Raw genomic sequence first — 72,089 nt, 5'->3', positions numbered from 1 at the left:
ATCTTAAAGAAAGGTTTAAAACACTTGTCAAATGTAAGAGTAAAAGTGTCCTACTCTTGTACATTTGAAATTGGTAAGTTGTGATGTTTTGGATAAAACAAAGACCAACTAAGGCCAATTGTGTGAAGTCTTTGTCTTGATAAAGAATCTCCACTATCTCTTGAATATTTGGAAAGATAGTCTTATATGTCAAGAGGATAGTGGGAGTCTTAAAGATCCTAAAAAGAATTTCAAGAACTAATCAAGAATAAAACCTGAGGTTCTTCACTAGCACACGACTTGAGGTTTATAACCTATCGTGTTGACATATTCTGTGCCCATTCCAGTTAAAGTTGGCTTTGCATAGGAGTTCTGAAAGTTCTCAATTGGTTGCATAACAACTTGGAAGCAATGGCAGGCCCTGTACTGCCAGGTGGCAAGAAGTTAAGATTACATAAGTTCAGTCCATATGAGTTTGGATTTGTCATTATCCTTGTCTTGTGACTATGGTTTTGACGATTCACATGGATAAGAACACATACACCATAAAATCTAAGGGTCATAAGGTTTCTCTCCGATTCATGAAAATGATGGTGAGGAAACACTTCCACCAAGTAGATTTGAAGCAGATGGCAAAAGGTCTAAACAATTGAGACTATGATTACGGCATCCCTTTTCATAGTTCTGAAATTGTTTAGACACACATGCATGCTATCTAAGGAAAGGTGTATGATTTTGATAAAGTTTTATCAAAGCATCTCGTATCAGAAATATGAACTTTGGTAAGAAAGTCAATAAAGTATTGATTTCTAGAAGTCTAGCTGATTTCTGAGTACATGTCAAAGCTAGTGGGAGCATAAGTGTTATGCTAATAATCATCATGTTAGTGGGAGCATGATAATTATTGCTAGTGTTGCAAGTTAGCAATATTAATTATAGAAAACAAAAGTTTCAATTCGTAAGGCTGCAGGGATTGAAAAAGTTGTTTTGCTATAATTAAGGGAGATGATATACTTCATTTCAGTTCTAAAGGCTTAGATTGAGACCTTAATCATCTTTAGTCAAGAATATATATATGAATTTCATGTTGGATTGGTTCAACTTAAGGAAATTCTATATATTGCGTTCTCAAAATTCGATTATGATTACGACATCCCTCTTCATAGTCAAATTTTGAAAACATGGCAAATAAAAATATTATAGCAAAAGACTGGTCTAGAATCATGTCTTTATGTGAGACATCATGAATCGTGCACCATTTTCTTTGGGTACAGGATCGATTGCATGTGCTATAATATATGTCATTTCTAAATTTTTCCAAATGCCCAGAGGCATTAAGAAGGGAAAAGGTCTAGAATTCGATATGACTAAAATGATTAAGCAATTGTCGAGGACAATCTAAGGTTTACCAAAGATTGGTTGCTCAGGGACAGTTGGAAGTATAGTGCTAATTTTGGAAGGACCATATTGACATATTCTGAAAAGAGGCATCTCTTATTCAGAAGTGATAGTCAAAATGAGAATATGGAGTTGTCTCCATAGGTGGAAGTTATCTGTGTAAGATTAGAAAACTTAATGCAAGAAGCATGTCCAAAACAATGTACTTTGAATATGAGGCTTAGTTTCCATAGAGTTGATCTCCATTGGAATACCTTATAATGACTGTTGACAAGTCTTTGTGACTTTGTACATATTCATTATAGGAGGGTCAGTGCATATAAGTTTAAAATCTAAACAGATTTCGATAAATGATAGGAATTTGAAATTCTCACATTTTTCGATAAGGATTTGGGAGTGTGAAATTAGAATCATTGAAATTATGTTCAATCGATCTAGATCACAAAGTAAGAATCATTGGAATGCCCTGTAATGATTGTTGAAAAGTTTTGTGACTTTGTACACATTCATTACAAGAGGGTCAGTGCATATAAGTTTAAAATCTAAACAGATTTCGATAAATGATAGGAATTTGGAATTCTTACATTTTTTCGATAACAATTTGGGAGTGTGAAAAGAGAATCATTGAAATTATGTTCAATCGATCTAGTTCACAAAGTAAGGATCATAGACAAACATAGAGTGCATACTTGGTGTATGGCAAAGCTATTGTTTAAGAAAAACATAGTGTACATGCTTGGAGCATGGACAACTAGTGTTTTTAATTCAAGTGTAAAGTTGATAAAACCGAAACAATGAATAATGAGTAATCAGTATGGTGATAAATAAAAGTGTTTATTTATAATCATAGGGTTTGATACCATATTTGATTCATTTATTCTTGTGTTTCACTTTGCATGTTTTGACTTCCAGAATAACTAAGTCGCTCTTCCTGAATGATTAAGTTATTCAAACCATCCACAGTCGGTCATATGTTGGAAGTAGATATGAATCAAGACTGTCATGGGTTGGTTTGTAGAGGTCCAAGTTGGTGGACAAAGTGGTGCTACAACACTCATGAGTGCTCATAAGTTCTGAGTATTGGATTCAACCCGCGCTCATTTGAATCACTTCATGGATTTTATCACGAGTGATCATGAGACGATAATATCTTATATTCTTAAAACCTAGAGATATGAGTTGTTACTATGAGTTGGTTATACATTGATTGCACGAAAACGCATTGGTAAATCGATGTTATAAAACGTGCCTTTGTGTATGATTCAACAAGTAGTATAACAAGCCATATGAGTCGAAGTTTATCCATTCCTTTTACCTTCGGGATAAAAGCGATATATGTGGGCCCCTCGATGATTTAGCGATGACACATGTGAGTGCTTGGCCAAGCCAGGACTGATTTGATTTGTTAAATCAGTCAGTCATCATAAATCGAAAATCAGGAAACAACAAATGGACAGAGAGAATGATTATAATCCATGTCTCAGTCCATATGATATCTAGAATGGAGGAATATATGATCCCTTATCTAATGGACAAGTCATTGACAAGGTCAGAGTTTGACAGCGGCTTTAAGAGCTACGATTGCCAGTTAGGTTTTGAAGTCATACTCAATAATAGTTTTAGACTTATCCAAGTGGGAGACTGTTGGATTAATGTCTAAGTCCATAACTATATTTGGTATGTACTTGACCCGACCCGGCATGGTCCATTTGGGTTGCACTTCACCGGCACAATTTATATGGATAGTCTTTTGAAAATAGTATATTTATGATTTATATTAATATATTATAAGTTCTAATATATTAATATGGAATCATATTATTTAATTAGTATTGATCAAGAATTAATTTAGAATTAATTAAGTGATCAAAAAGAACTAATTAAATATGGACTCTTATATATATGGAATGGGCCAAGTTCATTTAGGTTGGGCTAAGCTTTCATGGATGGTCCATGGAGCTTTTAACCCATGGATCCTATGTAAATGAAAGGTCATGGGTATTAGGGTTTACATGGATGTAACCCTAATCCTCCATAATATATAAAGGGGTCCTTGGTTCACAAAATTGGCACAAGTGTGTGAAAAATAAGAGTGGGCCGATTTTAGTGTGCATACATATTCTCTCAAGTTCTTCCAAGGTGTTTTGGTGATTTGTGATTCCATTTGAGGCTTCCACACTATTGGGGCTAAGCTCTTAAAGCTTGAAGACATCAAGCTACTGTTGGATTAATGTCTAAGTCCATAACTATAATTGGTAAGACTTGACCCGACCCGGGATGGTCCATTTGGGTTGCATGACATCATGCATTTGGATAGACTATAATGAGAGAAATAACACTTAAGGTTGGTTAATATATTATAAGTTCTAATATATTAATAAGGTTATTTAATTAGTATTGATCAAGAATTAATTTGGAATTAATTAAGTGATCAAAAGGAGACGAATTAAATATATGAGTTGATTGTGTAAATCATTCATTCTTATATATGTGGGCTTGTGATCCAAGATTCCTTATGTTGGACTAAGTCCATGGGGTGACCCATGGATACTCCATGGAGGTTAAAATCCATGGAGCATAAGGAATGGGTAAAGTTATGAGTTACATGGTGTAACCCTAATAGCCACCATATAAAAGAATCCCATGGCTCAAGAAATCGTGCACTAATGTGTCAGTGTGAGGGCTAGACGATTTCAAGGAGTGTTCAAGTTTCTCTCAAGTTATTCCAAGTGTATTTGGTATTGTGTGAACCATTTGAGGTGTCACACTTGGGGAACTAGGCACTCAAGCTTCATGAAGACATTCTACATCAAAGAGGTATGTATTCTATCTTGTTATATTTATTATTTTGTATGCTAGATTAGGATAATACCTTGGATGTTCATAATTGTATGTATAATAGAGAAAACATAGATCCAAGGTATTTAGGGTTGCATGTACACTTAGGAGTGTTAGAATGCTCATAACCCAACAGTGGTATCAGAGCCTAGGCTTGTTTTCTTGTTATACTTGCAAAAGTAGCTGAAAAATCAAGTTGGATGCATATATTCGATTGTTTTGGCTGGAATTGGACTAGGAACATTATCCTAAGATGTTTTTGGACTTATAAACTTGTTTTTGATGTGGTAATGTTCATGCTAATCCAATTTCTAAGATAATTGTCATAATTTCAAGATTTGTATTAGTTTGTATGTTCATGCTAATTTCTTGAAGATTGATGATTTGAATTATCTTGTTCTTATGAGGTTCTTAGATTAATAGAAAAGTTGTGTGAAATAGTTGTTTTCAATCCATTTTAATCTAAGAGTTGATTCCAAAGTGTGTTTTTGTAACTTGTCCTCAAGTTATATGAAAAGTCACATTTAAGAATCATATCATAAAAGTTGGCAAAGGTTACAAAATGAAGAGTCTAGTTCTAATTAAATGGTTTTATGACTCCATAACTTGTCCTCAAGTTATGGAGGTTCAAGAGTCTCTTCATTAAATTAAAAAAAAAGTGTAACCTTAATTAGTTCCATAAGTTACAATAAAAAAAAAGTTATTTTTTTTTATTAACTAGTTTAAAGTCTTCCATAACTTGTCCTCAAGTTATGGAACTTGAAGAGTTCTTTTTTAATTAAAACTACTTTAAACTCATAAGTTATGGAATTAATTAGTTTTGAATAGTTTCAAAACTTGCCCTCAAGTTTTGGAATTTGAAAAGTTTTCACTTATGAATACTTTAATTCCAAGTTAGCCCTTAGAATTTTAAAAGTTAAAATTCAACCCTTATACTTTATAATATTATAAGTTAATAATATTTATATATATGTATAAGAGTAAAGTCAGTCTTACCGTTAGTAGACCTCATTCACGAAGCCGGTCTATAAGGGGGGTATAAGGTTACTGCCTATAAAATGGCAGTTTAATGGGTGTCCACTCTCACCCACCGCTTCCTTGACTGGTGGAGGGTCGTTAGCCGAACGGGTAGGACAAGGACTATAATTCTCCTTTCATTAAAAGTATTAATGATAAATACTAAGTAACTAAACTCTTATTAATACCCAATCTTAGTTACTTAGGAAAATGTGAATTTGGTGCTAACCCATGAAATTACACTTTGCACTTTGCTTAACTCGTTAGTGGAGCGTGTGTGGTTAACCGGCACACTAACCTGGACTTAACAAGGTAGACAAAGGGTAACTTAATATTTATCATAGTATCGGTGGAGCGTGTGTGGTTAACCGGCACACTGATTAAGGGGTAAATATTAAGGGTACCAAGTATATTTGCATGGTTATTCACACCTTGTTTTGTGATCCTCGGCATCCCAGTCACAAAACCTGAAGGTCACACTCGAGATTGAAACATGCCTTTGAACAGTTCAATGAATCTCAAAGATCTAGGACTTTCAAATCCAATTAAAACCTAATAAATTATTTCGTTTTTCATGGTGGAAATTGGTGAATCGTCATTCACCTACCTTCAAATATTTTATAGCTTGGATTACGGCATCCCTCTTCTAAGTTATAAAATAGTTTGTTGGGTCCTAGCCTTAATATTTCATATTGGGTGTCATATTAAGGACTTTAAATCAACTATCTTCAATATCTCCCAAAAAGATGTCTGGTCTAGACATTTATGATCTTCCCAAATCTCTTGAAACAAGCTTTCCTAAATGAAGATGATGTCCCATGGATATCATACTTCTTTCACCTCCTCCAATTATTCTCCCTAACCCACAAGTTCCTAAAAAGTTTAAGGTCATTCAAGCCCTATTGGCAAGGCAAGGTCTAGGTGTGATCACATCTTGGAGATGTAGTCACATATTGACAAGCCGGGAGAGTTGGGTGTCAAAGTCTTGAGAAAGTTGGTGGCTCAACTACTTTCTAAGTCACATAGTGAATTCTTTTGGGAATCCTATGAAACAGACTAAGACAAGACCCTTAATGATCTTATCTATTTGCTAAGATCAACTTCCTAAAACGCTATGGACATTGACAATGATGACATTGGATATCCAGTAAAGCTCTCTCTTCCCAATGGAAAGGGATCGGCCATAGTCAACTCGGTTGACCCAATGGTAAAGAGAGAGGCGAAGTCTGAGATAGTCCCATTATCAAGGGTCCATAGGTAACTATTGCCAAAGGAAGGGGCATTGGTTACGAAGCCGCCAAATTTACCTAAGGATGTTAAAGTCAATAAGTTTGGCTCTACATCAGGTAAAGTCCATTGTCTAACTCTATTAAGTACATGCTGATTCTGATCGCGAAGATGGATTTCAATCGCATGGTTCGGTGATCAGAATTTTAGGCTATTACTTAAGAGTTATGATATTTATATTGCTTAGGAATAGATAACAACAAGGTTTTCATATGGATTGTAAGGATAAGTTTTTCCGCAAAGTTTTAAAATAAAAGAAAAAGGTTTTGATTTTATTTATTTTAAGTATCCTTACAATGACATTTTTGAAAAGTTGTTGCTTATAAGATTCCATTGATAACAATATTGGAAAAATGGATTTGATTCTTTCGGTTGTGGTAGTGTATAATATTACCAAATAAGGAAAGATTCTCATCACCCAAGGTTCAATTGGACCGAAACTTGGAATCATGCAAGTTGTATAGTATGATGAATGAGAACTTTCAGCTTGGAAAATTAAGACTAATTCCTTATGTGAATAAGGAAAGGACTAAGGGATCGAGTACACATTCTTGTGCACTGGTCAAGTCCACCACAAAAGATCAAGAAGACTATTCGTCATGATTTACTTAAGTTCAGTAAATATGGTTATACTTATAAGTTTAAGTATAAGTCTGTAGCATTGGAGAAGTTTCAATGTGAGACAGAACGAATAAGAAGAATCAAAGTATGGCAGAAAGATAAAAGTTTCTCAAATCTGAAAAGATGGGAGAGTACTTTAGTATCATGTTTATGATCATCTTAGTGATTAAGATACCATATCACAATTGGTCCTCTAAAGTCATCTTAGTGCATTCTTATGACTAAGAAGAGGAGTCATGAATTGTTGAAATGGTTAAATCAAAAAGATGAGTCATACTTCGTTCCAAAACAATTCTTAGAGTCATACTCCAAGATTGTAACTTGAGTGACATATCTTAAAGAGGGTTTGTTAACACTAGTCAAATGTAAGAGTAAAAGGTTATCTACTCTTGTACATTTGAAATTGGTAAGTTGTGATGTTTTGGATAAAACAGAGACCAACTTAGGCCAATTGTGTAAAGTGTTAGTCTTGATAAAGAATCCGCACTATCTCTTGAATATTTGACAAGGGAGTCTTATATGTCAAGAGGACAGTGGGAGTCTTAAAGCTCTTGAAAGTTTCAAGACTTAATCAAGAATAAAACCTAAAGTCCTTCACTAGCACACGACTTGACGTTTATAACCTATCGTGTTGAAATTTTTGTGCCTATTCAAGTTGGCTTTGCATAGGAGTTCTGAGAGTTCTCAATTGGTTGCACAACTACTTGGAAGCAATGGCAGGCACCTGAGCTGCCAAATGGCAAGAATTTAAGATTGCACAAGTTTAATCAATATGAGTTTGGATTTGTCACTAACCTTGTCTTGTGATTATGGTTTTGACAAATTCACATGGATAAGAACACATAAACTATTAAATCTAAGTGTCATAAGGTTTCTCTCCGATTCATGAAAATGATGGTGAGGAAACACTTTCACTAAGTAGATTTTAGCTAGATAGAAATTGTGATATTTGCATTCTCAAAGTCGTTAGTGGAGCGTGTGTGGTTTACCGGCACACTAACATGGACTTGTGAGAAGTGGCAAAGGTCTAAACAATTGAGACTATGATTACGGCATCCCTTTTCATAGTTCTAAAATTGTTTAGACACACATGTGAGCTATCTAAGAGAGGTGTATGATTTTGATAAAGTTTTATCAAAACAATCTAGTATCAGAAATCTGAACTTTGGTAAGAAAGTCAGCTGATTTCTGAGTACATGTCAAAGCTAGTGGGAGCATAAGTGTTATGCTAATAATCATCATGTTAGTGGGAGCATGATAATTGTGACAAAGGTTTCAAGTTAGCAATGTTAATTATAGAAAACAAAAGTTTCAATTCGTGAGGTTGCAGGGGTTGAAAAAGTTGTTTTGCTATAATTAAGGGAGAGGAAATTATACTTCATCTAAAAGCTTAGATTGAGATTTTAATCGTATTTAGTCAAGGATATATATATGAATTTCATGTTGGAATGGCTCAACATAAGGAAATTCTATATATAGGTCCATTATTTGCGTTCTAAAATTCGATTATGATTACGGCATCCCTTTTCATAATCTGAATTTTGAGAACTTGGCAAATTGAAATGGAAATATTATAGCAAAAGACTGGTTTAGTCTTTATGTGAGACATCATGAATCGTGTCCCATATGCTTCGGATATAGGATCGATTACATGTGCTATATTCATCCTTTCTAAAACTTTCCAAATGCCTGGGGCATTATGAAGGGAAAAGGTCTAGAATTGGATATGACTAAAATGATTAAGCAATTGTCGAGGACAATCTAAGGTTTACCAAAGATTGGTTGCTCAAGGACAGTTGGAAGTATAATGTTAATTCTGGAAGGACCATATTGATATAATCTGTAAGGAGGCAACTCTTGTTCAGAAGTGATAGTCAAAATGGAATATGGAAATGTTTCAAAGTTAGAAATTATTCAATCTGTGTAAGATTAGGAAACTTAATGAAAGAAGGATGTTTCCAAGGAGCTGATCTCCTTTGGAATGCTCTGTAATGATTGTTGTCAAGTCTTTCTGACTTCGTGCATAATCATTAAGAGGATCAATGCACATAAGTTTAGAATCTAACAGATTTCAGTAAATGGCATGAATTTGGAATTCTTGCATTTGTAGTAAGGATTTGGGACTGTGAAAAGAGGATCATTGGAGTGATGTTCAATTGATCTATTTTACAAAGTAAAGATCATAGACAAACATAGTATGCATACTTGGTGTATGGCATGACTAGTGTTTAGAAAACATAGTGTACATGCTTGGAGCATGGGACAACTATTGTTTTAAATTCAAGTATAAAGTTGATAAAACCGAAACAATGAATAATGAGTAATCAGTATGGTGATAAATAAAAGTGTTTATTTATATTCATAGGGTTTGATACCATATTTGATTCATTTATTCTTGTGTTTCACTTTGCATGTTTTTACTTAGAGAATAACTAAGTCGCTCTTCCTGAATGATTAAGTTATTCAAACCATCCACAGTCGGTCATATGTTGGAAGTAGATATGAATCAAGACTGTCATGGGTTGGTTTGTAGAGGTCCAAGTTGGTGGACAAAGTGGTGCTACAACACTCATGAGTGCTCATAAGTTCTGAGTATTGGATTCAACCCGCGCTCATTTGAATCACTTCATGGATTTTATCACGAGTGATCATGAGACGATAATATCTTATATTCTTCAAACCTAGAGATATGAGTTGTTACTATGAGTTGGTTATACATTGATTGCACGAAAACGCATTGGTAACTTGATGTTATAAAACGTGCCTTTGTGTATGATTCAACAAGTAGTAGAACAAGCCATATGAGTCGAAGTTTATCCATTCCTTTTACCTTCGGGATAAAAGCGATATCTGTGGGCCCCTCGATGATTTAAAGATGATACATGTGAGTGCTTGGCCAAGCCAGGACTGATTTGATTTGTTCAATCAGTCAGTCATCATGAATCGGAAATCGGGAAACAACAAATGGACAGAGAGAATGATTGATAATCCATGTCTCAGTCCATATGATATCTAGAATGGAGGAATATATGATCCCTTATCTAATGGACAAGTCATTGACAAAGGTCAGAGTTCATCGACAAGGTCAGAGTTCGACAGAAGCTTTTGAGAGCTACGATTGCTGATCGGTTCCTGAAGTCATACGCAATAATAGTTTTAGACTTATCCAAGTGGGAGACTGTTGGATTAATGTCTAAGTCCATAACTATAATTGGTAAGACTTGACCTGACCCGGCATGGTCCATTTGGGTTGCATGGCATCATGCATTTGGATAGACTATAATGAGAGAAATAACACTTAAGGATGGTTAATATATTATAAGTTCTAATATATTAATAAGGTTATTTAATTAGTATTGATCAAGAATTAATTTGGAATTAATTAAGTGATCAGAAGGAGACTAATTAAATATATGGGTTGATTGTGTAAATCATTCATTCTTATATATGTGGGCTTGTGATCCAAGATTCCTTATGTTGGACTAAGTCCATGGGGTGACCCATGGATACTCCATGGAGGTTAAAATCCATGGAGCATAAGGAATGGGTAAAGTTATGAGTTACATGGTGTAACCCTAATAGCCACAATATAAAAGAATCCCATGGCTCAAGAAATCGTGCACTAATGTGTGAGTGTGAGGGCTAGACGATTTCAAGGAGTGTTCAAGTTTCTCTCAAGTTATTCCAAGTGTATTTGGTGTTGTGTGAACCATTTGAGGTGTCACACTTGGGGAACTAGGCACTCAAGCTTCATGAAGACATTCTACATCAAAGAGGTATGTATTCTATCTTGTTATATTTATTATTTTGTATGCTAGATTAGGATAATACCTTGGATGTTCATAATTGTATGTATAATAGAGAAAACATAGATCCAAGGTATTTAGGGTTGCATGTACACTTAGGAGTGTTAGAATGCTCATAACCCAACAGCTACATCAAAAGGTATGTCATCTAACTAGAACTTTGTAGTATAGGTGCTTCATAATATGCTAGTTAGGATGAAACCTTGGAATAGTTAATATTTGCATGTATAATAGAGAAAACATAGATCCAAGGTTTATAGGGTTGCATGTACACCATAGGAGTGTTACAATGCTCAAACCCCAACACATGGATCTCATGAACAGGGTGTGCAGACCGATGTTGGATCGATCAGTGATTGTATTCATCGACGACATACTGGTGTATTTGAGATCCAGAGAGCAGCATGAGGAGCATTTGAGGGGGATCCTCGGAGTTCTAAGATCGGAGAGGCTTTACGCCAAATTCTCCAAGTGTGATTTCTGGTTATGAGAGGTCCAGTTCTTAGGACACCTCGTCAACCAGAATGGGATATTGGTCGATCCGGCCAAGATTGAGGCGGTGATGAGTTGGGAGGTGCCGAGATCCCCCACCGAGATCAGGAGTTTTCAAGGGTTGGCTGGCTACTATCGAAGATTTATCAGGGATTTCTCCAAGATCGTCGTGCCTCTCACCAGGTTGACCCAGAAGGGTGTGGCTTTTTCGTGGGGACCGGAGCAGCAGATCGTTTGAGACACTTCACCAGAGGTTATGCAAAGCCCGGTGTTAGCCCTCCCGGAAGGGATGGAGGATTTTGTGGTGTATTGTGACGCATCGATATCAGGGTTGGGTGCAGTACTTATGCAGAGGGGGCATGTGATAGCGTATGCATCGGGGCAGCTGAAGCCTCATGAGACGAGGTATCCCACCCACGATCTGGAGTTGGGGGCAGTGGTGTTCGCCCTCAAGATCTGGCGTCACTATTTATATGGGGTTCGGTGTACCATATACACGGACCACTAGAGCTTGAAGTATTTGATGGATCAGCCCAATCTGAATATGCGCCAGAGGAGATGGTTGGACGTGGTAAAGGATTACGATTGTGAGATCCTGTACCACCCGAGCAAAGCTAATGTTGTAGCTGATGCCCTGAGTCGCAGGGCGGAGAGTGCCCCGATACGAGATGTTTGTTTGAGATTGACAGTGATGACTCCGGTGTTGGACACCATTCGGGAGGCCCAGGCAGAGGCTGTGAGACCGGAGAACCACAAGAAAGAGCGGGTGATTGGACAGGTACCTGAGTTCGTTACCGATAGCCGTAGGCTTATGACCTTTCAGGGTAGGATTTGGGTGCCGTATGCAGGCGGGACACACACCAATTTGATGGAGGAGGCGCACCGATCGAGGTTCTCGATCCATCCCGGGGCCACTAAGATGTATTTGGATCTGAAGAAAGATTACTGGTGGCCCTGTATGAAGAGGGATGTAGCATGGTTTGTTGAGAGGTGCTTGACCTGTCGCAGGGTTAAGGCTGAGCACCAGCGTCCGCAACGCAAGTTACAGCCACTTGAGGTTCCCCAGTGGAAGTGGGAACAGATTTCCATGGATTTTATCACCAAATTGCCAAGGACCGCGAGGGGTGTCGATGCGATTTGGGTGATTGTCGACCGGCTGACGAAGAGCGCTCATTTCCTTGCTATCAGTGAGAGCTCTTCTGCAGAGAGATTGGCAGAGTTGTATGTGAGGGAGGTGGTATCGCGGCATGGAGTACCGGTCTCGATTGTGTCAGACCGAGATGTACGTTTCACTTCCAGGTTCTGGAAGAAGTTCCATGAGGAGCTGGGTATGAGGCTGCATTTCAGTACCGCTTACCACCCCCAGATGGACGGACAGAGTGAGCGGACGATTCAGACGCTCGAGGACATGCTCCGAGCATGTGTGTTGGACTTCGGGGGAAGTTGGGACACGTATCTGCCGTTGGCTGAGTTTTCTTATAACAACAGCCACCATTCGAGTATTGGTATGCCTCCCTTCGACTTGTTGTACGGGAGGAGATGTCAGACTCCCATTTGCTGGGGAGAGGTAGGGCAGCGCATGATGGGAAGCGCTGAGATAGTGCTCCAGACGACCGAACAGATACACCAGGTTAGACAGAGGTTGTCGACGGCTCAGAGTCGCCAGAAGAGTTATGCGGATAGGCGACGATCCGAGCTTGAGTTCCAAGTGGGAGACTTCGTGCTCCTGAAAGTGTCTCCTTGGAAAGGAGTGATTCGATTCAGGAAGAGGGGCAAGCTGAGGCCCCGGTACATCGGGCCGTTCAGGGTGACCGCGAGGGTGGGCAAGGTGGCATATCGGTTGGAGCTACCTGCGGAGTTGAGCCAGATTCATGATACCTTCCACGTGTCTCATTTGAAGAAGTGTATAGCCGACGAGTCGGTGGTAGTGCCGCTGGAGGATATTCAGGTGGATGCGGGTCTGAATTATGCTGAGAGGCCAATCGCGATCCGGGATCGGAAGATCAAGGTTCTGAGGAACAAGGAGGTGCCCCTGGTGCAGGTCCAGTGGCAACATCGGAAAGGGTCCGAGCTGACTTGGGAGCCGGAGTTGGAGATGCGGGAGCAGCATCCAGAGTTGTTTGCTGAGCAAGACTTCGAGGGCGAAGTCTGATTCTAGTGGGGAGAATTGTAACATCCGGATTCCCAGGTATCTTATTTTAAGTATTTACCTTGAGTTTTAGGGAGGGACTCGGCGAGTAGGCGCTCAGACTCGCCGAGTAGAATCGCGAATTCTTGTCTGGATTAATGAGGGACTCGACGAGTCGATGCGTGGACTCGGCGAGTCCGCGCTGTAAAGTGAAACCCTAAATCTCAGGGCCTGAGCCCTATTTAAAGGCCTTTATGGCCTCCATTTGCGGCCACTTCACCCCTGAGAAACCCTAGAGAGCAAAGAGATCGTTTGTGGTGCAAGAGGAAGGCTAACTCACCATTTCTTGTGTGTTTTAGCAAGAAGGAAGGAGGTAGAACAAGCTAGGCTGATTGTGGAGCTTGGATCTGTGTTGTTCAAACTGAGATTTACGTTTTGAGGTATAAGTTCCTTCCCAATTCGTGTATTTGATAGATTTCTTGAATCTAGGGTTTCCTTTGCACAATTTTGATCTTAGATTGTGAAGCACATGAGGTCCCTTTGGGAATAGATGATAGATCTAGACCTGGAGAGGTCCAAAAGGTCCCAAGCTTCCAGCTTTATGAGCTTTCATGTGAGCCTTGAGAGTAAAACCCCATTTAAATGGTTATTCCTTCATTTTTGGTCTTATAAGCATTGCATGAACGTAAAGTTTGAACCTTTTCGTGACTTTCGAGTGTTAGAAGGTTGGATCTACTGGTTGGTGAAGCAGATCTGACCTCAAGAGATCTTTTGAGAGTTTTCATGGGAGGAACTCGCCGAGCCCATAAGGGACTCGACGAGTCGAGTCAGGTTGCCCCGCGACTCGCGAACTGTGACGACCCGTGCAGTATAGGGTTGACTCAGCGAGTCAAGTGAGGACAGGGACGAAGAGGACAGGCATGTACTCGCCGAGTCACTCTAGTGCACTCGGCGAGTCCGGTCAATGTTGACCGTTGACTTTTGTTGACTTTTAGGGTTTAGTCAGTGTTTGGATTTATGAGCCATTATAGGGGTAGAATGGTCTTTTACCCTTCTTAGAGAACTTATAGAGAGGGGTTGGCCTAGCCTTTAGAAGTTGTATTAATTAAGAGTAATTATTTATGTGATTAGGCGAAGGCTAGTGCAGTATTTCAGAGCTCGAGGTTTACCGAGTTACCCGAGGTGAGTCTTCTCACTATACTTTACCTAGGGTGGTAATTAGAGTTATGTGACAGAGTATTTTGTATGCTTTTGCATGATGTAATTTCTATGTGATTTATGCTATGTATGTTCAGAGTTTACAGAGTTAGGACCAGAAGGTCCACAGAGTTAGGGCCAGAGGGCCCGCAGAGTTATGGGACTGGAGGGTCCCACTGAGACATATTGACCAGAGGGTCAACCAGAGTTATAGCCTCGAGTGGCTAATATGTGTTGTGTGTGGTATTTTGGGGAACTCACTAAGCATTTATGCTTACAATGTCTTGTGTTATGTGTTTCAGGTACCAGTGAGGATCGCGGGAAGGCGCTGGCATGATCAGTACACACTATTGGAGTTTTACACATTTTGATCTTGGGATGTGTTTTTATGGAGTGGATATGTGATACATTGAGATTTGAGAATATTTATGAATGAAATTATATTTTTTTTTAAAGTGAAAAATTGTTTTGAAATTTAGGGTGTTACATAACAGCAGCTCGCTGATCATCAGTATACGACCCTGTCGTCAATCTCCACCAGTCCTTTGCCCCAAGCCTCAGCAGGTTCAGGGCACACCTAACCTTATGGTCAGCAGGACATGAACACGTGAAGAAACATCCCTCCACGTCAGATAACCACCTCATAGCCCTGATCGCATCCTGGGTACCATCAAACGTCGAGGGCTTCGTGTTATCGAAGTCCTGGTACTGGAAAGCCCTACCACCTCCTCCTCCAACCCCTGCCGCAATTACAGCCGAAGTGGCTGCAGCGGAAGCTGTCTCTGCTAGAGCTGCATAACGCTCATCAAAGTACTCAACCATCGCGGTCTTAATCGACCCAAACATCTCTGGCAGCTGTGCTCGGAACGTTGCGGCAATCTCGTCATGCTTAATCTCCCGGATCCTGGCATCCAACTCCTCTGTCCCTATCTGTACCACGGGCTCAGGTGCTATCGGCACCTCTGATCCTCTGTCTCCCGATCCTAATCCTGATCCTGATCCTGATCCGGATCTAGTAGCAACACGTCTCGTCACCACCATACTGAAATATATATTCAAGTCATCAGATAAATGACATAATATCGGGAGACCAAAACCCACAAACGCTAGGGGTTGTGACTTCCTTGCTACACGTATGGGTCCTGTGCTTTCAGTAGTACGGGCCATACTACCTTCCACACCTACCCATATTTGTCTCAAGTATCACCACAACACCCTAACACTATCATCAACATAATATGCGCTCAACCCTTACTCCTAGGGAAACATCGCCTATCCCACAACTGATCTCACAGCTCCTCACAACCCACACGTCCATGAAACTTCCATCAACCCCTGCATTGCTAGTGCAGGCTAGTCACACATAACTCTGGACCCAATAGACTTTCGAATATCCAATCTTATCCGTGGACTGGATCAAACATTCTCAGGCTATAAGATCTTGATTACGCACAGCCGTGGCGCCTACACTAACGACTACAGTAATGATGTCAATTCCATATACAAGAAACCCTAGGCTAGTAGGCATCATATAATCAAGCAAGTCTACCATGCGATTCCTGAAGATCCTTAGCCTAACACTAGCATGCTGTTCTAACATATCATAATAACTATATGGTATTTTGGGGTTTACTTACAGGCTCCGGCTGATCATACCCTTTGCATCCTCCATCCTTTATTTTGAAAACCATTTTAGAATTTATTTCGAAAATTTCCTTGATTTGAGACTGGGTTCACACGTGTGTTTCCCCCAATTCACTCAAACCAAGGCTCTGATACCAACTTGTAACATCCAAAAATTTTACGCCAAATTTAAACTTTTCAAGCATAAATAAAACCAAATAGTATTGTTTACAAAAATGTTTTCAATTCATTATTCAATCAGAGTGTCCCAAAAGCTAGATCATAAGGATGAGGAGCGGTACGGTCACGCCTTCGCCTTGCCATGAACTCCTGAAGTACCTGAAACAATAAACTGAAAACTGTAAGCCCGAGGGATTAGTGAGCTACCCCAAAAATACCAATACCACACTGATAATACCATATCCATAATAATCAATCAATCAACATGCATACTGGGCCATCAGCCTGACTGGACCGCCCGACAGGGCCTTCAGTCCAACTGAATCTATACCGAGCCTTCGGCATGACTGGACCGCCACGTGGGCCTACAGTCTTCCCGGACCGCTCATAGGGTGTGCTGGCCTTCAGCACAAAGCAGGACCGCCTCAACCCAAGCAATAAGCAAATAACCATGTGCGCATAACTAACATTTACTGGCATATACACACAACAAACATATCTATCTCCCTGATTACCAAACATAGCAATCTCTCATAACTAGAGCACTGACCTAACAGGTCACTAACATATCAATCCCTACAGATCATAAAAGCATAACATACTGTCTATCCTGATTCTGATCTAACAGATCATATTCACATGTAGCATACCATAACGATAACAACTAAAAGGGCCGGCCTTGTTGCTTTAGACCCTATCAATATAATGAGGATAACTCACCTTGCAGATGTCGACTCGGTAGATAAACTTCCACCTTCGGATCACTGCCACAAACTCCACCACCTATTACCATAGTATAATCATACCCATAAGTTCCCAACCCTTCAAGGTACCCCATAAGCCAACTAATAAACCCTGGTTAAAGTCAAAGTCATCAGTCAAGGTCAACAGTCCATGTTGACCTTGACACGCCGAGTTCCTTGAAGTACTAACCCACTTGCCAAGTCACCTGAGTGACTCGTCGAGTTCCTTTGGTTTACGACCGAGACCCTAAGGCCACTCGTCGAGCTTCCTTCTTGCAACTCGACAGTTACCCGCGCATACATAATTTGGGGCAACCTCATCCGACTCGCCGAGTTGTTCATCCACTCGTCGAGTCTACGGCAATCTTCATTGGACTCGCCGAGTTGTTCTTCGAACTCGCCGAGTTCATGCCTATCTTCATATGACTCGCCGAGTCGACCATGCGACTCGCCGAGTCCCTTCAGTCCTTTTTGCCATACAGACTCATTTGAGCCATGCAGCGGCTCCAAACTACAGATCCAAGCTTCTAAGGCATGCTTTTCACGTAAAGTTGCAAACTTTACGTGCATGCATAGCTACAAAGGCTCTTAATGTCAAATCCAAGCTCACAATGGGGGTTTCATACTCAAAGAGGTTTCATACATGACCAATTTCGGAGCTTTATGACTCTAGAACCCAAGAAGGTTACAGATCGGAAGTTACAACTTCAGATCTAGCTCATATCCCACATTACCATCTCAACCAAACCATAAAAACCCTAGATCTCAACCAAAAGAGGTCTAGAAAGAAAAAGGAGAAAAGGTGACGACTTGATACCTCCAAATGATGCTATGCGAGGTAGATTTCTGATTTCCCACCCTTCCTTGCTCCTAGCCTTTTGTTCCCCAAGCTCCTCTTCTCAAAAGATCTCCTCTCCAATGCTTAACACACACAAGAATGACACACCACACGAATTAGGGTTTTCTGAGTTCTCAAAGGACTGCAAAGAGGCCAAAGGAGGCTTATGCTTCCTTAAACAGGGTGCAAAACCCCGGGATTTAGGGTTTCCTCTGCCAGCTCCTACTCGTCGAGTCCCTTCATGGACTCGGCGAGTAGGTCACTAAACACGCGTACCAAGCCCGTTCAACGAGTAGGGATACTAACTCGTCGAGTAGGCCTTGAAACCAATTAAATTCTTATTTAAACAATACCCGAGAATCGGGGCGTTACACGAAATTACATTATGATAACATGTTCGAAGCACAAATCGATGTCACTTACACGGCTTTGGAAAAATCTGGAGTTGAGAAGATGGAGGTTATAGTATTGGAAACCGGATGGGCTTCAAATGGTGAAGCGAATGAAGCCGGAGCTATGTTGAGTAATGCGAGAATGTATAATCTCAACTTATGTAAAAGACTACTGAAGAAGAAAGGTACACCTTACAGACCAAATTCAGAAAGAGACTCGCCTTTCTGTCCATCTGCAATTTATGAAATCCCTAATCACCTAATCGTATTTGATTAATATGTCATCTCTTATTGATCGTAATTGTTAATGGACACTCTAATTAATCTCGTCAACAAACTACAGAAAGCATGCACAGCCCTAGGCGACTTCGGTGAAGAATCCTCTCTTCCTACTCTCTGGGACGCCTTGCCTACAATCGTCGTCGTCGGTGGTCAGGTATAAATATGCAGATATTAATCGCCGATCGTAATTTCTTTTCTTTTCAGCGTTCTTTCATCCGATCAATGACTTAATTAACTCAATCTTCTTGCAAGCATTTAGGTTCTCAATTTTAGTTTATGGTGTTTGTGTGTCTTTGATCTTTATTTCATTTTTCAACACGATGATCTGTATCTGTAATTCTAACCCTTGATAACGGTTGTTCATATCTATTGACACAACTACATTTAACTTCTTGATTTAGATAAAAGTGTAAAACTGTTTGTGTAAGGAGTTTTTATTCCTGCAAATGTACTTCACAATTCACTTTAATCACTTTCCATAAATTGTTTTTAGAGCTCTGGAAAATCATCTGTGTTGGAGAGTGTAGTTGGCAAGGATTTTTTGCCTCGTGGTTCTGGTAATTATTATATCTTCAAAGTTTTCTGATTCAATTTGTTGGATATAAAATATGATTAACATATATTTGCAGGAATTGTCACTCGGCGTCCTCTTGTTCTACAACTTCATAAGATCGAAGAAGGAAAAGAATAGGCAGAGTTTGCTCACCTTCCACGAAAGTGGTTCACTGATTTTGGTATTACGACTAAAAAGCTTATGATCCTTTTGTAATTCTCAATCTCTCTGCATCATCTTGTTACAAGTTTATATACTTTTTTAGCTGCTGTGAGGAAGGAGATTGCTGATGAAACTGATAGAGTGACAGGTTGTACCAAATAGATTTCATCTGTTCCTATATATCTCATTATCTATTCTCCAAATGGTACGATATAATTATAAACAAAAGATGTTTCATGAACATCAAATTTTAGAAAACGTAATAAGTTACTAATCAATCTATTATGTCTGAATTTACGATCTTTTATAGTTGTGAACTTTACCCTCATTGATCTTCCTGGCTTGACAAAAATAGTTGTTGGTAAGTTTACACAATTACACCATTTATAATATTTTGCAATTTTGGTTAACTTCTGTCTTTGATTAGTGATTTATGTAATCTATTTTCACCTATGTGATATATGTAGAGGGGCAATCTAATAGCATTGTGCAAGATATTGAAAACACGGTGAGGTCATACATTGAAAAGGTATATATATTTATTTACAAATGTACCCAAATCTTATTATATGCAGAAAAGAATTGAAGAATAATAGTAATATTTATTTTCAATTGCATTGTGACATTGTCGTGCAGCCTAACTGCATTATTCTAGCAGTTTCTCCAGCCAACCAAGATCAATAAATTAAAACCTGAAGGCTTCTTGTTGCCATCAGTTCTCTACAACTTTTAAGTTGGAGTGTTTGTGAAAGTCAAAGCGTTTTTTATGTCCGAGAAGGGTATTCTCTACTTAGGGTCTATCGGGTTGTTAGGAGAATATTGTCCTATATTCAAGGAGAAAACTCCTTCCTTTACAAAACCAATCACCTGTATGCATCGAGCGCCATTTCAGGACCACACTGATTTCCACAAACATCAAGTCAGAAAACTGGAAGCATTAGTTTTGCAGTTGAGAGAATGATATCCGTTGTAGTCAATAATATTCAAAGTTAATGCTGTGTCTTTAGTGTTGACTGATCCACCATGTTTTTCTGGTCATGGAGTTGGTGATAAGCGTTGTGTAGATCAATCTTTAAGAATTGTTGTGGGCCATGCAACATATCTAACATATCATAATGGCGATGACAGGCCGGATGGGGGATTGGAAACTTATATTTGATCATGACTTTTTAATTGAATCTACATACTTCATATTTGGTTCTGTTGTCAATTACCTTACTTTCTTATTTAAAATATTTAGCTTTTCTCTGTCCCTAAATCCTAAATTCCAAATCGATTACTCAAGTCAAGTTCCCAAATGATGTCGACAAATTGATAGTTTTATGTTTAATTATTAATGATTACTTTTATATGTATTATTCTTCTTCTTTACATAGTGTTGTATTACAAAGTATGAACTTACTTATTTATTAATTTTTATGATATTAACTTGCTTTTTAGATTTAGGTTATAAACTTGTTTGTGTAAGCACTAAGCAATGTTGGTTGGCTTAGTTTTCTACATCAATATTCTTATTTTTGAACTTAATTGGACACACATTTTTGTATGTTAGAAAATGCTTGTGTTGATACCCATTAATCTCCTTAATAGTGATTGTTTTTGTGGTAATGAAAATGGTGATTGCAGATGATGTCGAATCCGGAATTGATAAGAATGGCGACAGATAGCATGAAATACATGAAAGTTGAGGACTTGAGGCATGCTGGAGAACAGTTGAAGTCAACTCGACCAGATGAGATGGCAGAGATTGGTGAGAAGATGGCCAATGCAACACCTGAGGAGCTAGCTGCTATGCACGCCAAAGTAGATGCACAATTAACTTATGAATTGAATGCAGCTCAGATGCTGAAAAAACAGGTAAGCATAAAACGCCTATCGCCTCTCTGTATGCGTTTCTTTTTTTACTCATGAATTATCCGAACACGTGAGAGAATTTATTTTTATTTTAAAAAAAATCAACTCCTTTAAATTCCAGTCCCTTTGACAAATCCCAATTTCTTTGAAAATATTATGAAATAACAGTTATTTTAATTCTTGTTATTTGCTTTAGTTTGTGGCTTACCTAAAATTCTTCAGGAAGCTAATAACCGAAATAACAATATGTTACCACCTCCATGGGCAATAGCTGTTATGTTCATCCTAGGATTTAACGAGTTTATGACACTTTTAAGGTTTGTTTGTTTTCTTGTCTTTCTAAGTAACTTGTTAATACTCAAATCCAAAATTCACAATACACATTGTCTTGTTTTGCAGGAATCCATTATGGCTGCTTGTTATTTTTGTGGGTTATCTTCTTTTCAATGCTTTGTGGGTCCAACTAGACAAATCCGGTGAATTTATTTAGCAATGGCATGGTGAGTTCCATTCCATCTAAATATATCGAATCATAAAGTCATATAATAGCAACATACTTCACAATTTGTCCCACTTAGTTCACAATTTATTTATTTATTATTTATTCATTTTCCTGTTTCTTATACCTTTTTTTATGCTTACAGCTTCCAGGAATTCTGTCTTTATCCATGAAGTTTCTTCCTACAGTCATAAATCTGCTTAGAAAACTAGTCGAAGAGGGGCAAAAGCCTGTTGCAACCCAACCACAAGTATTAGGGAGTTTTCAAGGGGTAGTTTCGTCATCTGGCTCATCTGGTGTAACCATGGAAAATGGAAATGGAACCGAGTACACTAGTCCCACCACACATGTCAAAGAGCAATATGTTCCAACTATCACTCACATTCATTTATTTGATCACACACTTGTACACACACATGCAAAACTCGTTTATTTACACATGTATATATCATTTTATGGATTTTTTAAAATATATGCAAAACTCGTTTATTTATGCAGGATGGAAAGTTGGGCAATGCTTCAAGCGTTTACTTGCCATCCACGCCAGGTGGACAGCCGCCCATGACACTTAGTTCAACATTTTTACCTGGTAGACCGGGTGGCAAACCAATGACACGGAGGATTTTGTTTTACTATTCAAACATTTTTTATAAAGTATTTGTGAACTTGCACAATTGTAACTAAGAAAGCATATTTGTAAACATTTGCAGATGTGCTGACAGAAGAAATAAACACATACATAGCATACTAATGTCATCAATAAATTTTTTTATTATATATTTTATCAAGCTACAATAAGAAAAAGATGAAATATATTTGTTTTAGTGCCAACCTTTAATGAACTGCCCACCTCCACTTGGAATATTATTTACCAAAAACCCTTCAGGTTTTACAAACCAGTAACAATGTTCAGGATCCACATTTAAAATTAATTTGTTAGAAATGGCTTTGTTAAACAAATCTAAGCTCTGAAATTTTGAACCCCACCAGAAGTAACCGTAAAAAAGAGTGTGACCACCAACCTTTTGTAACATCCCAAGTTCGGAAGCAAGAAGTTGAAGGGTGCAAAGTGTAAATTTAGGAAAGGGACTCGACGAGTAGGTCCGCTTACTCGCCGAGTCGTAGCGGGGTTCTATTGCGGATTAAGTGGCCAACTCGCCGAGTCGGCGGCTTGGACTCGACGAGTTGGTGCTGGAATGAGAAAACCCTAATCTTAGGGTTTGCACCCTATTTAAAGGACTTTATGTCCCTCTTCCAGCCTCCTAATCCCCCAGAGAGTTCCAGAAAACCCTAATTTCGTGTGAGACTTCATTGTTGAGGAGATTGGAGCTTAGAAGAGGAAATTGGTGGAAGGAGCTTGAGAAATTGGAGGCTAGCATCAAGGGGCTTGTGTAGGTCTGGGATCTACATCAGTTTGGGCACATCTCAGAGGTAAGGAGCCATTATCTTAAGCTATTTCCTTTTTGGGTTCATCCTTGGTGGTTGATTTGGAGTTCCTTAGCTTGTTTGAGATCTATTTCGGGTTTGGAGCTTAGATCTGAGGTTGCTACTCCAGATCTAAGCTTGTGATGGTCCTTATTGTCATAAAGTTTCTGTTTAAGAGTTGTTGGTGAAGCCCCCTAGTCCTTAGCCCTAGCCCTAGAGTGTTTTGGGCTTATATCTCCTTGGTTTCACGTAAAGTTTGTAACTTTATGTGAGGGTTAGGCTGTAGAAGAGTGGATCTATGGATTGGAGCCCCTGCATGGCTCGAAAAGCCTCTGAATGGATTGAGAACTGGAGAGACTCGGCGAGTCACATGGGTGTACTCGACGAGTTGTATGAAGATTGCCTTGGACTCGACGAGTTGGAAGAACAACTCGGCGAGTCTGTTGAAGATTGCCTGGGACTCGACGAGTTTGTTCTTGGACTCGGCGAGTCTGGTGGCGGAATCCAAACCTCTTCAGGATAAGCCTCGGATCGGTGAGTCGAGGGACGACTCTGTGAGTTGAGCAGGATGGGACTTGGAGATCGTTGGACTCGACGAGTCCTGGGGCGACTCGGAGAGTTGAGTCGTGTTATGGGAGTTTCTGAGTATAGGAACTCGACGAGTCGATGGGTCGACTCGGCGAGTAGAATCAACCAGGAAGGTTGACTTTGACTGAGGACCTTGACTTTGACTAAGAGTTGACCAGTTTGACTTCCAAGGGTAGTTTGGTAATTTTGGTATTTATGGAATTGATTCTTTGGTAGTGTTCTGTGGTGAAGTTCGTGTCGGTGGTCGGAGCAGCTTGGTCTTATCTCTTCAGTCGGCAATTGCAGGTGAGTTATCCTCACTATATCGACAGGGTCTACGGCACCAAGGCCGGCCCTTTATCGGATGGGAAATCCGGGTATTGTTTGTTATGTTATTGTTTTGCTAGATCTGCATCCTGGTATTTAGGATGGTGTTATGCTAGTGACCTGGTTAAGGTCGGTACCCGGTATATAGGGTAATGTTATGCTAGTGACCGGTTAGGTCGGAATCCTGGTTAGGATGTTAATATGCTATGTGATCTGTTAGACTGTTTGTCTGGTTAAGGATTTGTTATGAGATTGATTGTTTATGTGCACATGGTTGTTTGATGGGGGTTGGGTTGAGGCGGGTCCTGCTTTGTGCTGTAGGCCAACATACCCAGGGCGGACCGGATATTCCGAAGGCCTAGCGAGCGGTCCGGATAGGCTGAAGGCCCCAAGAGGGCGGACCAGACATGCCGAGGCTCGGAGAGTGGACCAGGCCGACTGAAGGCCTGGTGTGGGCGCACCAGTCATACTGTAGACTCAGAGAGTGGACCAGGTGGATTAAAGGCCCGGTGCGGGCGGACCAATCACACTGTAGACTCGATGTACATGGCTAGACTCGAAGGGTGGACCAGGTGGACTGAAGGCCCGGTGCGGGCGGACCAGTCACACAGTAGACCCGATGTGCATGGTTGTTCTATTTGTGATATGTTATGAGTATGTTTATGTGTGGTTGGTATTTTGGGGGTAACTCACTAAGCTTTCGGGCTTACAGTTTCAGTGTATTGTTTCAGGTACTTCAGGAGATCGTGGCAAGGCGAAGGCATGATCGTACCGCTCCTCATGTTTTATGATTTATGTGATATGGTTCTGGGGGATACTCTGATGTTTAAACTATTTTGAAACGAGATGTATGAACTTAATGGTTTTTGAATGAATTAAAATGTTTTAATTTGGCTCAATTTTTATGGGTGTTACAAGTTGGTATCAGAGTCTTGGTTTGAGTGAATTAGAGGAACATTCGTGTGAATCCAGTCTCAAATCAAGGAGGGATTTTCAAAACGGTTTTCAAAAGGTTTTCGAAATAAGTAAAGGAGGACGCAGAGGGTACGATCAGCCGGAGCCAGTAAGTAGACCCCAAAATACCATACAAGTTATTGATTATGTGATATGCTAGAACAGCATGCTAGTACTAGGCTAGGGATCTTCAGGAATTGCATGATAGAATTGTCTGATTTGTGATGCCTGTTAGCCTAGGGTTTTCTTGATATGAGATATTCGGTATTCCTCTAGGGGTGAGGATTGAGTGCTTGCTATGTATGTTTATGCTTAAGGCGTTGTGGTCATACTTGAGACAAATATGGGTAGGTGTGGAAGGTAGTATGGGCCCGTACTACTAAAAGCACAAGACCCATACGCGTGTCAAGGAAGTCACAACCCCTAGGTTGTTGGTTAGAGGTTAGTTCGTGGCGGTTATGCGAGGAGGTCAGGTTAGCACCAGAGGTGTCGGCCGTATGGCGGATGCGAGACGTTTCGAGTCAGGATCCGGTTCGGGATCGGGAGAGGGTGGTCAGGATGGATCAGCACCACCCGAGGTTATTGGACAGATGAGGACAGATGAGTTGGATGCTGGGATTCGGGAGATCCTGCATGAGGAGGTTGCTGCTATGTTCCGGGCCGAGTTACCGGAACTGTTTGGATCGATCGAGACCGCCATGGTTGAGTATTTTGATGAGCGCTATGCAACTCTTGCAGAGACAGTGGCCGCGGCAGCCGCAACGGCTGTGGCAGCGGCAGGGAGAGGAGCCAGTCAGGGTTTTCAGTATCGGGATTTCGATAATACGAAGCCCCCTACCTTTGATGGAGTTCAGGATCCTATCATTGCTATGAGATGGTTGTCAGACGTGGAGGGTTGTTTCTTCACGTGTTCATGCCCTGCGGATCAGAGGGTGAGGTGTGCTCTGAACCTTTTAAGGCTCGGGGCGAAGGATTGGTGGAGGTTGACTATGGGATCTTATTCGGATGCGCAGCGGGCTGCGGTTACTTGGGATCAGTTCCGGAAGATGTTCAGCACTCGTTATGTTCCACGGGTTGAGAGAGAAAGGTTGGCTCAGGAGTTCCTGGAGTTGAAGCAGGATTCAGAGTCGGTGACGGAGATCACCATGATGTTCACTGAGAGGGCGATGTTTTGCCCGGAGTTTGCGTCGGAGCAGGCTCAGATGTCCCGATATCTGAGTATGCTCAAGAGGGACATCAGGCAGTTTGTGTCCATGCAGAGGTGTGATACCTTGTTAGAGCTGCAGGAGGCCGCCAGGCGGCGGGAGTTAGAGATGGAGTTGCAGTTACGGGAGCAGAGGCAGGCCCCGGTGCAGTCGCAGCCGGCACCGAAACGGTCCAAAACCGTTGACTCTAGGGTTGGAGGTCAGAGCAGCCGCACTTGTGAGAAGTGTGGGAAGGGTCATGCCGGAGTTTGTAGGTCCGGTGGTACGTGTCGCAAGTGTGGGAAAGAGGGGCATTATGCGAGGGATTGCCGTCAGTCGGTCCCGGCTCAAGATAGGAGGATCTGTTATCATTATCATCAGGTTGGACACTTGAGGGTCAACTGCCCATAGTTTGCTGCAGGATCGGTGCAGGCTCCAGCACCAGCCACTTTGAGGATTACTGGTGGAGGCCAGGGAGGAGCGGAGCCTCCGAGGGCTCAGGGACGCGCATTCCAGCTTACAGCAGAGGAGGTCAGGGCAGAGCCGGATGCAGCTGCGGTATGATTGAGGATCTTAGTAGTTAGGAGTTGTAGTTGGTTAGCGTCCAGGAGGATTCTTGGTCGAAAGATAAGGTATGTGATCTCGTTGCTTGGAATAGCAACTGCGTTGCGAGAAGTGTTCAGTTGAGATTCGAACTTCCTTGGAGTTCGGGATGTGCAATGTCGGGAGAGTGTTCTGTGGAGATTACTCACTCCGGAGGGATTTAGTTCCGGGAGAAGGGGGGAACTTTATCAAGTAGGGTCGATCGTGTTATGCCGGTTTGTCAGTGGAAGTTAATAGTGGGTACACTAAGTGGGGAGAATTGGAAAATTCTCCGGTGAAACAGCAAGCATCCAGGGTTGGTTAGCTGTTTGGATTTATTAGTGTTGTTAGCCGAGAGTGTGGCATGATTGGAGCAAAGTGATAGTCAAGTGGGGCAGGGAACAGACCATGGTTTCAGAAAAGGTAGTTGGTCGATGTGAGGCCTGGGTTTAGGCCATGGAAAGGATTCCGGGAACGGAACTGGAGTTCGGAACCCCAAGAGGGCTAGAACAGACTGCATGGGAGAGATTCCCGGGAAGAATGGTTCAGGGCGATGTACGGAAGTTTCGAGTGGCCCGGATAGACTGAAGGCCGGAGGGCGTACCAGTCAGGCCGAAGGCTCGGGGAGCGGTCCAGACAGGCTGAAGGCCCAGGAGGGCGGTCCAGACATGCTGAAGGTTCTGAGAGTGGTCCAGATAGGCTGAAGGCATGGAAAAGCGGTCCAGTCATGCTGAAGACTCTGTATGTGTTAGTGGATCGGTATGTAGAGAATGAGTGATTATGTCGCCATGCAATGGTAATCGATATGGTCTGGCCCCAAGTATTGATCGTGGTGATGGAGTCGGTTGGAGGCCGTGTGTGGGCCTAGTTAGTTATGTGATCGGATTCAGAGTATATGGGAGTTCGAGAACAGCAGTTGCTCTACATGGTCAGTGTAGAGTGGGGTTTGGTTTCGTGGCACTTATAGGTGCGGTAAGGGTTGTTGAGTAGATTTCCTGGAAGGGAAAGGTATGTTGCTCCGGAAGGAGTGTGGGTCCTCCGAAAGGGAGGCAGTGGAGTAAATGGATGATCGAAGTGCTTCATTTATTGGTAGTAAGCACTGGGATTGTACCGGATGTATGGAAGTACATACAGGTTGGCTGCTTGTTGAGGTGGTGGCAATGTTGAATGATGCGCAGGCATGTTTTCAGTCTCCCTGGAAAAAGAGGAGGTTAGTGGTTCCAAATTGGAGATTTGGACAAAGGAAAATGAGACAGCAGGTTAACAAACTCGGGAGTAGTCTGGACCGGTGCTGAGGACTGTATAAGGATATTACAGTCGGAGGTCAAGGACCTAGAGATCGTGATAGGGAAGTGTGAGTGGGTTGCACTCCGTTGTATCGAACCGAAGGGTTCGAGGGTGACGCAAGGACAGGGTCCTTGGTTCCGAGTATGGTTGTGGTCATGAGCTCTGGATGTAGTGGTGTTCCATCCTAGGGATGGCTGGACCATCGTAGGCGTGCCTGGTTTTCCAGCCCGAGGCTGTTTGGGCCAGGTACGATGTGTATGAACATTATGGCTGGGTGTTCAGGAGGGTTGCTCGGAAGCTGTGAATTGTTTCATCATGTCAGCACGGTAGGGGATTTGATCCAGGGAGGAAACGGGATGAGTTTCCATCGGTGCAAGTTGATAAAGGTAGCGCCAGTTGGGCGAAAGATAGTGAGCTAATACTGGGTCAAGACCCGGTGGTTTAGAATGGTATCCAGTTTTCGCAGGTGGCGAATGAATGCGTAAGTCGGAAGTGAGGTAATGTCTTCTGGTGGCACTTAGTTGATGAGTGTTGTTATCAGAGAAAGGAACCCGGTGGCCGGCTTGAAGCGGTTATCAGGACCCTGTAAGGGAAGAGATGAATTTTAAGGATTCGATAGCAGTGTTTGAAGGAATCTGGGTCGGTTAAGATCAGTGGATGCATTGTGGGAGTATCATCCGGAAGTTGGTGTTGCCGCAGGCTTCGAGGACGAAGACTAATTTAAGTGGGGGATAATTGTAACATCCCAAGTTCGGAAGCAAGAAGTTGAAGGGTGCAAAGTGTAAATTTAGGAAAGGGACTCGACGAGTAGGTCCGCTTACTCGCGGAGTCGGAGCGGGGTTCTATCGCGGATTAAGTGGCCAACTCGCCGAGTCGGCGGCTTGGACTCGACGAGTTGGTGCTGGAATGAGAAAACCCTAATCTTAGGGTTTGCACCCTATTTAAAGGACTTTATGTCCCTCTTCCAGCCTCCTAATCCCCCAGAGAGTTCCAGAAAACCCTAATTTCGTGTGAGACTTCATTGTTGAGGAGATTGGAGCTTGGAATAGGAAATTGGTGGAAGGAGCTTGAGAAATTGGAGGTTAGCATCAAGGGGCTTGTGTAGGTTTGGGATCTACATCAGCTTTGGCACATCTCAGAGGTAAGGAGCCATTATCTTAAGCTATTTCCTTTTTGGGTTCATCCTTGGTGGTTGATTTGGAGTTCCTTAGCTTGTTTGAGATCAATTTCGGGTTTGGAGCTTAGATCTGAGGTTGCTACTTCAGATCTAAGCTTGTGATGGCCCTTATTGTCATAAAGTTTCTGTTTAAGAGTTGTTGGTGAAGCCCCCTAGTCCTTAGCCCTAGCCCTAGAGTGTTTTGGGCTTATATCTCATTGGTTTCACGTAAAGTTTGCAACTTTATGTGAGGGTTAGGCTGTAGAAGAGTGGATCTATGGATTGGAGCCCCTACATGTCTCGAAAAGCCTCTGAATGGATTGAGAACCGGATAGACTCGGCGAGTCACATGGGTGTACTCGACGAGTTGGAAGAACAACTCGGCGAGTCTGTTGAAGATTGCATGGGACTCGACGAGTCTGGTCGCGGAACCCAAACCTCTTCAGGATAAGCCTCGGATCGGTGAGTCGAGGGACGACTCTGTGAGTTGAGCAGGATGGGACTCGGAGATCGTTGGACTCGACGAGTCTTGGGGCGACTCGGCGAGTTGAGTCGTGTTATGGGAGTTTCTGAGTATAGGAACTCGATGAGTCGACGGGTCGAATCGGCGAGTAGAATCACCCAGGAAGGTTGACTTTGACTGAGGACCTTGACTTTGACCAAGAGTTGACCAGTTTGACTTCCAAGGGTATTTTGGTAATTTTGGTATTTATGGAATTGATTCTTTGGTAGTGTTCTGTGGTGAAGTTCGTGTCCGTGGTCGGAGCAGCTTGGTCTTATCTCTTCAGTCGGCAATTGCAGGTGAGTTATCCTCACTATATCGACAGGGTCTACGGCACCAAGGCCGGCCCTTTATCGGATGGGAAATCCAAGTATTGTTTGTTATGTTATTGCTTTGCTAGATCTGCATCCTGGTATTTAGGATGGTGTTATGCTAGTGACCTGGTTAAGGTCGGTACCCGATATATAGGGTAATGTTATGCTAGTGACCGGTTAGGTCGGAATCCTGGTTAGGATGTTGATATGCTATGTGATCTGTTAGACTGTTTGTCTGGTTAAGGATTTGTTATGAGATTGATTGTTTATGTGCACATGGTTGTTTGACGGGGGTTGGGTTGAGGCGGGTCCTGCTTTGTGCTGTAGGCCAACATACCCAGGGCGGACCGAATATTCCGAAGGCCCAGCGACCGGTCCGGATAGGCTGAAGGCCCCAAGAGGGCGGACCAGACGTGCCGAGGCTCGGAGAGTAGACCAGGCCGATTGAAGGCCCGGTGTGGGCGGACTAGTCATACTGTAGACTCAGAGAGTGGACCAGGTGGATTGAAGGTCCGATGCGGGCGGACCAATCACACTGTAGACTCGATGTACATGGCTAGACTCGGAGGGTGGACCAGGTGGACTGAAGGCCCGGTGCGGGCGGACCAGTCACACAGTAGACCCGATGTGCATGGCTGTTCTATTTGTGATATGTTATGAGTATGTTTATGTGTGGTTGGTATTTTGGGGGTAACTCACTAAGCTTTCGGGCTTACAGTTTCAGTGTATTGTTTCAGGTACTTCAGGAGATCATGGCAAGGCGAAAGCGTGATCGTACCGCTCCTCATGTTTTATATTTTATGTGATATGGTTCTAGGGGATACTCTGATGTTTAAACTATTTTGAAAACGAGATGTATGAACTTAATGGTTTTTGAATGAATTAAAATGTTTTAATTTGGCTTAATTTTTATGGGTGTTACACCTTTTCACAGAAAGACCAGGAGTAATTTCCTACATATGGAATGGTATGGTTCCCAAGATCATCATCTCCTGATTTTATGTGAACAACAAGATCTTCACGGAAAGCACTAATAACACTAACATTCCATTTTGTAGTAAACGGACATGAAAATGCTATTGAAGCAATTGGGTATGTTAAAATGACAAAAGGCAAAAAAATAATGAATTATAGAAGACCTCATGTTTCTGAAGAGTTTTCTCTTTATTTCATGCACACAAGTTCCCTCTATTTATTGCTGAAGATGGAAAGCTTGCCTCAATGGAGTAACGGTTCTTGCTAACGGAAGTTACAAGTTGGAAGTTATTATGGCAGCACTACAAGAAAAAGGATCTTTAGAGACGACAAATGTCGTCTCTAAAAGTATTAATGTTGTCGCTAAAAACCAACAGCAAGGATCGTTGTCGCTAATGGTTTCCTCGCAATAGCTCCGTCGCTAAAAATTTCTTCTGCGACAACATCAGCGTCGTCGCTGAAAGTAATTACTATTAGCAACAAACATTTGTCTCTAAAATAAAATAATAGTTTTTTTATTTAATTACTTTTACAGATTAAAAGTTGTCTCTAAAAGATTAATAATTTAAAAACATACATATTTACTTTCATAAACAATTAGTTTTTACTAAAATACATAGATTGTAATGAAATTCTATTAATTTAGAAAAAATTCATTGATATTGATAAACATCAAACTATGACAGAATCCATAGTTCCAAACTACATAACACACTAAATCAACATCTTCATCCAATTTAACATTAAATCCGATAAAACAATAAGATCAACATGAAGTTCAATAGACAAACTAACTATACTTTATTCATATCTTCATTATCATAAACCCCATATCATCGTCCGCATATTGTGGTTCTTTTTTGATGTTTTCCTGTTTTCTCTTCTTAGCTGCAAAAAGCAAAAAAACTATCATGCTTTAACATTTAGATAAGATGACTTTAGTCAAGTAGAATATCTTAGAGCTGATTTGTAAGCAACCAATGGAATAGTCAAAGAGTATGATAAAAGTAGGTGATATTGTTTTAATCAAGGTATCTCCTTACCCACTTGAAGATGGTAAAACGCATGCGTGATTGCCTGTAATGGTGATGTTTCTCAAAAGTTAAGGGTCAATATAACAAACTACCAACTTAAGATCTATGTTCTAAATAAGACATTAACACATGAATTGAGATTGAAGCCCTGTCCTACATAAGAAAAGAAACACACTTAAGATCTGGGTTATATACAACTTTCACATAATAAATATAATCAACAACATGATATTAATTCAATTATTACTGGTTTGTAATCTTAAAGAGTATAACAACAATTTTCAAAAGGGAAGAACGTATACAATTTTCCACCCTTTTTAGTCTATCACAGCAAGCATTATACACAACTCAGATGCAATTTATTCTCCAACCCTCTCAAATGATGCCCAAATAGCATATCCCTGCAAAAATTGAAATAATATTGGTTCAATTTCATAAATATAGACCAAATATTCAATGAAATATATATCAAAATCAACTTTGCTAAGCAGGAAAGAATATTTGCTAAGTAATCCATCTAATTGAAGACATCGGAGGTGGTGGCCGGTGGGGCACCGAATGTGCGAGACGTCCATAAATATGCCTCCTTTTTCAGAAAAAAGGGGTAGCGACTGTGACAGTGTCGCGACGAGAAACAGAGAGTCACCGGCAAGCAATAGAATGAAAGCATGGAGGAGATCGGCGAGAAAGAAAGAGACAACCTTAAGATCGTGAGGAGTGAAGCAGACGGCTCTACTATTTGGAAGAATGAGGGGATGAAAAAAGTAATCTAGGGTTTGACGATAATTTATGTTGCTGAGGAAAAAAATTGATTTACTAAAATCTTGAAAAAAAAACGCGGTCAATCAAAAAATATTTCCCGCTTATCCGACACATACAAATTTTCATAAAAAAAATAAATTTTAAAAATTATAAAAATTTGATTTTTATTTTGTTTTTCAGTGACAACAAATGGTCGCTGAATGTTCAGAAAAAAAAGCGGTTCGCAAAAAAAATTCCCGCTTATCTATTTGCGAGGACTTGTCCTCGCAGAAAAAAACAATTTTCAAAAATTTCAAAATAGTTATTAGCGATGACTTTTCGTCTCTAAAGATATACTTTTTGAGACGACTTTAGTGGTCTCTGAAAGTTTCGTCTCTAAAAGACTATTTTGTTGTAGTGCAGTTACATAAGTTTCTTAACATTCGTAGTAGAAAGATGTCATTCCCGTTACATTGAAAGGGTGTGTCGTTTGTATGAAGGGGAACGATGGTTTCAACCTATAACTATATACTTACTCCTGATGTAACTTACTTATCTATGTTGATTATGTGATTAATAAAGATTTTTTATTTCCCACAAGAATCTCTCTTTCCGTCTTCATGTTTTCAATGTATTTCTAAAACATTTATGTGCATTTAAATCCTTAATTATCAATATCAATTACTCACTGAATGTATGTTATTTCTTTACCTACAAGTTTACGTCACTATTCAACAGACAATAAGCTAATAAACATATTGCCTTTTATGGGGAAACTTGAAGAAAGGCCGATTGACTATCTTTGGTGTAAACTTAATTTTGATCCATTTTGAGATTATATGTACAGAAATATGTAGAAAAATCTATTTTTTTTTTGGAAAAATTAACAATTAAAACCCAATCTTTTTAATAGAAATACCCAAAAAAACAACTAATTTCATTATTTTAACGATTTTAACATATTCAACAAGTCATGAGACCAAATTGTTAACTCTTCCTAAATAATGATATTTTTTTATGAAGGTTCTCAAAATTTGTTTACTACGTATTTTTATGAATTTATATGTACTATTTATGTATTTAAATATATATTTATGTAGTTATGTACTTTTTAAAGTTTTTTTATGTAGTTTTTTTTTTTACGTTTTTTTAATTTTTTTCTTTTACGTTTTTATATATTTTATATACTTTAATGTATTTTGGTATATTTTTCGTGTATTTAGATGTCTTTACATATTTATATGAACTTTTATGTTTTTTTACGTACTTCTATTTATTTTGGTATATTTCTCACATATTTATATGAATTTTTAAATAATGCAGTTGGCAGCAATTAGAGTGTAAAACCTACATAAAAGAACTTTTTTTGATATTTTCTATAATAAATTCCAATTATATACTACTAGAATTGTCCCATATGCCGAAACATCTACGTCGATGACACAAGTCGTCGGAGTTCACCAACTTTGGTTGACCAGGGTATCTATGCCGACGACTTGTCGACGCGGAAATGTTAAAGTATTTACGTGCATGGTTTTTCAAAACCTATGCCGATGACAGGTCGTCGGAATATTTTGCATAAATCACTACTAGAGAACTGCCCTTTAATGACATGCAAACAATGACACGCAGTGATTTATGATACTAATATTTTGTGTGTCCTAAAAATAACGTCGGTTTTAAAAAAAATGAAGGATAGAGGACACGCATTTTTGCGTGACCTAAAATTATTGTCCAATAAAAAAAATTAAAAACACAGAGGGCACCTATGTTAAAATGAGTGTCGTGTAGAGATGTCGTTTTATATTTTCTTTAATGAAACGCGCATTTAGCTTGGGGGAAATGAAAATCCCAAAAGTTTGAAAGGCCGCCATTTTAACCACTACCTTATTTTCATCCTTCTTCTCTCTGTGATCAATACCCAAAAAAACCCTAACATCATCACTGCTCCTCTTTTCTTGCACAACAAGAATCTATGACGCCGATCATGAAGTTCTCAAAGCGTTCAAAGGGTCGAGAATCAAGATCATTATTGGGCTAGGAAACGAATTCCTGAGAGATAAGCACAAGTCGATCGAGCTATGGATTGGATGAAAAACAATGTTGAACCCGTCGCCCCGGGACCCGTATTCATGGATATATAGTCGGAAACGAGGTTCTAGGCGGTGGCGATCAGGAACTCTGGGAGGTCCTGCTACCGCCGGTGAAAAACATCTACACTGATCTCGACCTCCTCCACCTAGCCGACGATGTTGAGGTTTCAAGCCCACATTCCGCTGGTGGGTTCACTAGTTCGTTCCCTCCATTTCTACATAAACACGTATCCATTTCTCACATACATCAGTGATCCCGAACACATCGATATCAATTATGCAATCTTCAAAAATAACGCAGGAATAGAAGACGTGAAAACGAAATTACATTATGATAACATGTTCGAAGCACAAATCGATGCCACTTACACGGCATTGGAAAAAGCTGGATTTGAGAAGATGGAGGTTATAGTATTGGAAACCGGATGGGCTTCAAATGGTGAAGCGAATGAAGCAGGAGCTATGTTGAGTAATGCGAGAACGTATAATCTCAACTTATGTAAAAGACTACTGAAGAAGAAAGGTACACCTTACAGACCAAATTCAGAAAGAGACTCGCCTTTCTGTCCATCTGTAATTTCTGAAATCCCTAATCACCTAATCGTATTTGATTAATCTGCAATTTCAGAAAGAGACTCGACGAGTCGGCTAGGGTTTCTCCCAATTATTGGACACGTATGAACTCTGTGAGTTAAAGGGGAACTCGACGAGCCAATCAAGGATTTCACGACTTCTCGAGTTCAGGAAGGACTCGACGAGTCGGTGAACTGCACTCGACGAGTCGAGTCAACATGGACTGTTGACTTTGACTGTGGACTTTGACTTTGACCAAGAGTTGACCAGTTGAGTTCTGAGAGTATTCGGTGCGAAGGCCAATAAACCTGGGCATTCCAACCTGTAGGTTGTGGGCCGTGAGTATTCCATCCCGAGGATGATTGGACTCAGAGTATGTGGGCATTCCAACTAGTTGGTTGTGGGCCTGGGTTATTCCAACCTGATGGTTGATTGGACCCATAGTGTGTTGGCAATCCAACCTGTTGGTTGTGGGCCTGGGGTATTCCAGCCCGATGGTTGATTGGACCTATAGTATGCTGTTATGATTCTATGTGTATTGTTGCGGGTATGGGTATTTTGGGGGAACTCACTAAGCTCTCGGGCTTACAGTTTCAGTTTATTGTTTCAGATACATCAGGGGATCGCGGCAAAGCGAAGGCGTGATTGTACAGCTCCTCACGTTTTGTCTATGTTTCTGGGAAAACTCTGATATTATACATTTTGAAAACAAAGTTGTAATGATTTTTAATGGATTGAAATGTTTTTAAAAGTTTAAATTGGCTTGAATTTTTGGGTGTTACAAGTTGGTATCAGAGCCTTGGTTTGAGTGAATTGGAAGAACATGCATGTAACTCCAGTCTCAAATCAAAGAAAGGATTTTCAAAATGATTTCTTTAAAAAGGTTTTCAAAATAAGTAAAGGAGGATGCAGGATGTACGATCAGCCGGAGCCAGTAAGTAGCCCCAAAATACCATACAGTTATTTGATATGTTAGAACAGCATGCGAGTGCTAGGCTAGGGGTCTTCAGGAATTGCATGATAGAATTGCATGATTGTATGATGCCTGATAGCCTAGGGTTTCCCTTATATGAAATTGACAGCATTACTGTAGTTGCTTAGTGTATGCATCACGGCCGTACATAATTAAGATCTTATAGCCTAAGAATGTTTGATTTAGCCTTATGTTCTGTTCTTGTTTGATTGGGAGCTTAGGGTAGGATTGGATATTCGAAAGTCTATAGGGTCTAGCGTTATGTATGACTAGCATACACTAGGGCTGCAGGGGTTGGTGGAAGTTTCATGGATGGGTAAGTTGTAGGGGACCGGTAGGTCAGTTGTAAGACGGTTAGCCTTCCTCTAGGAGTGAGGATTGAGTGTTCTCTATGATATGTATGTTGTTAGGGTGTTGTGGTGATACTTGAGACAAATATGGGTAGGTGTGGAAGGTAGTATGGGCACGTACTACTGAAAGCACAGGACCCATATGCGTAGCAAGGAAGTCAAAACCCCTAGGGATTAGTCGGGAGTTGGTTCCCAGGTACTTATGCGGATTGTCTGATATCTTCCTGTTATGTTTCAGAATGGCAGTTACGAGGCGTTTCACGTCGAGGTCCAGATTAGGATCAGGACAGGGTGATCAGGAGGCCCCAGTGGCACCTGCGGTTATCGGCCAGGAGGGGCCAATGTTGACAGAGGATCGGGTGAGGGAGATCATGCGCGAGGAGGTGGTTGAGATTATCCGGGGTCTGATTCCGGAGTTGTTCGGGACTATTAAGTCCGCTATGATGGAGTATTTCTACAACATATATGTAGCCCTCGCTGAGACAGATGCCGCTGCAGCCACCGCGGCTATAACAGCGGCGGGAGGGGGAGCGGGGCGAGTTTTTCAGTACAGGGACTTCGATAACACGAAGCCCCCTACTTTTGATGGGACGCAGGATCCCATCAAAGCTATGAGGTGGATCTCGGATGTGGAGGGGTGTTTCTTCACCTGCTCGTGTCCTACTGACCAGAAGGTCAGGTGTGCTCTGAACCTGCTAAGGTCTGGGGCCACGGACTGGTGGAGACTTGCGACTGGGTCGTACACTGATAACCAGAGAGCTGCTGTTACTTGGGAGCAGTTCAGAGACATGTTCCGCGCCCGTTATATTCCGCGGGTCGAGCGGGAGCGTTTAGCACAGGAGTTTCTGAGTTTGAGACAGGATGGGGAGTCGGTGACGGAGATCACCCGTATGTTCACTGAGAGGGCGATGTTTTGCCCGGAGTTTGCTTCCGAGCAAGCTCAGATGACCCGTTATCTGAGCATGCTCAAGACTGACATCCGTCAGTTTGTGTCTACCCAACGATGTGATACACTCCTGGAGTTGCAGGAGGCCGCTAGACGGCGTGAGTTGGAGATTGAGTTGCAGTTGAGGGAGCAGCGACAGGCCCCGGCACAGTCACAGCCGGCCCCAAAGCGGTCCAAGACCGCTGATACGAGGACTGGGGGACAGCCAGGCCGCACTTGTGGGAATTTCGGGAAGGCTCATTCAGGGATGTGCCGGACAGGGAGTGGGTGCCACCGATGTGGCAAGCAGGGCCATTTGGCCAGGGATTGCAGGCAGCCGACTCCGACTTTCGGAGTCAGGCTTTGCTATCATTGTGAGCAGGTGGGCCATATGAAGGCCCAGTGTCCTCTACTAGCCGCCAAGTCGGCGCAGGCTCCAGCGCCGACTAACTTGAGGATCACGGATGGGAGACCAGTCAAGGCAGAGCCTCCGAAGGCTCAGGGTCGTACTTTCCAGTTGACCGCAGAGGAGGCCATGGCAGCGCCTGATGTGGTTGCCGGTACGTTTTTAATGAACTCTTTGCCTGCTTTGGTTTTATTTGACTCGGGGGCGAGTCAGTCTTTCGTATCTCAGTCATTTAGTAGGGAGTTCAGTGTGCTAGTGGGCGAGTTAGAGTGTCCGTTGCGAGTGTCTACCGTCAACGGATACAGGGTTTCTACTTCTTCGGTTTATCGAGGGTGTGATTTGGAGATTTTCGGGGTGTCATTTCCGATTGATTTGATTCCGATTCCCATGAGGGAGGTGTGCTTGATTGTAGGCATGGATTGGCTCAGTCGGTTCAGTGCTATGATTGATTGCGAGGGCCAACAAGTGGTAGTTCGAACCCAAGTGGGGGAGAACTAATTGTATATGGCGAGGGCACCAGAGTGGGATCAGGGTTTTGTTCAGCTGCCAGGGCTCGGCAGTACATTCAGCACGGGTGTGCGGGTTATCTAGCGTATGTGGTAGATACGCGGGTCAGGGATCAGATTTCGGTTTCCGATGTATCAGTGGTCAGGGAATTTGCAGATGTGCTTCCAGAGGAGTTGCCAGGGATACCTCCGGAGAGACAGGTCGAGTTCAGGATCGACCTGGTGCCAGGTGCGGCCCCTATCGCTAAGGCGCTGTACCGATTGGCACCGCCATAGATGCAGGAGCTGTCGTCACAGCTACAGGAACTGCTAGGCAAGCAGTTCATCCGTCCGAGCAGTTCTCCATGGGAAGCACCGATTCTTTTTGTCCGAAAGAAGGACGGTTCACACCGGATGTGCATTGACTACCGGGAGTTGAATAAGTTAACGGTGAAGAACCGTTACCCACTCCCGAGGATAGACAATCTCTTCGATCAGTTGCAGGGTGCATCTTGGTTTTCCAAGATAGAGTTCAGTTCAGGGTCAGAGAGGAGGACGTGGAGAAGACCGCTTTCCGAACTCGTTATGGACATTACGAGTTCGTGGTGATGCCGTTTGGGCTCACCAACACGCCAACAGTGTTCATGGACCTGATGAATCGGGTCTGCAGACCGATGCTCGATCGCTCGGTCATAGTGTTTATAGATGATATCTTGGTGTATTCCAAGACCCGAGAGCAGTATGAGGAGCATCTGCGGGAGTTGTTGGGAGTTCTGAGATGAGAACGGTTGTACGCCAAGTTCTCAAAGTGTGAGTTTTGGCTACGAGAGGTCCAATTCCTCGGACATCTCGTTAACCAAGAGGGGATTTTGGTCGATACGGCCAAAATCGAGGCGGTTATGCAGTGGGAGGTTCCGAAATCTCCCTCATACATCAGGAGCTTTTTGGGATTGGCAGGGTACTGCCGGAGATTCATACAGAACTTCTCCAAGATTGCGGTACCCCTCACTCGTCTGACGAGGAAGGGGGTGGATTTCCGGTGGGGCCCTGAGCAGCAGAGGGCGTTTGAGACCCTCCGACAGCTGTTGTGCGAGGCCCCAGTCTTGACACTCCCGGTGGGAGTTGAGGATTTTGTGGTGTTATTTGATGCATCCATCACAGGGTTAGGGGCGGTCCTCATGCAGAAAGGACGAGTGATAGCTTATACGTCGTGGCAATTGAAGCCGCATGAGACAACATACCCTACGCATGACTTGGAGTTAGGGGCGGTGGTATTCACCCTCAAGATATGGAGACATTACCTTTATGGGGTCCGTTGTACCATTTACACGGATCACGAGAGCTTGAGACATATCATGGATCAACCGAACCTGAACATGAGGCAGCGCAGGTGGCTGGATGTAGTCAAGGACTACAATTGCGAGATCCTTTACCACCCTGATAAAGCGAACATGCTTGCGGATGCTTTGAGCCGCAAGTCAGCTGGGTCTTCCGCCCCGGCGGTATGTATGAGGATAGCAGTAGACTCTTCGCTTGTGAGTTTGATTAGGGATGCCCAGGTTGAGGGCATGCGACCGGAGAATTAGAAGCTGGAGAGGATCAAGGGTGAAAATGCCCGGTTTGTGCAGGATAGTCGGGGATTATTGACCCAATGCGGTCGGGTCTGGGTTTCGATGTCTGGTGGGGTCAGGCAGACGGTCATGGAGGAGGCTCATAAGTCTCATTTTTCTATTCACCCGGGGGCCACCAAGATGTACCGAGATTTGAGTTTGAGCTATTGGTGGCCGTGCATGAAGCGAGAAATCGCTTGGTACGTCGAGAGGTGCTTGACCTGTAGGATGGTCAAGGCCGAGCATCAGAAGCCGCATTGATGAGACTCTCCCAAGGTGTAAAGCTCCATTAGAAGCTTAGATTGGTCATTTAGAGCCTTTAGGGCCTTGCATGTGTGTAAAGTTTGCAACTTTACGTGTTAAACATGCCTTACAAGCTTGGATCTGTAATCTGGAACCTTGGCATGGCATAAAAAGTGTCTACATGGATGAAGGTCTGCAAGGACTCGGCGAGTTTCATAGTCAACTCGGCGAGTCATATGAAGATGGTCGTGAACTCGGCGAGTTGATGAACAAACTCGGCGAGTCCGTTGAAGATTGCCTTGAACTCAACGAGTCGTTCGAAGACTCGGCGAGTCAGCTAGGGTTTCTCCCAATTCTTGGACACGTATGAACTCGGCGAGTTAAAAGGGAACTCGACGAGCTAATCAAGGATTTCACTACTTTTCGAGTTCAGGAAGGACTCGATGAGTCGGTGAACTGCACTCGACGAGTCGAGTCAACATGGACTGTTGACTTTGACTGTGGACTTTGACTTTGACCAAGAGTTGACCAGTTGACTTCTGAGAGTATTCTGGTAATTTGGAGATTTACGAAAAAGGGTTTTATGGTAACGATAGGTGGTGGAGTTCGTGTTGGTGATCCGGGAGTTGAGCTTCTAGTTTCAGACGACAGTTGCGAGGTGAGTTTTCCTCACTATACTCAAGGGTCTAAGGCACCAAGGCCGGCCCTTTGGATTATTATATAGTTATGTTATGCTAGTATAATATGTTAGATCGGTATCCTAGAGGCTAGGATAATATTATATGATATGTGGTATGATCTGTTAGATTGGCATCCTGGTAGATAGGATGGCGTTATGTGCTATGTGGTAAGATCCGTTAGATCAAGTATTGTCTGTAGACTGTTATGTGATTATCTATTATATGTGCACATGTTTGTTTGGCGGTTGAGGCTTATCTGCTCGGTGCGAAGGCCAATAGACCTGGGCATTCCAACCTGTAGGTTGTGGGCCGTGAGTATTCCATCCCGAGGATGATTGGACTCAGAGTATGTGGGCATTCCAACCGTTGGTTGTGGGCCTGAGGTATTCCAACCTGATGGTTGATTGGACCTATAGTGTGTTGGCAATCCAACCTGTTGGTTGTGGGCCTGGGGTATTCCAACCCGATGGTTGATTGGACCCATAGTATGCTGTTATGATTCTATGTGTATTGTTGCGGGTATGGGTATTTTGGGGGAACTCACTAAGCTCTCGGGCTTACAGTTTCAGTTTATTGTTTCAGGTACATTAGGGGATCGCGACAAGGCGAAGGCGTGATCGTACAACTCCTCATGTTTTATCTATGTTTCTGGGAAAACTCTGATATTATACATTTTGAAAACAAAGTTGTAATGATTTTTAATGGTTTGAAATGTTTTTAAAAGTTTAAATTGGCCTAAATTTTTGGGTGTTACATGTTGAGCTGTCTTGTATAGTTTCTTATTCCTCCATTTGGCAAACTTATAAGCATGTGGGTTGTCCTTTTTGCAAGCCTTGGAAAATTCTTTTCTCTTACAAATCAATGTGTTTTTCTTCTTATTCGCCTTATCTAGTTTCTCCATCACATGTTCCACTTTTCGTCTAAGATGCGACTTTTTATGCAACTCCGGTGACGTCATGTTCTTATTCTCCTTTAGAACATCCATCTTCTAGGGAACAACCTCCTCCTTCAAGGTTGTCATAAACTTTATCTCACTCTTCTTGAGACCTTTTTCGAGTTGCATAGTTGGTAGGATTCGAGAACCAATCCTATTTCTATTTAAGGGTACAATGTGAATTATTGAACCCTTAGTGATACGCATGGTATCATCTCTCTCAAATGACCAGGGTCGTACGTTGTCTAGGAAATCCATTCCCAATACCATGCGATAGTCATCCATATGCACCACTGTCAAGTCTATGGTGCCTTCCCATTCTGCTATCTTAAGAGGTACTCCTTATGCAACACCAAGGATAGGCTTGGGTAAAGAGTTGACGACTTTCAACCGGCCTGGATTTTTGGTGTATTAGATGCCCGCTTCCTAGCTTCATCTTCAGCAAGGAAATTATGAGATGCACCTGTATCTACCAATGCCTTGGTGTATCCTCCATTTACCCTGGCATCCACGTACATTAGCCTTCCTCTTTTAGTCTTATTATCTTCTATAGCAAATAGTGCCTCAACATCCCATTCATCCTCTACTTCCTTTTTGGAAATTTCTACATTGCTTTCTATAGACATTTTCTTTGACCAACAATCCTTGGACATGTATCCCCACTTTCCACAATTGTTGCAGTTGCCTTCGAACCTCCTCCCCCGAGAACTCTTATTGTCGGTCTTTTGAGATCTCCATGGTTGTGAGGTTCCTTGCTGACTCTTCCCTTTTTCAGCATTTTTGTATCCTTCATTAGAAGGTGGCTTGAAATTCCTCCGACTTTTACTTGTGTAGAGTGCTTCCTCTTCACTCTTAAGCGTGATGCCTCCCATTTGCTTAGCCATAGCTTCTTGGCTGGCCAACAAATTTTCTAACTCTACAAGTGATGGTTGAACAGGCCATCCTTGTACAGCAGTAACAAAGCTTCTATATTCCAGCCTCAGTCCATGGATATATTGAGCAATCGTCATGTCATGTTGTGAGATTGATAATAGCTCGTTCTCCAAAAGTTGTAGTCTCGTATCATTCTTCTTTGAGAAAAGCGTCACAAAAGTGTCCCAAGCTTCTTTCGGGATGTTCTCGTCCCGAATATGCTCCAACATCTCTTCTTCGATTGTGGTCTTCAAGGCAAACATTGCTTTGCCTGCTTTGATTTTCCATTTGCGCAAAGCACCATTAACGTCTTCCTCTGGTGGCGTAGTTTCGCTTCCACCAACGACCTCCCATAGATCTTGTCCTTGTAAGTAGGACTTCATACATGTTTCCCACATTTTGTAGTTGTTGTTTATGAGTTTCTTGATTCCTCCGACGACTTGGATATCACCCATCGTGTTGGCAGTACCTCGGTAATACCAAACAAGCTAGTTTCGACACTAAACTTGCAGAGTCACAAACTACTCACGATACAACGAGAATCACTCGTTCTCACTATCAAGAAACCTTGCTCTGATACCAGATTGTTGAACACGACTCTTTGTGTGGGAAACAACAAGACTTTTATTAAGACACTTAAGAAGAACTTACACTTTGTGAGACTACTATACACTTTGCTTTCTTTGAGGCTTTCTCAGAAACTTTGGATTCATTCTTAATCGAAGGTGGTTTTTTTGTTCCTGGGGACAATTTGGTCTTTATATATTTAGTTGGAGTTTAATTTCAGTCTTTATCTTCAATTTTGGGCTATACTGGGTTCGAAGATGATGGGGAATAATTCATTCGAAGGTCAAGAGAATGTTATGGGTTTGGGACTGTGATTTTATGATGAAAGGGCAATTTTGGTATTCTGGAAGTTGTAATGGTTTTATTGAAACTACATGGGTCTATTCGAAGCCTGATGTTTTTCTTGCCAAATGGTTTTTTTGGAATTCTGCTGCTCATTATTTTTTCCCTGGAGTTTGGTGGGTTTTTATTGACATCATGATGAAAGGGTTACCCAGCAATAATGTTCGAATTTTTTATCAGGGGCGTCTCTACCATTTTGATGTTCAAATTGGTTCAAGTTTTTGGATGCTGCTCTGAGTTCAAGTATTTTATTTGGCTCAAGATTGATTATTGTTGCTGCATTTACATTCGTTTTAAGGTAGTGCAACAAGGATTCATGTATTCCTTTCACCAAATGGGGTTTTGGCTGTAGATTTAAACAAAACGAGAAATGAGAAATTATGATAATAATGAGTTTGTTATTATAAAATTGGATTAATGTCGCATACCATTTTTATCATTTTGGGTAGGCACGATTATTTAGATAGATACCTGAACAGAGCTAAGAAAAAATCAAACCATTTCAGCAAGGTACTCCAAGATGCATCTTACTTAACTTATCCCTACTATTTGAAACCAAAAAAGAAAACTATATTCAAATGGTATTGAAATCACACATTTAGATCATTAAATTCACTTTTGTAGTATAAATTAACTTACACATAAAGATAAAGATAACTTAACTTGAGCGCTTTAAATAACTATTAGTGATCAACATCATTGATTTTAAATTAATCTACTTGAAGCACTAGTAGCACATATAGGTTATTATTTAATTAACAAAAATCTTTACAAAGCCTAATTTCACAAGTTCTTTCCAACATTCACTAATTTACAAACTAAAATGGTATATATCAATTTAGAAAGCAAAAGTTGAAGAGCTAACTGTCAATTTTAAAACCAAAGCCATGTCTCTATGAATTACATTGCAACATTTAAAAAGTTCAAGGCTGGATTTTAAATTTTTTAAAGAAAATCATACAAGTTAAGCTATTAACAAATTCTAAAAAAATTATAACATTGGTAATCAATTTGTAAGAAACTCATATGAGTTTGGACGAAACTAAAATAACAAAGTGAGATAAAAGAGAGATACAGAACACCAAAAACTTACCATGAATGAGCATTGCTGCAAGTCCAACTCAGGTATCGGCTTTTTTAACACCCCTAGCTGCAAGTCCAACTCAGTAGGAAATTAAACATGTGTATCTATTTTCTCCACATTAGAGCCATAATTTCTTAATCTTTTTAAATGGAAAGCATACGTTGTTTGTCAATAGACACGTTTTCCTTACAGTTGTCACATGTAAACTTTATTTCTTCATTTTTAATGTTTTCAAGTTTTGTAAATGACTCAAAGGCACTTGAAAGACTACTTGCATCATCAACATAAAACAATCCCACCAACATCAACATAAAAAACTCCAGCTGCTCTGTGCTTGAATCTGCTAGGATACTGTCACCCTAAGAAAAGAGAAGGAAATGACTAAAATGCCCTCTTGTCCTAAATATAGTGCACATAACACATGTCAATGGATACTATTACGAATATCTCCAAGATCACAAAATAAAGCTTATACATGTATAGTCTTAGCTGTCATCTAAATGTACATAGGCTGTCATATTAGTATTAATGCTTTCTTGTAATAGCTCCTCAATTAGCTCCTTTCCATGTATGTATTATTGGCTATAAAAGCCACTGTAAAGATCAATAATAAATATGCATTTCCAGTATCACCAATACCTTCATATGGTATCAGAGCCTACCAAAGCTCCCCTGAGCAACTCTCGTTCCTTCTTCTAAACCCTTAAAATCACTCATAAATCAACAATGGCTGCAATTATTCAATTGACTGCCGCCACCCACTTTCCTATCAAACTCACTTCTGTCAATTTTCTTGTTTGGCGCAAACAAGTCGAATCTACCCTCATCGGACTACAACTCGAAACATTTATAGATGGCAGTCAAGAACCACCAAAGAAACAAATTGAAGACAAAGATGGAAAGAAGACAAACCCAGAATACTTACCTTGGTTTCGACAAGATCAAATCCTCATCAGTGCACTCCTTGGAAGTTGCTCTAAATCAATTCAACCACTCATCTCTTCTGCCAGCACTGCTAGAGAACCCTGGGTAAGACTAAATTCAAGCTATGCTAGCGCCTCAAGGTCACAAATTATTTCCTTAAAATCTAAATTGGTGAAGAACCCCAAAGGAAATCGATCAATCACTGATTTTCTTCAAGATATGCGGTTTATTGCTGATGACCTAGCCCTAGCCCAAAACCCAATTTCTGAAGAAGATCTCATGGTGCATATCTTGTCCCAATTAGGCGATGAATATGCCAATATTGTCGCAGCCATCAAAGTAAGAGAAACCGCTCTCTCCTACTCTGAATTGTTTGAGAAGCTAATCGATTTTGAAAGAGGACTCAGCGAAACATCACAAAGTCCGACATCCTCCCTGATCACCGCCAACTACACTTCTCGACAACCAAGTCGCCAATATACATATGGCCCACCTCAACGTACCCAAAAACCTAATCTCAATACCCAGCAACGAGGCCCAAATTGTCCTCCATGGGCTAACTCTCAATCCAACAACAATCGCCAAAACCCAAACCGCAGCTCCACTTACTGCCACTATTGCAATATCCCAGGTCATCCAACAAAAGAATGCCGCAAGCTATCCAGGTTCCTTCGTGAAAACAACATCTCAATCACTGTCAACCCAACACCACTCCCTGTTGCAAACGTGACCACCACAGGCCCCACCACATCGCAATCTACCTGGCTGTTTGACACAGAAGCCTCCAACCATGTCACTTTTGACCCCTCAAATCTTCACTCTGTCTCTGAATACGGGGGACCTGATGAAATTCAACTAGGAAACGGTACATCACTACCAATTTCACACATTGGCTCAACACACATAAAAACACCATTTACACCTCTCTCTTTACCTGATATTTTGTGTGTTCCAAACTTAAAAAGAAACCTTATTTCTGTTGCTAAACTATGTAAAAATAACATGGTTTCTGTTGAATTTTTCTCCTCTCATTTTATTGTGAAGGATCTTCGCACGGGGGCGTGTCTACTACGGGGGGAGAACATTGATGATGTCTATCACACCACCATCTCATCCTTACATCAACTAAACTTCATCACTACCAAAAAGTCGCTTGATTGGCATCACAAGCTAGGCCATCCATCCATCAAAGTCTTCAAAACCATTGCTGCCAGCCTAGGTCTTAATTCTAAAATAATGTTGAACTCCAATGTTCATTGTTCTTCCTGTGCGGTTAATAAAAGTCATAAATTGCCCTTTGGGCCAAATTCTTTTGTTGCCACCAAACCTTTACAGCTAATTTACTAAGGTGTATGGGGTCCAGTTAAACAATCCATTGATCACTTCACTTATTATGTCATATTTGTTGACTTCTATTCCAAATATGTCTAGCTTTACCCAATGCAACACAAGTCTGATGTTGCTAAATTATTCCCTCAATTCAAAATCTTAGTTGAAAAATTCTTCAATCAACAGATTGTATCCCTTTTCACAGAAAATGGAGGAGAGTACATTGGCTTACTCCCTTTCTTACAATCTCATGGAATATCCCATTACACAACCCCACCATATACGCCTGAACAGAACGGGATAGCCAAAAGGCGTCATCGACACGTAGTTGAAACGGGTTTGTCCCTGCTCCACTATGCTAAACTTCCACTGGAATACTGGTCCCATGCTTTTCAAACCGCAGTCTACCTCATAAATCGTCTACCTACACCTACCCTTGCAAACAAAAGTCCCTATCAGCTTCTCTTCAATCAAACTCCATCCTACTCCAAACTAAAGGCATTTGGCTTCCTCTGTTACCCATGGCTCAAACCATATACCACCTCCAAACTTCAACCTCGCTCCTCACCATGTCTATTTATTAGCTACTCCACTTCTAAATCTGCATACAAATGTCTCGACCTTACCACCAACCGCCTCTATCACTCTCGTCATGTGCAATTCATCGAAGACAGCTTCCCATTTCATGAGCATTCACACTCCTACACCTTGCCCACAGCTCACGAATTCCATCCAGGTTCAACAATTCCCTCTCCAGTCTCAACCACCTCATCCTCTACCCCAACGACTATTCCTATCCTACCTCAACCACAAACATCCTCCATCACAGATCCATCACTCTCTCCTACAAATCACCCTCAATCACCACCTATCATCACCACACCTCCTACTGACCAACACTCTACCCCCTCCCCAAATCACATCTCACCTAATTCTCCCTTCCCTAATTCACCTCTACCCATACTTACCTACTCTCGCCGGCCACGCCACCCATCTGCTCCTTCCCCATCCACTCCCTCTCCTACAACAACATCTGAATCGCCTCCACTCACACCAAACATATCCCCAGTTTCCTCACCTTCACCACCACCTACAAAAAGAAGCCACAAACCCAACACAAAATACTTCAACTCTAACTTTATCAACACTACCACTCTTCACCCTCTTCCTCCAACTATTGAACCCACCATTCCCAACCAAGCCATGAAAGACCCTAGGTGGCGTGCAGCCATGGATCACGAATTCAATGCACTCATGCAAAACGGAACTTGGGAGCTTGTTCCTCCCAACACTCAACAACCAATCGGTTGTAAATGGGTCTTCCGTGTCAAACGAAACCCAGAGGGTTCCATTCAAAAATACAAAGCCCGGCTTGTTGCAAAGGGATTTCTCCAACAATTTGGAAAAGACTACTTTGAAACCTTCAGTCCTGTTACTAAACACTAAACATGTCACCATTCGTACCATCCTCTCAATTGCTCTCTCCCAGAACTGGCAACTACGACAACTGGATGTCAATAATGCCTTCCTACATGGCACTCTCCATGAACATGTCTTCATGACTCAACCGCCTGGCTTTGTGCACCCTCAATTTCCAAATCATATCTGCAAGCTACGGAAATCTCTCTATGGGCTTAAACAAGCCCCACGAGCATGGTACATGGAACTTACCCAATTTCTGCTTAATTCTGGTTTTCGCAAATCAATGGCCGATACTTCCCTTTTCATCTACAATCACAATGGAATAACATGTTATTTCATGGTCTATGTGGACGACATTGTCCTAACCGGAAACAATCCCTCCTTTCTCACTCACTTCACTAAAACTCTTGCCACTCGATTCTCCATCAAAGACCTTGGACCTCTTCACCACTTCTTAGGTATTGAAGTCATTTCAACTCCAAATGGCCTCTTCCTCTCTCAACATCGGCATATCCAAGACCTCCTAACTCAATTTCATATGGATGGTGCAAAAGATGTCGCTACTCCCTTAAACTCATCAATTGTTCTCACACCCGTCGATGGCTCCCCAACCGTTGATCCAACACCTTACCGGAAACTTGTGGGCTCCCTACAATACCTTGCGTTTACTAGACCTGACATATCCTTTGCGGTCAATCGTCTCTCTCAATTTATGCATTCACCCACACAGACCCATTGGCAAGCGTTAAAAAGAGTCCTTCGCTACCTTAAAGGTACCATTCATCATGGTCTATTTCTAAACAAAGGATCTAATCTCGATCTTAAAGCCTTCTCAGATTCTGATTGGGGCGGTGTAACTAATGGTGGTCGATCTACGACAGCATATATTATATATCTTGGATCCAACATCATCTCTTGGCGTTCCGCACGTCAAAAATCGGTCTCCCGTTCGTCAACCGAGGCTGAGTACAAGGCATTAGCTAATGCTGCTGCTGAAGTCACATGGGTTCAACATCTGTTACACGATCTTGGTCTAAAATCCACTGCACCACCTACCTTGCTTTGTGACAACACTGGTTCCACGTATGTATGCGCCAATCCAGTATATCACTCCCGGATAAGCATGTTGCCTTAGACTACCATTTTGTGCGTGAACGGGTACAAGATGGCTCGTTACGTGTTCTACATATCAACTCCTCCGATCAGCTTGCTGATGCTCTCACCAAGCCTTTGGGACGCACGGTCTTTCTATCTCTTCGTTCCAAGATTGGAGTCTCCGATGGATCCTCCATCTTGCGGGGGCGTATTACGAATATCTCCAAGATCACAAAATAAAGCTTATACATGTATAGTCTTAGCTGCATCTAAATGTACATAGGCTGTCATATTAGTATTAATGCTTTCCTGTAATAGCTCCTCAATTAGCTCCTTTCCATGTATATATTATTGGCTATAAAAGCCACTGTAAAGATCAATAATAAATATGCATTTCCAGTATCACCAATACCTTCATAGATACCCACATAGGTTCTTATTCAGCAAGATAAAGCAATTCACAATCCTGTAACACAATAAAATATAAGTAATCATCAACAATTGTAAATAACTACAATTTATGTTGCAATTTCTCTCGAAAACAGAAATAATTAGCAATGATAGAGGAAATAGAAGTCAACTAGATCCACAGAAGATAGAAAAATGTACCTCATCCAACAACTTCTTAAAAAGCTTAAGAGCTTTGTCAGGGTCTACAGAAGGTGACAATTTGGCAGGTGTATTCGACCCCTTCAGGTAAATAGCATCATTGAACTCATTTGAGGTAGTATTTTGAACTTTGCTTCGATCATGTATGACTCCTACTGCTCCCACAGCCTTTTTCAATGTACCTGTAATGTATTATAAATGAGCATTAGCTTACATGTATTTTCTAAATAAACGAATTATGGTAAGTTTGGTGTTAAAATTGATGGTTTTGTAGAAATTTGTCTTTGTGTTCATGAATAAGAGACAAACAAGAACAACACTGGGCAAAGGTTATTAAATTATTATGTGAGGTAAACAAGACACAGAAACTTAAAAGATAATAAGATATAGAAATAGGGTACATGTAAAACCATTTACATAATGACATCTAGAGCATGTCACCACCTTCTTACTACTTGCTATAACAGTGCACCTTTTAACTACTCGCTTATAAATTCCTTTCTCCCTCAAATGGTCCAAATTTGGATTTCTGATCCTCTTTAAGAAGTTTACACGTTCTGTCTCCACCAACAGTATGCGGGAACAAAACTGAAAAGGAAAAACCATATAAATAGGAAAGAGAAGGGGAAGGGGAAAAGCAAACATAAACTGCAGCTACAATACCTTGCATATGCACTTCAAAATGTCCAGAACCTAAGACATATATCCAACATTATAAACTGGCAGCACAAGTGGCAGGTAGCCAAAATGACCAGGGCAACAATGAAAATCCCCATGGCATGTCTCACATGTACTGAGCTTGTTTGTAGGACCCTGAAATACCAACAAAGATTCCTTTCAGAACTTCACTCACAATAAAAAGTAAAAATAGATTAATAATACAGTTAGACAAGTGGGCTAGAAAAGATGTAGCATAAGTTGAGAAGCAAATACATACCCATATAGGTTCTTATTCAATTTTCAAAGAACCCATATAAATCAGAAGATGAAGAGATGAAAACAACCTGTACAGTTCAGGTACAAAAAAGCTTATAGGACCCGGTTATTTCAATTAAATAACCCGGTTTTTAACCGGGCCCTAAAGCCAGCGAGACCTATGTGAAAAAACGAATAGAACCCGGTTTTAAAACCGGGAGATATAAGAGGAGCATAACGCCCAATATTTGATTATATATGAAGATTAGGGTGCCGTCCAACGATACGAAACCGGGTCATATATGGTTAAAAGAGCCCGGTTCCAATCCCCAAACCGGGTCATATAAAGATTAAATATGGCCCGGTTCCATTCAAATAACCGGGTGTTTTTCAGCCTTGCAAAAACCAACTATAATCACACTACCAGAAAGCATGGTTATAAGAATTGAATTGGTGACAACTTTATTCAAATAACCATATAAAAAGCACAAACTGATACTTGCATCCAAAGCACACATTCAAAACAAAACAAAAATTATGCATTGATGAACAAATTATATTAATATAAACATGCTAAATAACCAATCATTATAGTCATCGATAAAAACATGCTTAAGTGCTGCTAAAAACTCCTTGATTTGGTCATTTCATAGTACATAAAACTTACATAAATAAATTCAAAAATAAAATTGTTTTCCCATGCAGAGGTATTGTCCAATAATCAAGTGTTGCAGCTATCCTCCAACCTTGCTTAAAAGCAAAACACAACAGGTATCCTTCATCCTCACTGAAAAAACAAAACACAACAAATAATTAGTTTTTTGTCTAGCATTTTAAAAGAGTTGAATTTAGCAAACAATCATTAAACTAAAAGTAGGATGTTATAAAGATTAACAACTAACCTTATATGCACTTTTAGACAACCACATCATTCATAAAAATTTTCAAAAATTCTCTGGCCCGTGTAGCAACATTTGTAACCAACACCTTTTCCTCAAATGCAGTTTTGTCATTCCAAAGGGTACCAAACTATATGAAAATAAAATTAAAACTACTAAATAACGAAACAATTTGTTTCTTGCTTTAGAAGAAAATATTTTTTTTAAGTACTTACTCTACTCGGAAATCCATGTTGTCTGTTCAACACAAAATTAAAGATTCAATTCATTACATAATGCCCACGCTCACGTTCCACTGGCTTGGTTGTACTAAAATTGTGATAGAAGGTAAACATAAATCATAAATGAAACTACATCTAACTAGTAGATAAGTAATAAGATAAATTACCTCAGTGAGCTTCCATACAATTGGAGTTGATGTGTTCTCTTCATAACTCTCAAAAGCCCTAAAAATATACAAGTAGCAGAGTTGTATTCAAACTTATAGAAAGAATGTTATTTTCATGCCATATTAAAAAATTTCTTACTTTTCCAGAAGTTTAAGCAGGTAGTAGTTGTCAACAGGATTTTTCATAGGCTTCATCAGAGAATCCAAAATGTATACAATATGATTTGAAGGGCAAATCACCAAGAGAACCCAATGCATACTAGTAATGTTTTCAAATTTTAGTATAAATAAACAAAAAAACAAATAACTTTAAATTTGTCCTAACATCCAGGGGCGGAACACAAACGTTTTGACCGGAGGGGCCGAATAAAATATAAAATCAAAGTATATAAACATTCATCTGTGGCTACTCTAATACATAAAAAAAATGTTTTCTTTTTTGGAACCGGTAATAGTTTATTGTTTCTTCATTTTGATGTCCTCTATGTAACATGACTTTTTAATAATTAACAAACAATCAAACACAATAAGAAGTTATAAATACATTTTGGCAAAATCAATTAACTTGACTGTCATATACTTAATAACAACTATTAAATAATAAAATTAATTAACAATCAACAAATACTTACATTGGCTATATATAAAAATTAACATTTAAAAAAAAGTAAGTATTAACAGCAAAATGAATTCAGATCGTTGCCTGGACAGTCGAGGGCTTGTGTTTTCTCAAAGGTGTCCTCAACTTTCCGGCAGATTTAAGATTTTTAGTCTACAGTTTGTGTTTCTCAAAGGTTTAGATAATAATTAAATATTTGTGGGTTTTTTATTGAAATTTTGGTTTTCAAATCTGTTGGAATCCTAAATTTATTGGAGTTAGTTTTGGTGTTTTTGTAATTATCCGATTTCTCTTTAGTAATCAAATTCTTTATCTACTTTCCTAATAAATTGGTCTTCTTATCAAAATTCAAATCATAATATAAGATTGATTTTTGTTTTCTTATAAGTTAGTTACATAGTTGTATGATTTTTAAGTTACATATATGAATACAGACACAAACCTAAGGGGCCGGCAAGTAGTGAAACTAAAAAAAAACAATCAAGTGTACATGATATATGTAATACGCTAGTCAAAAAAGCAGGGGGGAGGGGCATTTGTGAAGAGTCTCAATACAGCAGTATAACATTTGTGAAGAGATAAAACAGCCACAGAACAACAGGGGCAAAATAGTCAATTTTTTATAAGATTTTAGGATCACTTCAATTAACTGTACCAGGTGGTTTCAGTTAACTGTACCAGGTGGTTATGACTGAATAGAGGCTCAACCACCACGAGCACTTTACTGTTATTCCTAGAAGATGATATCACAATGCTTACTTGGTCGTTTGATTGATACAAAAGGCATGTATCCTCATAATGATGAGGAATGGTTTTGAGTTTAAAAAATGAAACATCTTAGATCCCATCATTGTTATTTTTTTTTTTTTTTTTTGCAGAACTGTCAAAAAAACAGCAGATAAAAGCAATTAATTGAAGTATTTTCATGAATCTATACATACATACATCCATAAATTTCTAAAAAAAATCCTTCAAGTTTCTTGTTTTGAGTTTCTTGTTCTCAGGTATTCTCATTTAAATTAACATTAGTACATGATTCATGCATATATAGTTCCATGAATTTACATAACCTCAATGAAACCTCTCTAGTAAAATTTTCAGAAATCAAATATCAACATATAAAACTTACAAATCTCAAGAGTAGAAGATGCTTAGCAGTGGCCGGACCAATAGAGATGTAGCCGGACCAATAGAGATGTAGAGTCACATATACGAGTAATGCTGCCCTAGAAATGATTTGGCGACCTGATATGAGGTAGGCGACAGGGAAAAACGAGGAAAAGATAAGGGTTTTAGGCACAAGAATCGTAGTCAGGTCGATGAGGAATCGTCTGTTAAGGCACAATCTGATGAAACGGTGTGGTAGCTAGTCAAATTGCCGGTTGGTTGCTGCGGTGAAGAAGAAAAACATGTTTGGGGTTTTGATTTTACCCAAAAGCATAAGGAGTAATAACGTGTTTGGGGTTTTGATTTTACTCAAAATTTTTGGCGGGTTATACAATTTCCATGGCGGGATATTCAAAATTTTTACCAAGAATTATGTCAGGCAAATCTAAAAAGTAAACAACTGATTTTTTTTTGTAGGTATATATATTTCATTACCTTAATTAACTTAAAATTTCCAAGCTTGTCCTTTGTATTTGTATATAAGTTTTAATTGACACCTTTTGCTTATTAAACTTCTAATATATATCATTATAAATATAATGTACTGATTTGACAAAAAAACATGTAATATTTTTTTTTTTGAAAACCCATTTTTTATACGTACATGTCTCGAACTAGATCGGGAACCGGTCGATTGAGAACGACGAACCAGGAACGGTCCATTGAGTAAAAATCTTGGTCTGATGTGATGTTGGTACGGTATAGGGTATGGATCCAAATGTTCATTCCTAATATAAAATAAATATGAAATTCAACTTGATTAGCTGTAAGCGAAATCAAATTTCAATTTTGGACTTTTTTTTGTATAAAATAGACGTTGAAAATAATAAGGGTGCGTTTGGTTGGCAAGAAAGGAATGAAATTCGAGGGAAAATGATTCCACTACCACTACCATCACCAACCACCACCACCGCCATCTCCGCCGCCAACACCCAACACTACCACCACTGTCACTGCCACCACTACCACTACCATGACCCACCACCACAACTACCAATGACGTCGGAACCACCTCCTGCATCACTTGCCACCACTACCAACGTTGCCATCGCCATCACCGCCACCACCACTATTACCAACGTCGTCACCACCATCATCGCCACCAACGTCGCCGCCACCACTACCACCACTAACAACACTACCACCACCACCACCACTACCATCACCCACCACCAACTGTAAAATGTAACATCCCAAAATATGACCCCCAAAATTTCATTTAAAAATGTATGAAAACCATATTTCATAACATCAATCATTTCTAAAACCAATTCAGTCACAAGGTAGACACATCAATATTCAAAGCATAACATAGAAAAGACATATCAGAGTATAAGTCCCAAAATCTCTAATGCGGAATAATCATGGTGTGATGCGATGCGATCATGCCGACCCCTTTCCCTTTGAGCAAGAAGTACCTGAAACGTAAACTGAAACTGTAAGCAATAACCTTAGTGAGTTCCCCTACCATACCACATACAACACAAACATACTGTCAGGCATATCTGGGTGCCTGACCTACCCTGCCGAGCATATTTGTGTGCTTGATCTACCCTGTCAGGCATATCTGGGTGCCCGACCTACCCTGTCAGGCATATCTGGGTGCCCGACCTACCCTCCGGTTTATTTTAACTAGTTACGGGGTCCATTTCACCCCTACCACTACCACATAGTAACATACATAAATCAGATGATCATTAAGCAAAACGTGAAAAGTGATAATTATCACACAGACAACCATCATACTATGTCATAAATAAAGTGCCGGCCTTGGTGCCTTCGACCCGTAACTTTCACGAAGGGAGACTCACCTCAACTGTGAATGTCAAATCGTATTCTGCGGATGACTCGGGACTCTTCTCCCTATAGCCCAACAAAATTCCTAATTAGCCATTAGATCTAAATCTGGCCCCAAGGTCCAACCCCAAATCCATATCATAAGGCAAGGTTCCCTAATCCTTGCCCTATTGGGCCTCTTCCTCCTACGGCCCAATTTCCAAGATAAAATGCCTAAGCCCAAAGAATTAATCTTTAAGGCCCAACACCGTAAATCCTAAGCCTAGACCGAAAAGCCTCAGCCCACAGGTGGGCCTGAGGCCCAACAATTCCAGGCCCAATATCCTATAGCCCAAAAACCACTGCTTGGTTCACTGCATGCGTACGCGTGATGTACTCAGCATGTACGACCGTCAGACACTGGCCTTGACTAGATATGGGTGGTTGACCCAGTACGCTGCACGTACCAAGGAGTACGCCCAGCGCACTGGCCATCCAACCTAAGAAGTTTCTTGTAACTTAAGTCATTAGGTATAATGTCCAAAACATAGATCCAAGCCCCTAAAAACGTCCTAAGCCATAATGTCACACCCCTAAACCGGAACGGCGGAAACGTTCGGGGGTGGATGACGTCATATGTAGTATCACAACAATTGCATCATAGTAATCATAGTAAACACAACCATTACATTGAATAAGTATAAAAGTAGTTACATCTGTTTGATTCGAAATCATATACATCAAAAGTATAACAAATGTAAAAGACGCGACTCTATACGCTCCGTCTTCTTAAAAACTGCGGGAGGTACCTGGCTACTGATTTCCTGAGAATACAAGCAGTTTTGAAAGAGTATCATCACAAAGCTGGTGAGTTCATAAGTATGTTTTCGTATCAATTGCATAAGTTTTGAAATTCGTTTGTATAAGTTCACAAAATCATTTGTGTTTGGCTTGTATTCCCCCCTAAAAACCTTAAAAATAGTAAAAGCATAGGGGTATGAACTCACTTGACTGCGAGTAACTTGGATGAATGACAACGATAAGATGCTTGGTGTACTAAGTGGAGTCCCGAGCACAGTACGGTCCTATTAAGCACAGATTAACATGTACGGGCCTACAATTAGTGTCTAAAACCACCAACAAGTATAGGAAACACCCTTATGATGTAGGAAACACTTACAATGAAGTGTTAGAACCTAGAAAGAGCGACAAGAAAGTGTTCACGGCCAAACCAACATGGGTTCACGGCCCATGATGTGTTCACGGCCCATGAACACATGAAGGGTTTACGGCCCAAAGTGTGTTCACGACCCAAGAACTCATGAATGATTGAAGGGTTTTCGGCCCATTATGAAGGGTTCACGACCCATATGAAGGGTTCACGACCCATATGAAGGGTTCACGGTCGTGAACTCTTGAAGACCATGAAGTTGGTGATGAAAAAGTGATGAATCAAGGCTAGAATCAATGGGTTTCTAAGCATGAACAAGTAAAGGATGAAATACTTACGTTTTGAGGCTTTTAAGAGTATTCACGATCAAAGATAGTTGAGAGGGAATGGGGATGTTCACGGCTGGAGCTTGAAGAAATGAGAAGAGAAATGGGTGAACCACACATATATATGGAGGGTGGTTCACGGCCCAAGCATGGGTTCACGGACGTGAACCTAGTTTGCGGCCGTGAACTCCCTTTGAAGGTGTTCTAGGCTCGATTGCAAACTACATATTCCAAGATAACGCTTCCCAACATTCAACCCTTGAGTGCACTTGGCTTAGAGACTCTCAAACTGACTCTAAATACTGTAAAACGATAGTGGAAACAAGTTTGACTTTTATTGGATAAATTTGATTACAGATAAAGATTTCGGGTTGTCACACATAAAGTTATAAACTTTATGCTTTTGCATGCATGGATGGGGATTAAGACACCATTTAAGTCTATAAGCTCACTTAGTCTCTATCTAGAACTTTCATGGTTGAGGCTAAACCATCAAGGTCCGAATTTTATGGCTCCAAACACTTCCAAGAGCCTAAAAGTACAGCTCAAATGGACCGATCTAATCGTGGTCACACACTACCTCCGTCGAACTGATCTATGAGACCACTGCCACCAACCTCCTTTGTCACTTCTCCCTCACCCTCTCTCCCAGTCTGCTCAGATTCTCTCAGATCCATCTATAACCCCACCGGTGCCGTTTGTAGGAGGCTTGAGGAGGTGTTTCTTTATGGTGGTGCGTGAGGCTAAAACATATGGCAATGGAGGTTGTGGAGGTGATGAATGTGGTTGTTTAATGCGAGACATAGGAGATAAGATGGTGGATGTACAATCATCACCGAAGTTTGTTATCCTTTCCTACAACCGATCTCCCACCACCGAAGGCTCCATGTCCAATAGGCGATTTGATTTGGGTTTAATTTTTGTTGTCGTCTCTGTTGACACGGTTCATTTAGCACATTACCCTCCTGGAAACGATTTTTGGTGGGTGATTCAATTTGGTTTTGAGTACCCCTTGATTCGATCTGAGCACGTGTTTCCGACGAGGGATATGCGTGGGGAAATAGGAGTTTTCTCACAGGCGGAAAGAGGGAAAACGAGAGAGGGGGGGGGGGGGAGGGGAGAGAGACAGAGATAAGGTGGATGGGTGGGCGACAGATGGTGGTGTACGGTGGTAGCAATTGGTGGTGATGGTGACAGACGGTGGTGATGGTGACAGCTAAGGGTTGTATGTTCTTGAGTGTGTGTGTGTTTTCTTAAGAACAAAAGCAAATAGAGATAGAGAGAAATGGATGGTAGGTGGATTATTTTTTTAATTGATTTAAATATATATATATATATATATATATATATATATATATATATATATATATATAATGAAATTTGTTTGGTAACTTATAATCAAACTCAAAATAAATAACCACGTACTATTAACAGTCATAAATTAACATCAACAAACTTAAAAAAAAAATAGCTAATACTTATATTATATATTCAATAAACAGTTACAGTTTACTTTCCATTTACATTAAGGCGGGATTACATCAATTAATTTCCCGCCAAAAATCCAAGATCATCTACACTATTGACTTTGTATATATTTGTATATATGCCTTTTTGCATTCCTCCTTATATAATTAAGGACGATTTTTTCCCATATAAGCAAGCACCAATTCATTCACAAAGAAGAGAGAGATAATTTCGAAGAAGGAAAAAAAAATAAGAGGCGGACGAGATTTCCATATCTAAATCATCAACATAGCATCAGGTTAGTCCCTATTTTGTTGATGTTCTTGATTCCAACTCAAAGTAGCATAAATCAGGTCACTTTAAAGTTAATTGTATATTATGATGCTTGTATGCAACTGATTTAATAAAAAAACAAGTGGAATTACAGAAAAGGGCACATCTAATAAGAGCAAACCAGATACCGATTTGTAAAGAAATATGTGTTGTAGATTTCACTTGCTATCACTTAATTAAACTTGTGTAAATCAATAAACTTGTGTAAAGAAGTGTAAATCAATTGAAAGTAAGCACTTAATTAAATTAAGAGGTACATACCAAGCAACTTTTATCTTCCTTGACTTAGATTTCCTGCGTATGTTAATGGAGGATTAAACACTTAGTTGCCTTTTCCCTAACGTGTTGTCTCTGGTTGCGTTTCTTTATGCGTTAATGGTCGAATAAATTCAACAAATAGCTAAAGTAATCCCAACAATCAGTGATAATTATTATTTAAAAAGATTTTATCATTATCTGTTAAGATTTTGTTTCATGATCTGTTAAGTTTTAAAATTCATATATTATTTGGTGATAATCTTATATCTTTTTCTCCTATGTTAAATTAAAAAAATCAATATTTTTTTTTATGATAATCGTATTTGGTTTTGGCATATCCTGATATGATAAAGTGTAGAATATTGATATACTTTTTACTGACGACTGTGTTTCATGCCTGCAGAGTGAAGACATTGAACAAATTTTCCAACGTTACCCTCTTAGCTACACACGAGACAGAACTGTACACATGTTTGTAATTCAGTGGAATTACATATCGTGATTTAGATTGGTTGCTTTCTTTTTTTGGATCCTGGATCAGAATGTTGTGTTGCTGAGATAAGTTCATCCCTTTGACAATTTTGACCCTGGTTTTGTCTTGCATCTGTGTGGTGGTTTCTTGATCCGTTTCTCCCGTGTTCTTTGGAGTTGCGGGCATACTTTCTTGATATTCTCTGGTTTTATTTGTGCTCCTGGTTGCTGATTGCTTTCTAGATGTTGGTGGGTTTTATTGGTTTCTTGACCATTTTGCCCCCGCCTGACATTTTTTGGTGTAGTGCTTGTGAACTGAGGTTTTCTCCCTCTATTCATTTGTTTGCTTTTGTTCTAGTCTGCTATGCTCTCTATGTTGATGGTGGGATAGATCTTTGCTATTTGGACCTTTTTACCCTTGTGGGGTGTTTTTCTTATTGTTTTTTAGTTCTCTGTAAGTTTTGCTTTTGTTTGTTTGATTCTTCTTGTTGCTCATTATTTTACTTTGTTCCAACTTCCTTCTTGTGTGTTGTTTAATAAAGTCATAGTTGAAAAAAAGAAGTCATTAGTCCACATTTATATTTGTTAAAAGAAGTCAAAACACCCGGTTGTAGAAAACGGGTCATCTAACTTCCTAGTAAACGTGTTCTCTAGTAATACAAATAGAACCCGGTTGTTTTCTCGAGACCAGGTCATATACCTATACGACTAAAAGTCCTGGTTGTTATGCTGGGAACCGGTTTCCCTTAGTGAGCATATATCCCGGTTTGTTAGAATGTACCGGGTCATATTGGTTGTTCCCTTTTAGGTCCCGGTTTTTTAATAATATATCCCGGTTTTTCTAGAAATCGGGTCCTAATTGGCGAGTACTATAAAGCCTTTTGTAGTAGTGAGGACATCTTTTGACAGGCCTGGCAAACAGAAATTATGATAATAATACACCAAATACTAAAATTACCACCTTGTCAACACTAAACCCTCATTCATAACTTAAACATTAGTGTTTATTTCAAAACTCTTGCTATTTTCGTCAGTTAATAAGTTGTGTACTCTTTAAAGCCCCTAAGTGCAACACGCAATAATACCCTCAATTTTACCGGTTAAAATTACATATCTCATCTGCAAAATGGGATCTGATTTCAAATTGCAGGTAGTGATCAAACCATCAATCAATTACAGTTAGAAGAGATGAAGGTACAAGTCCTGTGAGAAGAATTCGAGATGAAGTTTCATGTAGGGAACTAGGGTTTCCTTAAACGCGCCGGCTGACGGAGGGAACGAACTAGAGAACATATCGGCGGAATGAAGGCTTGAAACCTCAGCATCTTTGGCCAGGTGGAGGAGGTCGAGAGCAGTGTGGATGTTTTTCACCGCCAGTAGCAGGACCTCCTAGAGTTCCTGATCGTAGCCGCCTAGAACCTTGTTTTCGACTGGAATTCCACGGATATGGGTACCGGGGACGAAGGGTTCGACGTTGTTTTTCACCCAATCCATGGCTCGATCATGGCTTGTGCTTATATCTCTCATGAATTCGTTTCCTAGCCCGATAATGATCTCAATTCCCGATCCTTTGAACGCTTTGAGAACTTCATGCTCAACGTCTTAGATTCTTGTTGTGCGAGAAAATAGGAGTGGTGATGATATTAGGGTTTTTTGGGTGTCGATCAGTGAGATGAGAGAGAATAACGATGGAAATAAGGTAGAGGATAAAATGGCGGCCTTTCAAACTTTTGGATTTTCATTTCCCCAAGCTGTGTGAAAGAAGAAAACGCGTGTTTCATTAAATAAAATATAAAGCGACGACTCTACATGACACTCATTTTAATATAGGTGTCCTCCGTGTTTTTAATTTTTTTTTATTAGACACTAATTTTAGGGCACGCAAAAATGCGTGACCTCTATCCTTCATTTTTTTCAAAACAGACGTTATTTTTAGGACACACAAAAAATGCGTATCGTAAAGCACTGTGTGTCATTGTTTGCGTGTCATTAAAGGACAATTTTCTAGTAGTGGTATAGACATTCTTGTGTCTTCCATAATGTTCTAGAATGTTCCATAGCCTTCCTGGGTCTTCCATCTAGTTCTATAGTATTCTAGAATCTTCCGGCATCTTCAAGACTCCTCCATAGTATTCCATAATTTTCTAGAATCTTCCAGATCATTCTAGAACATGCTAACTTCTTCTAGACAATAACATGATTCTATTGGGCTAATCTCTATTGGGCTAGTGATGACCTTCAACGTCTATTATGTCTGAATTTCTGATCTTTTATAATTGTGAACTTTACCCTCATTGATCTTCCAGGCTTGACAAAAATAGTTGTTGGTAAGTTTACACAATTACACCATTTATAATATTTTGCAATTTTGGTTAACTTCTGTCTTTGATTAGTGATTTATGTAATCTATTTTCACCTATGTGATATATGTAGAGGGGCAATCTAATAGCATTGTGCAAGATATTGAAAACATGGTGAGGTCATACATTGAAAAGGTATATATACATTTATTTACAAATGTACCGAAATCTTATTATATGCTGAAAAGAATTGAAGAATAATATTAATATTTATTTTCAATTGCATTGTGACATTGTCTTTCAGCCTAACTGCATTATTCTAGCAGTTTCTCCAGCCAACCAAGATCAATAAATTAAAACCTGAAGGCTTCTTGTTGCCATCAGTTCTCTACAACTTTTAAGTTGGAGTGTTTGTGAAAGTCAAAGCATTTTTTATGTCCGAGAAGGGTATTCTCTACTTAGGGTCTATCGGGTTGTTAGGAGAATATTGTCCTATATTCAAGGAGAAAACTCCTTCCTTTACAAAACCAATCACCTGTATTCATTGAGCGCCATTTCAGGACCACACTGATTTCCACAAACATCAAGTCAGAAAACAGGAAGCATTAGTTTTGCAGTTGAGAGAATGATATCCATTGTAGTAAATAATATTCAAAGTTAATGCTGTGTCTTTAGTGTTGACTGATCCACCATGTTTTTCTGGTCGTGAAGTTGGTGATAATCGTTGTGTTGATCAATCTTGAAGAATTGTTGTGGGCCATGCAACATATCTAACATATCATAATGGCGATGACAGGCCGGATGGGGGATTGGAAACTTATATTTGATCATGACTTCTTAATTGAATCTACATACTTCATATTTGGTTCTGTTGTCAATTACCTTACTTTCTTATTTAAAATATTTAGTTTTTCTCTGACCCTAAATCCTAAATTCCTAATCGATCACTCAAGTCAAGTTCCCAAATGATGTCGACAAATTGATAGTTTTATGTTTAATTATTAATGATTACTTTTATATGTATTATTCTTCTTCTTTACATAGTGTTGTATTACAAAGTATGAACTTACTTATTTATTAATTTTTATGTTAGTAACGTTCTTTTCAGATTTAGGTTATAAACTTGTTTGTGTAAGCACTAAGCAATGTTGGTTGGCTTAGTTTTCTACATCAATATTCTTATTTTTGAACTCTATTGGACACACATTTTTGTATGTTAGAATATGATTGTGTTGATACCCATTAATCTCCTTAATAGTGATTGTTTTTGTGGTATTGAAAATGGTGATTGCAGATGATGTCGAATCCGGAATTGATAAGAATGGCGACAGATAGCATGAAATACATGAAAGTTGAGGACTTGAGGCATGCTGGAGAATAGTTGAAGTCAACTAGACCAGATGAGATGGCAGAGATTGGTGAGAAAATGGCCAATGCAACACCTGAGGAGCTAGCTGCTATGCACTCCAAAGTAGATGCACAATTAACTTATTAATTGAATGCAGCTCAGATGCTGAAAAACAGGTAAGCATAAAACGCCTATCGCCTCTCTGTATGCGTTTCTTTTTTTACTCATGAATTATCCGAACATGTGAGAGAATTTATTTTTATTTAAAAAAAAATCAACTCCTTTAAATTCCAGTCCCTTTGACACATCCCAATTTCTTTGAAAATATTATGAAAGAACAGTTATTTTAATTCTTGTTATTTGCTTTAGTTTGTGGCTTACCTAAAATTCTTCAGGAAGCTAATAACCGAAATAACAATATGTTACCACCTCCATGGGCAATAGCTGTTATGTTCATCCTAGGATTTAACGAGTTTATGACACTTTTAAGGTTTGTTTGTTTTCTTGTCTTTCTAAGTAACTTGTTAATACTCAAATCCAAAATTCACAATACACATTGTCTTGTTTTGCAGGAATCCATTATGGCTGCTTGTTATTTTTGTGGGTTATCTTCTTTTCAAAGCTTTGTGGGTCCAACTAGACAAATCCGGTGAATTTATTTAGCAATGTCATGGTGAGTTCCATTCCATCTAAATATATCGAATCATAAAGTCATATAATAGCAACATACTTCACAATTTGTCCCACTTAGTTCACAATTTATTTATTTATTATTTATTCATTTTCCGTTTCTTATACCTTTTTTTATGCTTACAGCTTCCAGGAATTCTGTCTTTATCCATGAAGTTTCTTCCTACAGTCACAAATCTGCTTAGAAAACTAGTCGAAGAGGGGCAAAAGCCTGTTGCAACCCAACCACAAGTATTAGGGAGTTTTCAAGGGGTAGTTTCGTCATCTGGCTCATCTGGTGTAACCATGGAAAATGGAAATGGAACCGAGTAGACTAGTCCCACCACACATGTCAAAGAGCAATATGTTCCACCTATCACTCACATTCATTTATTTGATCACACACTTGTACACATACATGCAAAACTCGTTTATTTACAAATGTATATATCATTTTATGGATTTTTTAATATATATGCAAAACTCGTTTATTTATGCAGGATGGAAAGTCATGCAATGCTTCAAGCGTTTACTTGCCATCCACGCCAGATGGACAGCCGCCCATGACACTAAGTTCAACATTTTTACCTGGTAGACCGGGTGGCAAACCAATGACACGGAGGATTTTGTTTTACTATTCAAACATTTGTTATAAAGTATTTGTGAACTTGCACAATTGTAACTAAGAAAGCATATTTGTAAACATTTGCAGATGTGCTGACAGAAGAAATAAACACATACTAATGTCATCAATAAATTTTTTTTATCATATATTGTATCAAGCCACAATAAGAAAAAGATGAAATATATTTGTTTTAGTCCCAACCTTTAATGAACTGCCCACCTCCACTTGGAATATTATTTAACAAAAACCCTTCAGGTTTTACAAACCAGTAACAATGTTCAGGATCCGCTTTTAAAATTAATTTGTCAGAAATGGCTTTGTTAAACAAATCTAAGCTCTGAAATTTTGAACCCCACCAGAAGTAACCGTAAAAAAGAGTGTGACCACCAACCTTTTCACAAAAAGACCAGGAGTAATTTCCTACATATGGAATGGTATGGTTCCCAGATCATCATCTCCTGATTTTATGTGAACAACAAGATCTTCACGGAGAGCACTAATAATGCTAACATTCCATTTTGTAGTAAACGGACATGAAAATGCTATTGAAGCAATTGGGTATGTTAAAATGAGAAAGGCAAAAAAATTATGAATTGTACAAGACCTCATGTTTCTGTAGAGTTTTCTCTTTATTTCATGCACACAAGTTCCCTCTATTTATCGCTGAAGATGTAAGCTTGCCTCAATGGAGTAATGGTTCTTGCTAACGGAAGTTACAAGTTGGAAGTTATTATGGCAGTTACATAAGTTTCTTAACATTCGTAGTAGAAAGATGTCATTGCCGTTACATTGAAAGGGTGTGTCGTTTGTATGAAGGGGAGCGATGGTTTCAACCTATTACTACGTACTTACTCCTGATGTAACTTACTTATGTATGTTGATTATGTGATTAATAAAGATTTTATATTTCCCACAAGAATCTCTCTTTCTGTCTTCATGTTTTCAATGTATTTCTAAAACATTTATGTGCATTTGAATCCTTAATTATCAATATCAATTACTCACTGAATGTATGTTATTTCTTTACCTACAAGTTTACGTCACTATTCAACAGACAATAAGCTAATAAACATATTGCCTTTTATGGGGAAACTTGAAGAAAGGCCGATTGACATCTTTGGTGTAAACTTAATTATGATCCATTTGAGATTATATGTACGCAAATATGTAGAAATATTTTTTTTTGGAAAAATTAACAATTAAAACCCAATCTTTTTAATAGAAATACCCAAAAAAAACAACTAATTTCATTATTTTAACCATTTTTAACATATTCAACAAGTTACGAGACCAAATTGTTAACTCTTCCTAAATAGTGAGATTTTTTTATAAATGTTTTCAAAATTTGTGTACTACATATAAACGTATTTTTATGAATTTATATGTACTATTTATGTATTTAAATATATATTTATGTAGTTATGTACTTTTTAAAGTTTTTTTATGTAGTTCTTTTTACTTGTTTTTAATTTTTTTTTTCTTTTACGTTTTAATATATTTTAATTGTATAAATGTAGTTTTTATGTATTTATATGAATTTTTTAAGAATATTTATATACTTTAATGTATTTTGGTATATTTTTCGTGTATTTATATATCTTTACATATTTACATGAACTTTTAAGTTTTTTTTACGTACTTTTATTTATTTTGGTATATTTTTCACGTATTTATATGAATTTTTAAATTTTTAAATAATGCAGTTGGCAGCAATTAGAGTGTAAAACCTACATAAAAGAACTTTTTTGATCTTTCCTACAATAAATTCCAATTATATACTAGAAGAATTGTCCCATATGCCGAAACATATATGTCGATGACACAAGTCGTCGGAGTTCACCAACTTTTGTTGACCAACATTGTTTGACCTAGGTATCTATGCAGACGACTTGTCGATGCAGAAATGTTAAAGTATTTACTTTAATGGTTTTTCAAAACCTATGCGGATGACAGGTCGTCGGAATATTTTGCATAAATCACTACTAGAGAACTGCCTTTTAATGACATGCAAACAATGACACGCAGTGATTTACGAAACTTATATTTTGTGTGTACTAAAAATAACGTCGGTTTTAAAAAAAACGAAGGATAGAGGACACGCATTTTTGTGTGCCCTAAAATTAGTGTCCAATAAAAAAAATAAAAAACACAGAGGGCACCTATGTTAAAATGAGTGTCGTGTAGAGATGTTGTTTTATATTTTATTTAATGAAAGGCGCATTTAGCTTGGGGGAAATGAAAATCCCAAAAGTTTGAAAGGCCGCCATTTTAACCTCTACCTTATTTCCATCCTTCTTCTCTCTGTGATCAATACCCAAAAAAAACCCTAACATCATCACTGCTCCTCTTTTCTTGCACAACAAGAACCTATGACGCCGATCATGAAGTTCTCAAAGCGTTCAAAGGATCGGGAATCAAGATCATTATTGGGCTTGGAAACAAATTCCTGAGAGATATAAGCACAAGCCGATCGAGCTATGGATTGGATGAAAAACAATGTTGAACCCGTCGTCCCCGGGACCTGTATTTGTGGAATTGTAGTCGGAAACGAGGTTCTAGGCGGTGGCGATCAGGAACTCTGGGAGGTCCTGCTACCGTCGGTGAAAAACATCCACACTGATCTCGACCTCCTCCACCTAGCCGACGATGTTGAGGTTTCAAGCCCACATTCCGCTGGTGGGTTCGCTAGTTCGTTCCCTCCATTTCTACATAAACACGTATCCATTTCTCACATACATCAGTGATCTCGAACACATCGATATCAATTATGCAATCTTCAAAAATAACGCAGGAATAGAAGACGCGAAAACGAAATTACATTATGATAACATGTTCGAAGCACAAATCGATGCCACTTACACTGCTTTGGAAAAAGCTGGATTTGAGAAGATGGAGGTTATAGTATTGGAAACCGGATGGGCTTCAAATGGTTAAGGGAATGAAGCCGGAGTTATGTTGAGTAATGCGAGAACGTATAATCTCAACTTACGTAAAAGACTACTGAAGAAGAAAGGTACACCTTACAAACCAAATTCAGAAAGAGACTCGCCTTTCTGTCCATCTGCAATTTCTGAAATCCCTAATCACCTAATCGTATTTGATTAATCTGTCATCTCTTATTGATCGTAATTGTCAATGGAGAATCTAATTAATCTCCTCAACAAACTACAGAAGGCATGCACAGCCCTAGGCGACTTCGGTGAAGAATCCTCTCTTCCTACTCTCTGGGACGCCTTGCCTACAATCGTCGTCGTCGGTGGTCAGGTATAAATATGCAGATATTAATCGCCGATCATAATTTCTTTTCTTTTCAGCGTTCTTTCATCCGATCAATGACTTAATTCACTTAATCTTCTTGCAAGCATTTAGGTTCTCAATTTTAGTTTATGGTGTTTGTGTGTCTTTGATCTTTATTTCATATTTCAACAGGATGATCTGTATCTGTAATTCTAACCCCTGATAACGGCTGTTCATATCTATTGACACAACTACATTTAACTTCTTGATTTAGATGAAAGTGTAAAACTGTTTGTGTAAGCAGTTTTTATTCGTGCAAATGTACTTCACAGTTCACTCTAATCACTTTCCATAAATTGTTTTGAGAGCTCTGGAAAATCATCTGTGTTGGAGAGTGTAGTTGGCAAGGATTTTTTGCCTTGTGGTTCTGGTAATTATTATTATATCTTCAAAGTTTTCTGATTCAATTTGTTGGATATAAAGTATGATTAACATCTATTTGCAGGAATTGTCACTCGGCGTCCTCTTGTTCTACTACTTCATAAGATCGAAGAAGGAAAAGAATAGGCAGAGTTTGCTCACCTTCCACGAAAGTCGTTCACTGATTTTGGTATTACGACTAAAAAGCTTATGATCCTCCTGTAATTCTCATTCTCTCTGCATGATCTTGTTACAATTTTATATACTTTTTTAGCTGCTGTGAGGAAGGAGATTGCTGATGAAACTGACAGAGTGACAGGTTGTACCAAATAGATTTCATCTGTTCCTATATATCTCATTATCTATTCTCCAAATGGTATGATATAATTATAAACAAAAGATGTTTCATGAACATCAAATTTTAGAAAACATAACAAGTTACTAATCAATCTATTATGTCTGAATTTCTGATCTTTTATAGTTGTGAACTTTACCCTCATTGATCTTCCTGGCTTGACAAAAAGTTTACACAATTACACCATTTATAATATTTTCAATTTTGGTTAACTTCTGTCTTTGATTAGTGATTAATGTAATCTATTTTCACCTATGTGATATATGTAGAGGGGCAATCTAATAGCATTGTGCAAGATATTGAAAACATGGTGAGGTCATACATTGAAACGGTATATATATTTATTTACAAATGTACCCAAATCTTATTATATGCTGAAAAGAATTGAAGAATAATATTAATATTTATTTTCAATTGCATTGTGACATTGTCTTTCAGCCTAGCTAACGGCATTATTCTAGCAGTTTCTCCAGCCAACCAAGATCAATAAATTAAAACCTGAAGGCTTCTTGTTGCTACCAGTTCTCTACAACTTTTAAGTTGGAGTGTTTGTGAAAGTCAAAGCGTTTTTTATGTCCGAGAAGGGTATTCTCTACTTAGGGTCTATCTGGTTGTTAGGAGAATATTGTCCTATATTCAAGGAGAAAACTCCTTCCTTTACAAAACCAATCACCTGTATGCATCGAGCGCCATTTCAGGACCACACTGATTTCCACAAACATCAAGTCAGAAAACAGGAAGCAATAGTTTTGCAGTTGAGAGAATGATATCCGTTGTAGTCAATAATATTCACAGTTAATGCTGTGTCTTTAGTGTTGACTGATCCGGCATGTTTTTCTGGTCATGGAGTTGGTGATAAGCGTTGTGTAGATCAATCTTTAAGAATTGTTGTGGGCCATGCAACATATCTAACATATCATAATGGCGATGACTGTTGGTAATCAACCTTCCTTTAACCCAGCTGCAAACAACCCCAGAACATACATGCTGACAACGACTCTCATATATTGCTCAAAGTAATTGTTCTCACTGCTATATTACTTTCAAGAAAGAAAAACTGATTACATCTATAAAACAAATGACAACCTAATCTATTTATAAACTATTGTACCTACAAAATAGGCACACATCCTAACAGAAACGTGGTATACAAATGACTGAATAATCTCCATAATACCCGGTCCATTCCCATGCATATCAGTCAAAGTTATGACCCATTCTTTTTTTTTTATTCAACTCAATCTTCCACATCAAGATTATATCCAACAATCACCCCCCTAATCTTGATGCTCTTGACCTTGCTTCTCTTGCTATAATCTTGCTAACTTCTTGTTGTCTCATGCATTTTTCTTGGCCAACATGCTTCATCTTCCTGCTTAATTGCTTTATTTTGCTGCTTGCTTTCATCCTTCCTTCTGATCACCAAACCTGATCACCCTTACTGCTTGCTTTCTTTCTTGTCTGCTACTTGCTACAGACTACATGCTAGCTATCTTGCTTTTCTTTCTTGCAACCGTCCCTCTCCTGCTTGTTAATCACTTGCTGCCTGCTTCTTCTTTCTTACCTGCTAACAAACAACAAAATTCTGCTGCTGCATCTTTCTTCTAATTAACAAACATGATCAGACTTGTTGCTTGCTTTCATTCTTTCTTCTTTCTTTCTTTCTTTCTTTCTTTCTTTCTTCCTTTCTTCTTTCTTTCTTTCTTTCTTTCTTTCTTCTTTTCTTTCTTTCTTTCTTTCTTTCTTTCTTTCTAATTTGCTGCTGTGCAGCCTTTCTTCATGCTTACTGCTTACTTTCTTGCTACAGATCATATCACCAAACTTCTTGCTTTCATCCTCTCCTTTTTCTGAGAACCAGGTGTGAACCTGGGTGCTCTGATACCAATTGTTGGTAATCAACCTTCCTTTAACCCAGCTGCAAACAACCCCAGAACATACATGCTGACAACGACTCTCATATATTGCTCAAAGTAATTATTCTCACTGCTATATTACTTTCAATAAAGAAAAACTGATTACATCTATAAAACAAATGACAACCTAATCTATTTATAAACTATTGTACCTACAAAATAGGCACACATCCTAACAGAAACGTGGGTATACAAATGACTGAATAATCTCCATAATACCCGGTCCATTCCCATGCATATCAGTCAAAGTTATGACCCATTCTTTTTTTTTTATTCAACTCAATCTTCCACATCAAGATTATGTCCAACAGTTAATACTCAAATCCAAAATTCACAATACACATTGTCTTGTTTTGCAGGAATCCATTATGGCTGCTTGTTATTTTTGTGGGTTATCTTCTTTTCAAAGCTTTGTGGGTCCAACTAGACAAATCCGGTGAATTTATTTAGCAATGGCATGGTGAGTTCCATTCCATCTAAATATATCGAATCATAAAGTCATATAATAGCAACATACTTCACAATTTGTCCCACTTAGTTCACAATTTATTTATTTATTATTTATTCATTTTCCTGTTTCTTATACCTTTTTTTATGTTTACAGCTTCCAGGAATTCTGTCTTTATCCATGAAGTTTCTTCCTACAGTCACAAATCTGCTTAGAAAACTAGTCGAAGAGGGGCAAAAGCCTGTTGCAACCCAACCACAAGTATTAGGGAGTTTTCAAGGGGTAGTTTCGTCATCTGGCTCATCTGGTGTAACCATGGAAAATGGAAATGGAACCGAGTACACTAGTCCCACCACACATGTCAAAGAGCAATATGTTCCACCTATCACTCACATTCATTTATTTGATCACACACTTGTACACATACATGCAAAACTCGTTTATTTACACATGTATATATCATTTTATGGATTTTTTAATATATATGCAAA

At 39.7% G+C, this 72,089-nt stretch overlaps 2 long non-coding RNA genes and 1 pseudogene across 4 annotated transcripts; 1 reads left to right on the top strand and 2 right to left on the bottom strand.

Moving 5' to 3' along the window:
* Positions 1-31,824: 31,824 nt before the first annotated feature.
* Positions 31,825-32,936, bottom strand: LOC145116957 (uncharacterized). Of its 3 annotated transcripts, none has more exons than XR_013712405.1 (3): positions 32,499-32,936; positions 32,206-32,349; positions 31,825-32,050 (listed from the first exon to the last, which is right to left on the bottom strand). It is a non-coding gene; the product is annotated as an uncharacterized LOC145116957 (long non-coding RNA). The 3 variants fall into 3 exon arrangements; XR_013712406.1 differs by having other exon boundaries at positions 32,206-32,344; XR_013712404.1 differs by having other exon boundaries at positions 32,206-32,936.
* Positions 32,937-34,254: 1,318 nt separating this feature from the next.
* LOC145112515 (glucan endo-1,3-beta-glucosidase 11 pseudogene) lies at positions 34,255-35,645 on the top strand (annotated as a pseudogene).
* A 16,458-nt stretch (positions 35,646-52,103) lies between these two features.
* On the bottom strand, positions 52,104-52,703 carry LOC145114818 (uncharacterized). Its single transcript, XR_013711242.1, has 3 exons — positions 52,523-52,703; positions 52,311-52,437; positions 52,104-52,195 (listed from the first exon to the last, which is right to left on the bottom strand). It is a non-coding gene; the product is annotated as an uncharacterized LOC145114818 (long non-coding RNA).
* Between the last annotated feature and the right edge of the window lie 19,386 nt (positions 52,704-72,089).

Source organism: Lactuca virosa, chromosome 5, assembly GCF_052849685.1.
Source record: "Lactuca virosa cultivar CGN04683 chromosome 5, Lactuca_virosa_CGN04683_v6, whole genome shotgun sequence".
Taxonomy (NCBI): Eukaryota; Viridiplantae; Streptophyta; class Magnoliopsida; order Asterales; family Asteraceae; genus Lactuca; species Lactuca virosa.
This window is presented reverse-complemented; position numbering and strand designations above follow the sequence as displayed.